Source organism: Pinus tabuliformis, chromosome 6 (genome assembly GCF_031772625.1).
Source record: "Pinus tabuliformis cultivar Carrire ecotype Pingquan chromosome 6, CPIR1, whole genome shotgun sequence".
In the NCBI taxonomy this organism is placed as follows: Eukaryota; Viridiplantae; Streptophyta; class Pinopsida; order Pinales; family Pinaceae; genus Pinus; species Pinus tabuliformis.
This window is the reverse complement of record NC_142292.1, coordinates 1,640,573,827-1,640,645,915: the sequence shown is the minus strand read 5'-3', so window position 1 is coordinate 1,640,645,915 and position 72,089 is coordinate 1,640,573,827. Positions and strand designations below refer to the sequence as shown.

At 35.3% G+C, this 72,089-nt stretch overlaps 2 pseudogenes; both read left to right on the top strand.

The window, feature by feature from the left end:
• The first annotated feature begins 41,977 nt into the window (after positions 1 to 41,977).
• LOC149265231 (histone acetyltransferase GCN5 pseudogene) lies at positions 41,978 to 43,053 on the top strand (annotated as a pseudogene).
• A 3,613-nt stretch (positions 43,054 to 46,666) lies between these two features.
• LOC149265230 (histone acetyltransferase GCN5 pseudogene) lies at positions 46,667 to 47,742 on the top strand (annotated as a pseudogene).
• Positions 47,743 to 72,089: the final 24,347 nt, after the last annotated feature.

The following is a 72,089-nucleotide window of genomic DNA, read 5'->3' as shown; positions in this document are numbered from 1 at the left end:
ACATGCACCTAGTCAACTCAGAAGAAAAGTCCCAAGGACAGCTAGTGGAGGGTTTTCAAACTCTTATGCAATGATGAGAGGTGATTGTATGAAAAAGCCATGATGACAATGCAAGTGGGGACCAATGGTCCAAATATGGAAACGTACATTTTTCCAACTCACCCCATGACCGGAAATATCTAAATGAAGGAATAAGTACTCCTCCTTAAAACTCCTTCACCGCCTTTCTCTTTCATTATATACTCATCCACTTAGCTGCAGTAAGCTCTTTGTCACAACCACAACCTCGAAACCATCGTTCTCCATCGCCTTCATCTATCCTCCTGCTATCGGAGTTCTACAGGAGCACCTACAAGCAGTTCTACGGGAGGGGAAGTAAGTTGTTTTTAAGGAGAAAATGTTGGGTGTGGAGCCTGATTATCTTCTATATTCAAAGGTTTCAGCCAGATGAATACCCCAAGAATATTGTACACCCCTCCACATGGGGGGGTGCAGGGGTCCGGGTGCCAGTGGTCCCCTGGCGGGGGTTCGGGGGTAGCGCTCCCGAAGCTAAAAACAAATGAAAAATTGCCTTGTAAAAGTATTGTAATTTCTACTCAATCTGGGTCGTTCATTAGGCGGATGATCTGAAATTAGAAGTTATGTTAAATTTAGGGTTTTTGGCCCTAGAAGGAAACCCCTCACAATATATGAGGGAATTGTATTGCATCTATATAGATCTGTATTATGAGTGAGGAAGAGAGAGGAGATTGAGAGTGAAAAGGGAGTTACAGCGGATCTGTTGTCGGTTGTATCTCTTCATTTTGCTGGATAATATAAAAAGAAGGACTGGCTATTTCTTCATGGACGTAGCCCAAACTAGGTGAACCACGTATATTTATGTGTCTCTTGTTTTATGCGTTTTCTATGTTTATATTTCTGCAATATCCTATGTGTTCCATTGCTCTGTAATATATAATTTTCTAATAACTGGTATCAGAGCCGAAGGTCTATTTGGCTAATAAACTCGTAGGAGAGAAGGATTCTTAGTTCAAGTGGGAGCAATGGCGGAAGATGGTAGGTTTAGGGTCAAAAAATTTAACGGCCAAAACTACCACCTGTGGAAGATACAAATGGAAGATTATCTGTATCAGAGAGATCTGCACCTACCATTGATTGGAAAGACAAAGAATTTGATGAGTATGACTGACATAGAATGGAATATTCTCAACAGAAAGGCACTTGGAACAATCCGGTTGTGCCTAGCGGTGTCGGTAGCCTTTAATATTTTAAAGGAAACGACAACAGAGGGTTTAATGTCGACATTGGCCAAACTATATGAAAGACCCTCAGCCTCAAATAAGGTATTTCTTATGAAGCATTTATTTAATATGAATATGTTAGAAGGTGGATCTGTCGCTAATCACTTAAATGATTTTAATACAGTTACAAGTCAGCTAAGTTTTGTACGGGTAACTTTTGATGATGAGGTTAGGGTTCTATTATTTCTGTGCTCATTGCCAGAAAGTTGGAATGGTTTAGTTATAGCCATTAGTAACTTTGTCTCTGGATCTAGTAATTTAAAGTTTGATGATGTTGTCGGTGCAATCCTTAGCGAGGAAATGAGACAGAAAAGCTCCAGTGAGACATCAGATAATGCTTTGACTGTAGAGACTAGGCGAAGAAAAATGGAAAGAGGAAAGATTTCAGGATATCGCAGTAGGTCAAGAAAAGGCAGATCCAAGTCTAGATCGGTGATAGTGTGCTGAAAATGCGGGAAGAAAGGACACCTAAAGAAAGATTGCAAGTCTCAGAAGGGAAAAGAAGGAGACGCACAACAAGAAACTAATCATGAAGCGAATGTAACATGTGATGTGTTGCAAGAATCTTTGATTCTTTCATTAGAAAATATTATTTATGCCTGGGTAGTAGATTCAGGGGCCTCATTCCATGCCACACCTGATAAGTAACATTTTCATGATTATGTTCAAGGAGATTTTGGAAATGTTCGATTGGGTGATGAAAAACCCTATAAAATCGTTGGAATGGGTACAATTTTCATAAAATAGCAGAATGGAAATCAATGGCTATTGAAGGAGGTAAGGCATGTTTCAGATTTGAAGAAAAATCTGATTTCAACAAGACAGTTGGGAGGTGAAGGTTGTGTAACTACTTTCACAAATAAAACCTGGAAGGTCACTAAAGGATCCCTAGTAATAGCGAAAGGAGGAAAGGTTGGTACATTGTATTTATGCAATGGTATTTCTAATTATGTTAATGCTTTAACCTCTATAGGAGAATATATGACATTGTGGCATCTTAGGCTCAGGCACATGAGTGAGAAGGGGATGCAGATTCTTCACTCAAGAAATTTTTTGCCAGGTTTGAAGCATGTTGATTTAAAATTTTGTGAGAATTGTGTTTATGGAAAACATAAGAGAATCAGATTCCTTAAAGTTGGGAAACAAAAGAAGAGCGAAAAATTAGAGATTGTGCATACAGATGTATGGGGACATGCTCATGTATCATCTCTTGGTGCTCTCGTTATTATGTGACTTTTATTGATGATGCAACTAGAAAAACGTGGATTTATTGTATTCAAAATAAATTTGATATATTTGATAATTTCAAGAAATGGAAAGATTTGGTTGAAAATGAGACATGAAAAAGGTTGAAGTGTCTCAGATTAGACAATGGAGGTGAATTTTGCAACAAAGATTTTGATAGGTACTGTTTTGAGAATGGAATTTCCAGAGAGAAGATAGTTCCAGGAACACCACAAGAAAATGGTGAGTCAAAAAGGATGAACAGGACAATCATGGAGTGTGCAAGGTGCATGAGATTTCATGCAAGATTTCCTTTACAATTTTGGGCAGATGTTGTAGATACTGTTGTTTATCTAATAAATAGAGGGCCTTCAAGTTCCTTGGATGGTGGTATTCCAGAGGAGGCATGGATAGGTAAAACCGTAAACTACTCTTTTTTAAATACTTTTGGTTGTGAAGCCTTTGTCCACATTAATAAAGAAAATAGAACAAATCTTGATGCAAAATCAAAGAAATGTACCTTTGTTGGATATGGTGTTAATGATTTTGGTTATCGCTTTTATGATTATGAAAAGCACAAAATAATTAGGAGCATAGATGTCATATTCAATGAAAAGGTTGTGTATAAGGATCAAAAATAGGAAAAGAAATAGGAAAAAGAAAACAGAGAATACAGAGTGCTTGACGAGATCATAGAAAAAGTGATGGTGCCTGAAAATCATAATGATCAACAGTGAGAACAACAACCACAAAAACAACAAGAACTTCTAACACCTGAAAGTGGTGTTAGAAGATCCACCAGGATAAGTAGACCACGTGAACGATACTCTCCTTCATTATATTATGTATTTTTGACTGATCCTGGTGAACTAGAATGTTATGAAGAAGTAGTGTAGGTAGAAACTAGGAAGAAATGGGAGAAAGCCATGAAAGAAGAGATTGACTTCTTAGCACATAACCAGACTTGGGACTTAGTCAGGTTGCCTATAGGTAAAACAACATTGCAGAATAAATGGATTTACAAGTTGAAGGAAGAAGATGGAGGTAGAAGAAGGTATAAAGCTAGACTTCTGGTGAAAGGGTTTGCACAAAATAGGGTATATACTTTGATGAGATATTTTCTCCTGTTGTGAAAATGATTTCAATCAGAACTATTCTAAGTCTAGCAGCAGCTGAAGATTTGCATCTTGAGCAGTTAGATGTGAAGACACCCTTTCTCCATGGGGATTTGGAGGAAGAGATATATATGCATCAGCCATAAGGATATGAGGTAAAATGGAAGGAGAAACTAGTGTGCAAGTTGAAGAAGAGCTTGTATGGCTTCAAACAGGCTCCAAGGCAGTGGTATCTAAAATTTGACAGGTTTATGTCTGAACAAGGTTATACTAGATGTCACTTCGATCATTGTGTTTATCTCAAAAGGAAAAATGATGATAGTTATATTATATTGTTATTGTATGTAGATGACATAGTTGTTGCAGGTTCTAACATGCAGGAAATAAATGTGCTCAAAAGGAAATTGACAAACTCATTTGCAATGAAGGATTTGGGTGCTGCAAAACGAATCCTTGGTATGAGAATAACTAGAGATAGGAAGAATCGCAAATTAACATTGTCTCAAAGTGAGTACATAGAAAAGGTATTGAAAAGGTTTAACATGCAGAATGAAAAACTAGTTAGTATACCTTTGGCTAGCCATTTCAAATTAAGTAAGGAGATGTGCCCAAAGACCCAATAAGACATGGATTATATGTCTAAAGTTCCATATGCATCAACAGTTGGAAGCTTAATGTATGCAATGGTCTGCACAATGCCTAATATTACACATGTAGTGGGAGTTGTAAGAAGGTACATGAACAATCCAGGAAAAGAACATTGGATGGCGGTGAAGTGGATTCTCAGGTATTTGAGAGGTACCACAAATCAAGCATTATGCTTTGGTGGTTCAAACATTGCTCTATGGGGATATGTTGATGCAGATATGGCAGGTGACGGAGATAACAGGAGGAGCAATACAGGATATGTATTTACTGTAGGTGAAACAACTGTCAATTGGGTTTCAAAAATCCAAAGTGTTGTTACACTTTCAACAACAGAAGTAGAGTATGTCGCTGCTGCAGAGGATAGTAAAGAAATGATTTGGTTACAAAGGTTTCTAGATGAATTGGGTAAGAAGTAGGAGTTGGGTAGGTTATACAGTGACAGCTAGAGTGCCATACATCTTGCAAAGAAATCTGCATTTCATTCCAAGACTAAACATATACAACTCAAGTACCATTTCATATGGTCAGCATTGGAAGATGGATAATTGAAGCTGGAAAAGGTACACACTAACCATAATCCTACAGATAAGTTAACAAAATTTGTAACCAGGGATAAATTGAGAATCTACTCAGTTTTAGTTGGTCTTCAAGTATGATGAAGAAGATGAGAAACAACCAGGTCCAAAGTGGAGTCATTTTCTAGCAAATGAAGTAGTGGTGGAGTTGCTATAATCAGTCTCCAAGTGGGAGATTGTTGGGTGTGGAGCCTGATTATCTTCTATATTCAAAGGTTTCAGCTGGATGTATACCCCAGGAAGATTGTACACCCCTTCGCATGGGGGGTTCGGGGGGGCTAATCCCCCCTGGCTGGGGGGTCCGGGGGCCAATGATCCCCCGGTAGGGGTTCGGGGGCAATGCCCCCGAAGCTAAAAACAAATGTAAAATTGTCTTGTAAAAGTATAGTAATTTCTAGTCAATCTGGGTCGTTCATTAGGCGGATGATCTGACGGTAGAAGTTATGTTTAATTTAGGTTTTTTCCCTAGAAGGCAACCCCTCACTATATATGAGGGAATTGTATTGCATCTATGTAAATTTGTATTCCGAGTGAGGAATAGAGAGGAGATTGAGAGCGAAGAGGGATTTACAGTGTATCTACTATAGGTTGTATCTCTTCAGTTTGTTGGATAATATAAAGAGAAGTACTCGCTGTTTCTCCGTGGACATAGCCCAAACTGGGTGAACCACATATATCTGTGTCTCTCTTTTTTTATGTGTTTTCTGTGTTTTAATTTATGCAATATTCTATGTGTTCCATTGCTCTGTAATATATAATTTCCTAACAGAAAACACGAGTTTTTTGCTCGATTTCTAGCTTCAGGAGGTAGGTTCTGTGCATACCCACCTTCATTATCAATATGTGCAAGTAATGATATAATTTTAATAAGGAATTGAGTCCATAGAGAAAGAGGAATTCCATAGAAATTTTCTGCCTGTTTTCTTACAAAAAGAAAAAACACAGTGTTCTTCTGTTTTCCTGTTTTCTTCAAATTTTTTGTCTCCATCTCTACCTTGAAAGTTCAAAAGGGGTATAAGCACAATGAAAGGTGGATTCATGATGAAGGAGCCCAAAAATTTAGCCAGGCTCCATGAACACCCCTAGGTAGTAGCCATATTCACCAGAGAAAATTGGATGCCATGTTTTGAGAAATTCTGAGGGTTTGATGAAAAACTAGCTCAGGAGTTTTCCCTCTATTTAGTCCCTCACTCAAGGACCCATGACACTGTTACTTTTAGAGGTATCTCCATGGAAATCACCCTAGAATTTATTAGTAGGGTTACCACCCTTCCTGATAAATTGGACAAGCTGCCAAGAAAAACTTCTTCCAAAAACAATGAACATCCTGTAGAAGACAAATATGGCGTTAGAAGGACAAGCGTACCCTACCCTTTGGATGAGGTTAGTTACCAAATCATCAAATGTATTTCATGTGAGGGAAGGTATATCATATTCTCTGGCTACCATTTTAGACTCCTCCATGAGTCGAGATATGGAATGGACACTCCAACACCCCAGAATCTCAGCATTCCCTATTTCCTCCTGCATTCCCTCATAGACTCCAACATTAAGTTTAAGGCAAGAAGTCCAGAGGAGCTATATCACCATGGGTTAATTAAAATGTTAGTGGAAGAAGCCCTCCATACCTTCACAATCCCCGTAGCATGGGAAATTTTCAGGAACATGACAGCAGGAGATGACAAAAGAGCCCTCACATATGATATCAGTCCTTTTGATAGTGAGGAAGAAGAGTAGAAAGGGGGAGAAGGTGACGCAACTGATGACTCTGCTGAACAAGAGAAGCAGGGGGAAGATACCAAGATAGAAGAGGAGAAGGATGAAGAGGCAGAAAAGGAAGAAACAAAGCAAACAGAGATAGCAGAAAAGATAGAAGTGTCTCCTGAGACCTTATAAGGAGAGGCAGCAACTGCCCTCACTACCCTGAGCACTCCAATTAAACCAAAAGAGAAAAGAAAAAGGTAGGCCTCCATGTATTTCAAGGCCAGGAAGAGCACAAGGATAAAAACAAGGAAACCACAACCATCCTCAACAGTGCCCATCATAATTGAAGATTCACCCACTGTCAAAGGGGAAGAATCCCCCTCTAAAACCCATATCAAATATGAAAGAAGGAATCCCAAATCTTCCACCTGGAAGGAAAGAGTGCAACTACAAGACTCAAAAACAATTCTATAGGAGGCACAAACTGTTCTACAGGAGACCCTGTCAAAGCTACAGGAGACCGAGAAACTTGAGAAAAGGGTAGAAGAACAACCAAAGGGGAAGGAGGAAACTACATAGCCACAAGAACCTGATCCCCAGCCTAGCCTTGCCTCCTATTACCGCCTCCTTGAAGGAGGAAGGATAATTCCACAAACATTTGCAATTCCACTATTCTTTGAGTTGGAGAAAGAAAGAATAAGGAGCCATAGGTGGATGCAAATCGCCAAATCCAAGGGAGTAGAGGATATTGGCCACATGGAGAACAAGCTTAGAGAAATGGGCAGGGAGTTAAGTTTTGTAAGACATAGAGAGGCAATCACAAGAACTCACTTGGAAACAGAAAATGCATTACTTAGAAGACAACTGCAAGAGAGGGAGACACAACTAGCATGCATGGCCAGTTGGTCCGTTGAGGCACTGCAATGCAGAACAATGGCAAAATCATATGGATTATACCTCAAGGACCAATGGCTACAGTTTCAGATAAAGAATTTGGCATAGAGAGGCACAATGCCTTTTTAGGATTATAGACAGTTGATGGACCTATGTGACCAAAGCTCTTCAGAAGACAAGGAAAAAATAGCAAAATTCTATTTGCATAACATGGCCCTCGCAAACATGAATGTGTGGGACCCCAATGCTAGGCTAGGGGACCTGCAACTAATGGCCATGGCCTCATGGATGAATCATGAGGAGTTAAGGGCATCAGAAATAAGAAAGTTGATGATAAATGAGCAGAATGAGACCTTAATGATTAGCGCTAAGCCATTAGATCCCATGGCCCTCATAAGCACACATAACCTACTTGCAAGCAATCCCCAAATTTCCCCTGAATATACCAATGATAAAGCTCAAGCCATTGCACGTGTTGAAGATATGGAAAGATTACTTGGGGATAATTGTATTCGTGCTTGTATGAGGAAGTGGAACACCTTACCACACAGTTTGCAGATATGGGAGTATCACTCCCAAAGAAGGATGAAAGAAGCATTAAGGAGAGTGCCACTGTATAAGCGCTCCATGCAGAGTTTGAAGGTCAATTAGATTGGCCTCAAACTGAGTCCTCCACTGCTGCTAGGCATGCTAGAAGGTAGAATAAAGGAAGAAGAGCAACACCAGTGGGAAGAGGTAGACAAAAAGGCGGGATTCCATGACAAGGAAGAGGAGCTCACATCAGAAGCATGGGATGTCAGGGAGGCCATCAGGGCCATCAAAGATGAGGAAATGGACTAGTTGCTCAAAGGATGAGCAACACCTTCAATAAAGGGGTTATGATTAACCCCATAAATGGGTAATTATATGGGATCATTTTTCCTCCTAACTTAGTTTAATCCACCATTCTCTTAGCTTATTGCATGTTTTCTTATTATATTTATGCTTATGGAGTGAGTTGGGTTAGTTATGATGCCATGGAGACTAATATGTGTTTAATGCATATTTTGGTCGAATTTTGAAGAAAAAGTCAAAGATTTAATGGACAATTGGCAACAACAATGAAAAGTGGACAAAGGAGAGGATTTATAGGAGGGTATCCCCCTCATTTATGACTCCCCAGTTCGAATTCTCCTTCATGTAGCTTGAAGCACAAACAGCCAAATCAATGCACTAGGAGACAGCCGAGCAAGTCGAAGATAACTTCTGTTTATCTCAAGTTTTGGGAGCCAAGCCTCCCTGATTTTGAGGAAGCTGTTGGGAGCTTCAGTTGTATAAGCAGAGAAGCCTAGGGCCTCATTAGGGAGTTGGTCAAATTTTCGAATTTTTGTTGCAGCTTTGCTCTGCTCAACTTCGAGCTTACTTTTCTTGTCAGTTTCATGTAATTCTATTATTATTTTGATAATAAACATGAGATCCTTTTTGAGCTAGCACTGAGTTACCTCAGAGGGATGAAACTCTTAGGTTAGGGCCCAATCCAAGCAGCCAAGCTCCTCTTGTTTGTATTTATATGCTTTGTTTCAGTTCATGGATTAGTTGCTGTTAGATTAATTTCTTTCTTGATTAAGAATGGGTTGTTTTTGGTGATTTAGAAGGTTGTTTTGATTTGTGTTTCCTATAGCAGATTGAACAGTGATAGAAAGAAGATAAAAATGCCATCAACAGTGCCTTGGCCTCCTTTCCTCCCTTTGGGACCATGAACTAAGGCCAAGACCCTCTTGCTGCCAGGAAAACACAAATTTTCCTTCTCCATAGGATTTCTAGTGTTGCAGTTTGTTAGAAGGTTAATGCTTTGCTTTAGACTTCTTTCACCATGCTCATTTATGTCTTTACAATAAGTCTCCTTTCATGTTTTCTCTCATTATAACATTTTTCAGCATTTCTTTCCATAGCTCATAGTTTAGATTAGCTTGATGCAAAATTTTGTTTTTTGATGTACTTAATTTCCTTGCTTTCTTGATCTCCTTGTTTGGTTTTCAGTTCTTTTGTAGAAAATCTATTCTCATAGTAGGTTAGCTTAGTAGCCATCACATTCTCTCCCTGATCTATGCCTCACAGGTTGCCCAAAGTTCACCCCAAATCTGCCTTAGTTTTATGCATTTCTTCATAGACTTTCCTCTATTTCCTTGAGCAAATCCAATCATCTTTTTCTCTCCTAATGATCCTTGGTGGACCCTAGGCACCCAAACACATCATCCTAGCCCTCATCTACCCTTTCCACCCACTCTCCCACCTTCAAAACCTTCAAAATTGCTCTCGGCATCCTCTTGTAGATCCCCTGCATCCTCCTGTAGATTTTCCTGTAGGCTTCCTTTTGAAGTCCGATTGTAGTAAAAGCCTCCAAAAGGCCACCTGAGACCTCCTAGGACCCATCCAAACCTTCCTACATCTTCTCAAGTCCCAAAACCACCCTCCATCGCCACCTAATTGCTGCCACATTCACAAACAAATAAATTACATGCATGACAATTTCATATAAAAATACATATAAATCCAAAAAGATGCTTTTTGCTCATTGGTTTCTAGAAATAGCTAGAGTAGATTTTGTTTACTTCCTTGAGTAGGTAATGGCATTCATTTCATGGTTTTCATAGCACTTTTTGCAAAAGTAGGATTAGTTGGTTAAGCAGGGTTTGCTAGGTTTGCTTTACATTTCAGTCTTCCTTTCTGCAAGTAAAGTAGCCTCTGTAGAGTAAGCTTTCATTTCTTTCATCATGTATAAAGATTCCTCTGGAATCCATAGAAGTTAGCTTGAGCTCCTAGTGATCTTGCGCCAGTTGACCAAGTGACAGCCTACAGTAAGAACTAGTACTTGTGCATACAACATTGTCGCTTCCAAATTTGTTATGAACTAGCGCGTTGATAAAAGTAAAGTAGGAACCCTAAGAGTTGTTGCATTATTACTGCAATACTAGTACTCACCACATAGATCCTACCTAACATACATAGATTGTACACATAATCATTACTTTTATGTAATCGATTGCAGCTGTGGAGATTGATTACCATTGTTTTTTAATGGAATTGATGTGAACGTGATGATGACTAAACGAGAGAACACATTAATTTGTAGTTGACTATGAGAGAAAGTATTTACCATCGCCGTACATAGCAATGAATTTCTGAACCATATATTTTTGTGCATCACGTGCCCATCTAATATCGTTGCATTACAATTGTATTGTTGCATTTATCTCAACCCATTCCTCCATAAATTTTGAAATAGAAGAATGGTAATGACTTGTTTAATTTTTAGAGGCAAGAATTTATTTACAGCGTAGTCTAACCAGGTTTAAATTTAATCTGGAAAATGACAAAAAATTCTTAAAATTATGTGATTTTTTGGTTTTTTAAAACCTTGCGTACTGAACTATTTTCACCATCATTCAAACACTGCTCTCAATTTTTTTTTTTTTAAAGAATCATAAGATTCAAAGAATTTTTTTACATGGAAAATACATTTTAAAAAACAAAAGATTAAAATTTCACTAAAATGTGTTTCCTCAAATTCATATAGAAATGAATTCCCAAATATATAATAATTAAACGTTGTCATTTTCATGTCAATGGGATGTCCTCACCAACTTACTATCCAAGAAAGTTTCAATAACGCAGATCTTGAAGATTGTCCATAAAAAAGAAACACATCTTGAAGATTATCTATCAAAAAGAAATAAAATGTGACTCAGCTTCTGAAAATGGCATTGTAAAATAACAAGTTACATCATATAAAAAAGTAAATTATCAAGTAATAAATAATACATTTTATTTGGAGAAATATAGAAATTATTAAAAAAATTAATAATTAGTTAAATTATTATTTTAGAGTACTTAGATTACATAAATTTTAATGTATTGATTCTTTAAATACACTTTGAAATACTCATTTTTCATGGAAAAAGATTTTAATCATATTTATCTTCAGAGTCTTTGATATAATGTTTACTTAAATTATAATTTTATATTGTTTAAATGATATTTTTAATATCAATTTTGCTAAATACTTTATTCATTTTTAAATTTCAAAAGGTAATTAATACAAATGTAAATTTTTTATATTTTTTACAATACATTGGTATCTAGTTATGTAAGTCATGGTCAAATTGTCACTAGTTAATTTTGTCTAAAATCAAATAAATATTAATTGAAATATCTTTAAATTATTCTGCATTCAAAAACACATTGTTAAAAAAATATATATCATAATTTTGCTAAAAATTGTATCGCCTAAAATCAATAAGGTAATTGTTTCTTTATACATCAATATTTTCTTAATTTATTAGTTCGTTTATTGTGTTTGATAAAAATCTCTACTTGAGTATCCGTTTCACTTGTGTACAACATATACTTTTTGTTCATATTTTATATATTCATATATATTTGTGATGTTTATCTTGAGAATATTCATATATATCCGAACAAATGTAATATTGTGTAAAAATAGAATTTGATGAGAGGTTATATATATGTATATGTTAGCACTTTTAGTTAGTAGATTTCCAATGCAAGATAACAATATTCTTTTTATTTCTTTTGGTAGAAACACTTTTTGGTTTGGAAGTATGGTTCTAGAATTTTGGTTTCAATGTTAAAGTACTAAGTCTTAGGTCATTAGCAGTATTTTATAGCTACTATGTCTTACTTGTTTCTTACTTTAATTTAAGGATACTTAAAATAAGAAAGAATATCTACAAAGTAGACTTTGCTCAAATACAATATTTAGTTCATACATTTCAAAATTCAATAATTGAAGTAAGGGGCACGAAAACTCTAGCTATACAACCTTGTTAAAAATGTACGTCAATAATTGAGTTTAGTGCTATTATATCAAACCTCTCAATATATAAAAATTAATTGGATAACCTAAAATTTAGGCTATAATAATAGATATATTGCGTCTGAAAATAATATATTTTATTTTGTATGCGACTGTTTTTTGTTTTTCATGGTAGTTAAATTCCAGATGTGTTAATTTTTTTAATATCATCTTGTAGATTAATTTGATCAATACATCTTACAAGAAAAGCACGATTTATTCGAGGTTTTAGCGAAAGTTTTAAGTATTATAAACTAAGAAAAATATCCAAAGAAGTTTGGAAAACCCTTTATTAATGAAAGCATATGTTTTTATGTTGGTTTCAGCATGTGTTTATTGTACATATTAAAATTTAGGTCATCCAAGGCTTTGGTAAAGGTTTTTTGAATTGTGTGCACATTATGGATTCACTTCATATTGACATGGTAGGTCACTATTGAATACGATTTTTAATGGATCTTCAATTCTTTAAAATGGTAAAAACACATGCATTTATTGACTAATAAAAATCATCCATATGTTGATTATTTATTGCACATTTTTTTTCATAATTTTATAATGGTAAATTAATTTATAATGATTAATATTTTCTCATTTAAATTTTACTATTTTGTCAAAAAGAAACTTAGGTTAATAATTTTAAAAATATTTTTCCATATATTTTAAAAGTCTTTTACTTTAAACTACTTACGATTTTATCAAAATGTGTATTGAGAAAATTAAATATGTATGTATATACATGTTTTTTTTACATTAATTTATATATTTTAAAGTTATTTTATGATAGTTTTCGATGATGATGATGATGATGATGGTGGTGGTGGTGGTGGTGGTGGTGGTGGTGGTGGTGGTGGTTAACGTCTGCTGAGACCAAACATTGGTCTATCGGACCTATAGAAACAAATTTTTTATTTTGATTGAAGATTTTATTCCTATGCTCAAAAAGCTTGGAGAAAAACCTCCCGAGCTCACTATAATTTTGAAATTGTAAAAGATTAGGAAGGTTAGCATTGTAACAAAGATTGTGAAACTAAGAACTAATGTGTTTGTACGCGGGGCACTCTAAGAGGAAGTGGTTTTCATCCTTGATGTTCCTATTCTCACATATATGGCAGATCCTTTCCATCCATGGTGTTTTAGGAACTGCCCAACGACCTGTTTCACTATGGAGCTCAAGAGAATTCGTTCTAATCTTTGCTATATTAATTTTCTTCTTTGAGCTAGTTAAAATATAGAGATACTTTTGATCTTCTAGGGTGGGGTTGATGACCTTCTTATAATAACTTAATTTTCTTTTAGCTGCTAAATCTTTCTCACATCACATTTTTTCTTTGAACTTAGAAGTAACAATATCTTTAATGTTATTAAGTTTTTTCAATGCATCATTCTCGTTGATCTCCCAATAGTTTAACCAGGCCCTTGTGTCTTTATGCCACCACTGATTGAGCGTTAGGTGGTTTTGGCTGGAATTTAAAGCTAGCTTAGGAAGTCTATGATAGTCTATGTTATTGATTTTGTGCTTATACAACAGAAACCTAATCATAGCTAGGTTCTCAATAGGGGAAATAACTGCTTCTATAAGGAGAATAGGATAGGGTGTATTACTTTTAATTTTTAGGTTATAAGTTGTAAAATGCTTCTGGATTTGCTCAATCCTTCTCCATGATTCTCTGGAGATGCTGCAACCCCAAACCTCACAGCCATATAAGATAACAAGAGTGACTAAAGTTTGAAAGAGGAACTTCTTCTTATCCCACATTACGAGGTTTGTTCTTTTAAAATTATTTTCAAGACCAAAATAATATTTCCAGCCCCCATTAATCCTTTTCTCGATGCTATGGTTCCAGTTAAGATTGTGATGAATATAAATTCCTAGGTACTTGTAAGAATACACTTCCTCTAAGTTATTATTGTCATACATAAAATTAGCGTAAGTGTCCTTCTTGGATTTGATAGTCATAACTTTTTTTTTGTCAGTGTTAACAGTCATACCCATGGTAGAGCAGAAATCCTTAAGAAGCCTGAGTTGCTTATCAAGATCAAATGGGCACCTTGCGAAAAGAACAACATTGTCAGCATAGAGAAGAAGGATGATGACTATCCCAGCTAAGATCATGCCATCACATCTTGCTTCCTCTAAATAGCCTTCGAGCTTATTGATGTAAATGCCAAATAGGGTAGGGGAGAGGGGGCAACCTTGTTTAACTCCGATGTTACACTTAATATCTTTAGACCACCCCTCATTGCTCTTTAGCTTGGAAATTACATTCTTGTATAACCTTATAGCGGCAACTCTCAACCCGAGAGGAACCTTTAGCTCTTCTAATCTATTCCAAAGGCTGTATCTAGAAACCATATCAAAAGCCTTTCTAAAGTCCACAAAGCAACAAAATAAATTGGATCTATCATTACGACATTCCTCCGCAATGATCCTAAGTGTAACGAGGTGGTCTGTTGTTGAGTGATGCCTTCTGAAAATTGCTTGGCCTTTAGCCCGCTTACCTTCAATTTCAAGCCATATGCTTAACTTCTTTTCCAAAATACTACCATATAACTTGGCTAAGAGAGGGCTGATCATAATTTTCCAGTAATTAAGGGGTTATTTGTATCCCCACTTTTAAAAGTTGGGATAACGAGGCTCTCAGTCCAAGGTTTACGGAACCCTTGCTTGACTGCGTGATTGAAAAGCTTGTGGATGTGGGGGATGAGGACAGGACCTCCAATTTTTAAGATTTTCGCCTGTTAACCTTGAATGTCCTTAGCTTTCCCATTAGCGAGGCGATTAACCCCAAACTTAATGTTTTCTAAAGAGAAAACTTCTTTCATTGTGAGCAGGGTTTCCAAATTATGCATGACATTTGGAGATTCATAAAGCTTTTTAGGATAGGAATCCCAATCGTGAAGAACAATTTTATTATTATCTTTAGTCTTCCTAGTCAGAATCTGCCTCCAAAATTTCTTAGGAGCTACCTGTTGTGGCCAGCAACAACCCCCCTTCTTATTTTGTGTTATTACTAATACCAAATAAGTGGGGACCCTTAGTCAAAATTTAAAAAATCAATTAGTACTTGTATTTCCTTTTTCAATAAAACTTACCGTAAAAAAACGTAAGAAAATACCCTTGAAAAATCTATAAAAAAAAAGCTTAAGTTTTATGATAAAGTAGGATTATTCCTTAGGAAATATCGCATCGCAAAAGGATAATAGGGTACCTCCTTGCAAGCCGAATTCTAAGATTGCGAGATTGCGATACGGGACAACAAACATATATCGCGTCGCATCCATCAAATACCACTTACATTGAAAAACTTTAAATTGCCGATATGCGATGGTGCATATCGCAGATCACATTTCGCAGAAAACAGATTAACGAAGATTGTCATATGTCACGTTCTTGCGATATTGCAATATTGCGATATTGAGATTTTACGATAGAGCGATAATGCGATATAGTGAACTAGCGATTCTGCGATATAGCGATTCTGCGATATTGCGAAGCAAATCGCAAAATCGCTTCATCATAGATCTTTCGAACTCATGGTTCAAAAAAGTACTGTCCATAAACCAACACCTGGTTATGCACTTTAATGCTAATTAATGAATTAGTTGCCAGTTATTAATGGAATATGGTTCCGTGCTTATCGAAAATTCATTTCACATAAGGTGGTATATTTTATATGTTTTTAGCATTTAAGGCTTTCCCGTCACCTTTCCATATCATTATTCTCACTTCACTTGTAAATTGTAGGAACGAAGAACAGAGAACGATACAAAGCAGTACGCAGGATACCATGGGAAAGAAAGGCAAAGCCTCGAGCTCGGAAGAGAAGGAAATGGCGCCCTTGTATACAGACACTGCCTGCAACAGAGATGCTGGTATTACTACCTGGGAAGGCATGTACAATCTACTTGAGGAAGAGAATCCTAGAGTAATGGAGGTCGAAGCTACTGCAGGCTCACATAGTTCCTCTGAGGCATCCATCACAGAATTGGCTTGTTCATTCTTACATAGGATAACAGTGAGGCCCAGAATTCTTCCATACACAGACATGGTTAAATGGATACTGGACAGTGCTGATATCAGAAAAAGAAAGTTTAAGACTCAAGTTCAAGAGCTTACGGAATCATTATTTTCACAAATTTTGAGCTTTATACCCGCTAAAAGAAAAAGCGCAAAAGGTGAAAAATGCACCAAGGATGTCTGGATCAAGAAACGAAGGCAGTTTTCGATGCGCGATTAGCGTCGTGTGAGGCCCAGAATTCTTCCATACATAGACATGGTTAAATGGATACTGGACAGTGCTGATATCAGAAACAGACAGTTTAAGACTCAAGGTTAAGAGCTTACGGAATCATTATATTCACAAATTTTGAGCTTTATACCCGCTAAAAGAAAAAGCGCAAAAGGTGAAAAATGCACCAAGGAAGTCTGGATCAAGAAACAGAGGCAGTTTTCGATGAGCGATTAGCGCCTAGCGCTAATTGCGCATCGCTGAGCAAAACTTATTGAAAAGGAAAGCTTCTAATTGCTCAGTCACCCGTAAGCAAAAAAATTTGCAAGAAAGCAACGATAGAGGTAAAAAGTAAAACTTGAATCCTAAATGAGTGGTATTTGTCAGGAATATCTTCAAAAGGGTATCTACCAAAGCCACAACAACTACAGACAGATTGGACGCAGAAGGCTCAAGAAAAGGCAGAATCAATCCAAAGGTTAACCAAGTTGAATTGGGATTCTTATTGGATGTACTTGGTAAAACCACACAGCCAGTGCATGACTCTCAAGTGTATCATCAATTCTGTCGAGAAGATGGCACCGGCTCTTGTCGATTCTGTTTTCGCAGCACAACTAAAATCGGAAGTCAGCCAGCCGACTCTTCTCAAACAGATGCTAAACCCGTGCGATTTCAAGGATCAGATACACAGTTAGTTAGTAATTTTAATTTTAGATTCAGTTTTAGTTTTAATTTTGTTTTATTTTGTCCTAAAGTGAGGACGCTCATTTAAATTTCATCCTACATTTTTGTAATAAGTTATTTTTAGATTTAGTTAGTAGTATTTAAACCCTTCTCATGCATTTACAGAAGGGTCCTGAAATTTGTCAAAAACTTATCCCCAGAACATGCACTTTTGTACCCTCTGTGGAGGTTTTGATAAATGAATGGAACAAGATTTATCGATATCTGTATTTAATATCTGCTACTGATGTTGCACTTCTGTACTCTTAGTGGATGTTGGGTTACGAAGAGATAAATCATTATCACTTGAAGCTCATGATTAGGACTAGTTATAAATGGTACTTTTATCTCTTAACTATTTCTGCCTTTGCGTTAAAAGTGATATTCAAGTTCAGTTGTTTATATATTGATGTGTGAATGTTTGAGTTATCATTTGGCACTTTTGTACGGTGATAGCTATTTGTTTATGCTTAATGTATGAATAACTTATTATTCGATATGTTTTTCACAACTGTTTCGTCTAACTTTTATACGAAGTGGTTCGTTTTTATTGAATTCTTTTCTCATAACAGTTGAATGATATTTATTACCAATTGTTATCTGAAATCATTTTAGATCGCATAAAATAAGGATTAGACCCCAAGTTAGTGTAGAACTAGATGTTTTTGTTTATTAGAATAAAATTTGCATGTTATTAGATTAGAGTTAGAATTAGAGTATTTCACTTAGGAACTTTTAGAAGGGAAATATCAATTCTTCACACACACACACATAAATTGCGAAATTGGTTCCATATCCCCGGTCGGACCCACTATACCAAACGAAAAAGGAGCTGCTAACCAAGGTTCGGACCGGGTGGGTATCCCCCATGTTGTAGACCCGATTTTCGGGGCTTCAACATATTTGGCGCTAGAAGGAGGGCCTCGAACTGTGAATGGAAAGTAAATCCAAATCTAAATACCATTTTGAGATTAAATCACCCTCACCATCTCCCCTGGCTTCTCCATCACATTTAGAGTCTTTAAATCTAGAGCTAGAAGTCGCAGGAGTAACAACCGCTGCTACAAACCCTGACATTTCAGAACAATCTACTATTGAACCTCCAGAAGTTGAATCTTTGATTCACAAACTTCAGCGATTTTCTATATCTCCTCAAAAATTTGATATATCTCAAGGAAGCATGACTTCGCAATATAACCCTGCTCATCCTCTTACCAGATTAAAGAGTGAAAAGTTTGGTGTTCAGCCAACCGAGTTACCTCTACCTACAAGGAAGAGAGCAAGGAAATCTCCTAAAGTGTCCGATAGTGAGACTATTTCATCATCATCATCCATCTCAACCTCTCCACTGTGAAGTCAACCATCCACTGCTCCACTTCAGATCATTGTCCATTAGTCCACTAGAACTCCCACAACCCCTTCTCAATTATTTGGAGTCGTAACATCCTCATCGTCTCAACCGCATGAATCATCTTCTGCACTTTCCTATGTTAGTAGTTCAACGATGGCCAATCTCCATGGAATAACCCAGGGGCAGTCTTAATGCCTGCGCCCTTGAGTCAATTACGGCCCATCCTTAAAAATGGCTGCCTAAGTTTAATCCTGAGGTAGGCATGCTAGCGGAAGAACATATAAATAACTTTATGTTATCCATAAATCTTAATGGAGTTACGAATGAAGATGTTGTTGTTTGACTTTTCCCTTATACTCTGCAAGGAATAGCTGGATCATCGTATTTCTCATTACCATCTGGATCTATTACTAGTTGGGAGATTTTCCAAGAACAATTCTTGATTAAGTTTGGTGATGATAGGTCTACGGTGACACTGATCAATGACCTGTCTAACCTTAGGTCCGAGTCAAAAGAACCTATCAAATATTTCTATTTAAGTTTCAATAAAATCTTAAACAAAATTCCTGTTGCTTCCCAGCCTAGAGAAGAAGTCGAAGTGAATGGTACATTACTGCTTTACCATCAAGCATATCAATATTAGTTGATAGGGCTAACAAAACAACTTTAGTTGAAAATATGAAAGAAGCGATAACAGTAGAGAAACGTATTATGGCCTTAGAAAAGAAAAACGAAATAGAAGAACGAAAATCCAAGAAGGTTACTTTCAAGGAAGATCCCAAGAAAAAACAATCGAAAGATCCATTCGATTTAGAAGGATTGCAAAAAGTTTTGAAGACCATGTCTAACAAGATGGTGGACATTAAGAAACAAGTGGTAGAAACTTCTTCTAAAAAGCCATACAGACCTTTTAAAAGAAACCCTTCGACCAATTCCAAACCCCCTACGCTATTACAAGTGTTGAATCCGAAGAAGAAGAAGAGGAAATTGCTACTGAGGAGCATACCGATGAGGAAGAAGTTGTAGAGTTACAAGGTATGTGGGATTTCATCCTCCCATATGAAGAGGATCAAGAGGCATCCCTGATTAGTACTCGCAACAGAAATCAACTTGATCCTCCTCAACCTACCCCTAAGCCAAAAAGCGCAAGCTCAATGACTAAGGATAAAGTCGCAGCCAAGAAAACGACACAAAAAGTGACTCAAACCAGCCCATTCCAAACAGACCCATCAACTCCATCTAAAACGCTGATCGTTTCAAATGAAATGGAGTATAATATCATAGAAGACATGAAAAGGACTAGGGCCAATATCACTTTTTACGAATTGAGCAAGTTAAAACACCAACAAAAGGTACTTTTGAAAGAATTACATGCTGTAACAGTTGCACCTTTACCGGTCGCTGTAATCTCTCAAGCTTCCCATGACATGGGAAGACCTCCAACTAATGTGATTAATAAAGTTGATCCAAATGATATCACCTTAATTAGAGGAAGATCGGGATCTCATACTCCTCTATTTCTTCTTACTTATGAAATTTTCAATAAAAAATTGCATAATTTCTTAGTAGATTCTGCAGCTTCATCGAATATTTTACCAAAGTCAATATGTGAAAAATTGAATGTTCAACCACAGAAATCCATTATGCGCATAGTTCAATTAGATCGATCCCAATTCGAAGTGATTAGCGAATTAAATCATGTCACCATAAGGCTGTCATCCAACCCAAAGGTATGTCAAGTTATCAACATTTTAGTTGCTGATATTCCAGAATTTTATGGCTTAGTTCTTAGCAGAGATTAGTTAGAAAAACTTCACGGATACTTTGCAACTGACTGGTCGCACATGTGGCTCCCTTACAATGGTAAACCAAATCAGATAAAAGTTGAGCGGGAAAGACATCAGAAATACATAGTAACAGAACTGGAGGGAGAAAATGAACCAGTAACATATAGTTATAACATCATTGGCAACTATTCAGTAGATTCTTTCCTAGGAAATTTTAATGCTCATACCTCACCTTTCTTAGAACATTATGTTTTATCTCAAGTAGAAAATTTCTCTCAAACAGATAGTTCTAAATGTATCAATTTTATAGATAGTCCTGTACATAAATCTTTATTTTGGAAACTATTTTTTGACGGTTCTAAGTCTAATGAAGGAGTAGGAGCAGGATGCATGTTAATAAGTCCAGAGGGAGATAAGACTATGCTAACCTATAGAATCGAATTTGATTGCACCAACAACACCACAAAATACGAGGCTTTAGTCCAAGGATTATACAAAGCAATCGGATTAGACGTCAAATACCTTCAAGTTTTCGGAGATTCTGAAATTGTAATCAGACAGGTATGTAATACTATACATTGTTTATCGAGTCATTTAAAAAATTAGCAATCTTTAGTTCAATATCTGACTAAACACTTTATAGCACTTAATATTTCATCAATTCCCAGACTCCAGAATGCTAGTGCAGACCTCTTAGCCAATGTAGCTTCCAAACTCATTCCTTCAGAAGATTTTAGCCCTGATCGATTTTCAATTGAATTAATTTTTAGACCATCTATTCCTCATAACATTATCAATTGGAGGATTTTCAACGACAATCCTGATATCGTGAGTTTCCTCACATTTGATGGATCCTATACCAATCAAATAATTGACAAAGACCAACATGACCAACAATTGCAACAGGATAGCACTAACAATGCCATACCTAAGTCAGTATCCAAGTTAGAAGATATTTATGATTTGAAAGATCGGTTTAAAAGATCTACCAATTCAAAATGCCAAAGTTCAACTTTGAATTATGAATTAGTAAATCTAGGAACTGATACCAAGCCACATAATATCAATCTAGGCCTTGGTCTAACTCCTAAAGAAAAATTAGCGTATATTCGTCTCTTGAGACAATACAAAAGTGCCTTTGCTTGGAATTATGATGAACTCAAAATGTACAACACATCCATCATCCAACATACTATTCCAATGATAGACGATGAAAAACCTGTCCAACAAAATTTGAGAAAGATCCATTCCAATCTAGAAAACTAGATCAAATCTGAACTAAATAAATTACTGAAATCCAAAATATTTTTTCCCGTTCGACATTCCAAATGGGTTTCCAATATGGTCCCTGTTAGAAAGAAAAACGGAGACATTAGAATTTGCATTGACTTTCAAAATCTTAACAAAGCCTGCCAAAACGACAATTTTCCTTTGCCTCCCATGGAACAAATACTGCAGGCGGTCACGGGCTCAGAATTGATGTCCTTCTTGGATGGATTCTCAGGATACAATCAAGTGTTGGTACATCCCGATGATCAATTAAAAACCACATTCAGAACTAAATGGGGCACATATGCATATCAAAAGATGCCATTTTGTCTGATTAATGCTGGTGCCACATTTCAGAGAGCTATGGACATCGCATTCAAAGGGTTAGCTAATAAATCAGTGGTAATATATTTGGATTATATAACTGTATATTCCAAGAAATGAAACAATCATCTTAGAGATTTAAAACAAATCTTCCAACGTTGTCAAAGGTATGGAATTTCACTTAACCCGAAAAAATCCTTTTTCACATTAAGTGAAGGAAAACTGCCCGGATTGATAGTGTGAAAATCTAGAATTCATATTGATCCTGACAGAATCAAGGAGATTTCCACAGTTCCTCTACCTCACAACAAGAAAGCCATGCAATCTTTTCTTGGCCAGATTAATTTTGTAAAGAGATTTGTTCTAGATTTTTTAAGAATTGTGTCTCCTTTACAAGCAATGATTAAAAAGAACTCAAACTTTAAATGGGGCCAAGATGAACATGAGGCTTTCAATTTGATCAAACAAGCAATCATTAATGCTCCATCTTTAGCAACTCCAAATTTTTCTTATCCTTTTTTTTATACATTTTCCTCTGATAGGTCATATGCTGCGATACTCACTCAAGTAAATCAAGAAAAGGCAGAAGCCGCCATTGATTTTTTAAGTTCCAATTTACAAGGGACTGAGTTGAATTATTCAGATGTGGAGAAACAAGATTATGCTATTTTCAAAGCAATTAAATATTTTAGACATTTTTTACTCAAAACACATACTAAAATCATAGTACCGTTTCTAGCGGTAAGAAATGTTCTAGTACAAAAAGACGTGGGTGAGAAAAGAGCCAATTGGGTTACTGCCTTGCAGGAATATGACGTAGAAAACAAACCAACAAGTATTGTAAAAGGTCAAGGCTTTTGCAAGATGCTAGTCGGAGCGTTGCTGATGTCCGAAATTCCATCTGCAGAGATACAAATGTATGAGGTAAGCCTAAACGATGCTGAGTCATTATACGGTGATATCATTTATTATCTAAAGAATGGATACGCTCCTTCAAACCTCGATCATACCAAGAAAAGAGCTCTAAGGTTAAAACCCAAACAATATCAGCTCGTCAATGATTTTCTTTTTAGAATAAATTATGATTCTGCTCTCCTTAGATGTCTTGAGAAATTTGAAGCTGAAAAATTCTTGCAGGAACTCCACGATGGGCCAGCAGGCGGACACTATGTTGGAGACGCTACTGCTCATAAAATCTTACGTGCAAGCTATTATTGGCCCACATTATTCAAAGACTCACATAACTATGTGCGGAAATGTCAAGTCTGTCAAACCGCTGTAGGGATACAAAAGAAACCATCCTTGCCATTGTAACCAATTAACATTGAGCAGCCTTTCGATCAATGGGGATTGGACGTAATAGGTGAGATCATTCCTCACTCCTCTAAACATCATAGATATATTCTTACAACAACAGATTACTTTACTAAATGGGTAGAAGCAGTTCCACTCAAGACGGCTAATGCTGAAATTATCATCGAGTTCATAGATCAATTAATCATCACCAGGTTTGGGTTGCCCTCTGCTTTAATGTTTGATAATGCATCATATTTTTCTGGTAATGCAATGACTGAATTTGCACTCAAATGGGGTTGCAAGATTAAATACTCTCCCAATTATTACCCGTAAGGGAATATGTTAGCTGAATCTACAAATAAAAACTTCATCAGAATTATTAAGCGAACCATTGACCAAAATCATAAAAAATGGCACAAGTCTTTAATATATGCTTTATGGGCAGATCGAATAACTCACAAAGCCTCCATCGGTACTTCCCCCTTCAATCTAGTTTGTGGGAAAGAAGTGGTTCTTCCAACTCATTTGGCAATTCCCTCTTTAGCCTTAGTTCAATATATCGACGAAGCACCAACTTCTTCCTTACAACTAAGGTAGTTGGAAATAATTAAGTTAGAAAAACAACGAGAACAAGCCAAGATAACTCACGCTCATCATCAAGCCTTAGTAAAAGCCTCTTTTGATTCCAACATGATATCCAGAAAAGATTTTCAAATGGGAGATCTAGTTTTAAAATGGGACAAGGCTCATGAGGAAAAAGGGAAACATACAAAATTTCAACGAATGTGGCTTGGCCCTTTTCAAATCGTAGAAGTCATAGGTCCGTCTACTTTCATGTTATAGGATTTAACAGGAAAAAGAGATTCTTTACCTATTAATGGACATATCCTCAAAAAATATTTTCCGTAGGAGATCATTCTTCTATTTTGTAGAGTAGATGTTTTTCTTTTCATAATAAAACCGGTTGTAAATGGTTAAATTTGAGATTTATGAAAAAGACACAAATTCTCTTTTAGACTTTGTTTTTTCACTTGTATAAATAGAATTCTTTTTATAAAATTGATCCTTATTATTGAAAGATACAGTTAAAAGCTCTAGGCCTAGAAATGATACTAGTTTCAATTTTGTAAATTTTGATAAAAAATGACTTTTAGTGGGAAATTGTTTTGCATCAGTCCAATGAAAGGTATCAATAACAAAAATAAAGATTCTCTGTAGAAAAGCCATTTCCAAAAAATTCTACTATTGTCTTCCAGAGCTATCATAAGGAAACAATGACTTCCTCCCCACCTAGGAAACTACAATGTTCAGAGAATGATCCAAAGATACACTTTAACTTAAATAGTAAGAGGTCTCATCACGAGTCAGCTTATCATGATCATAGATATTATAGCTTGCTGACTTTGCCAATACTGCATACCACAACAAGGCAATGACTCAAGATTGTTGCAATCAAAAGACAAGGGGTCTCATCACGAGCCAGCTTGTTCAGCAAAGCTATAAATCAGTGAATGATTGTGTCATAAATTGGCTACCAAACCAAGACATTGTTCTTTAAGGGTAAAAAAGAAAATGAAAGCAATAAGTGTGGATATGGATTTCTCTTTGAAAATTGTAAATTTCTCTAAGTAGGATACAGGATCTTTGCTGGGTAACAGGTAACCCTATCGAGGCTATAAATGCCTGCTGGCAATAAAGACTCTACCTACGACAAATGAGCGTATTCCAAACTAATTTACAGAGAAGGCTTTGTTTTTATCTCTATAAACCAAGTAATTCCCGATGTAGATACAAGGACTAGCTTAATAGAGTGAATAATCAAAGTTGAAAAATAGAAGAAACAAAATATCATTGATAGGTAAAAGCATAATGTACTTTGTCTTTCTATAATAAAGTTTAATTTTATGAAAAGTTTTCTGTTTTGGAAGTTTAGAAAATTCAAAAGAAAAGTAGAGATAACTGGTTCTTCCAAGTGAATTACCAATTGTTGTGGCCAGCAACAACCCCCCTTCTTATTTGGTGTTATTACTAATACCAAATAAGTGGGGACCCTTAGTCAAAATTTAAAAAATCAATTAGTACTTGTTTTCCTTTTTCAATAAAAATTACTGTAAAAAAACGTAAGAAAATACCCTATAAATATATAAAAAAAAAGCTTAAGTTTTATGATAAAGTAGGATTATTCCTTAGGAAGTATCGCATCGCAAAAGGATAATAGGGTACCTCCTTGCAAGCCAAATTCTAAGACTGCTAGATCGCGATATGGGACAACAAACATATATCGCATCGCATCCATCAAAGACCACTTAAATTGAAAAACTTTAAATTGCTGATATGTGATGGCGCATATCACAAATCGTATTTCACAGAAAATAGATTAACGAAAATTTTCATATGTCACATTCCTGCGATATTGCAATATTGTGATATTGTGATTTTACGATAGAGCGATAATGCAATATAGCGAGCTAGCGATTCTGCGATATAACGATTCTGCGATGTTGCGATCTGCGATATTGAAAAGCAAATTGCAAAATCGCTTCATCATAGATCTTTCGGACTCATGGTTCAAAAACGTACTTTCCATAAACCAACACCTGGTCATGCGGTTTAATGCTAATTAATGAATTAGTTGCCAGTTATTAATGGAATATGGTTTGTTGCTTTTCGAAAAGTCATTTCACGTAAGGTGGTATATTTTGTATGTTTTCAACATTTAAGGCTTTCCCGTCACCTTTCCATATCATTATTCTCACTTCACTTGTAAATTGTAGGAACGAAGAACAGAGAACGATACAAAGCAGTACGTAGGATACCATGGGAAACAAAGGCAAAGCCCCGAGCTCTAAAGAGAAGGAAATGGTGCCGTTGTATACAGACACTGCCTGCAATAGAGACGCTAGTATTGCTACCTGGGAGGGCATGTACAATATACTTGAGGAAGAGAACCCTAGAGTAATGGAGGTCGAGGCTACTGTAGGCTCACATAGTTCCTCTGAGGCATCCATCACAGAACTGGCCTGTTCATTCTTACACAGGATAGTGGTGAGGCCCACAATTCCTCCATACACAGACATGGTTAAATGGATACTAGACAGTGCTGATATCAGAAACAGACAGTTTAAGGCTCAAGGTCAAGAGCTTATGGAATCATTATTTTCACAAATTTTGAGCTTTATACCCACTAAAAGAAAAAGCGCAAAAGGTGAAAAATGCACCAAGGAAGCCCGGATCAAGAAATGGAGGAAGTTTTCGATGCACGATTAGCGCTAGGTGCTAATTGAGCATCGCTGAGCAAAACTTCTTGAAAAGGAAAGCTTCTAATTGCTCAGTCACCCATAAGCCCAAAAATTTGCAAGAAAGCAACGATAGAGGTAAAAAGTAAAACTTGAATCCTAAACCAGTGGTATTCGTCAGAAATATCTTCAAAAGGGTATCTACCAAAGGCACAACAACTACCAACATACTGGAGGCAGAAGGCTAAAGAAAAGGCAGAATCAATCCAAAGGTTAGCCAAGTTTAATTGGGATTCTTACTGGATGTACATGGTAAAACCACACAGCCAGTGCATGACTCTCAAGTGTATCATCAATTTTGCCGAGAAGATGACACCAACTCTTGCCAATTCTGTTCTCCCAGAACAGCTAAAATCGGAAGTTGGCCAGCCGACTCTTCTGAAACAGATGCTGAACACGTGTGATTTCAAGGATCATATACACAGTTAGTTAGTAATTATAATTTTAGATTCAGTTTTAGTTTTAATTTTGTTTTATTTTTGCCCAAAGTGAGGACGTTCATTTAAACCGCATCCTACATTTTTGTAATAAGTTATTTTTAGATTTACTTAGTAGTATTTAAACCCTTCTCATGCATTTAGAGAAGGGTCCTAAAATTTGTCAAAAACTTATCCCCAGAACATGCACTTTTGTACCCTCTGTGGAGGTTTTGATAAATGAAAGGAACAACATTTATCGATATCTGTATTTAATATCTGCTACTGATGTTGCACTTCTGTACTCTTAGTGGATGTTGGGTTACGAGGAGATAAATCATTATCACTTGAAGCTCATGAGTAGGACTAGTTATAAATGGTACTTCTATCTCTTAACTATTTCTGCCTTTGCGTTAAAAGTGATATTCAAGTTCAGTTGTTTATATTTTGATGTGTGAATGTTTGAGTTATCATTTGGCACTTTTGTACAGTGATAGCTATTTATTTATGCTTAATGTATGAATAGCTTATTATGCGATATGTTTTTCACAACTATTTCATCTAACTTTTTATACCAAGTGGTTCATCTTTATTGAATTCTTTTCTCATAACAGTTGAATGATCTTTATTACCAATTGTGATTTGAAATCATTTTAGATCGCATAACAGAATGATTACACCCTGGGTTAGTGTAGAATTATATGTTTTTGTTTATTATAATAAAATTTGCATGTTATTAGATTAGATTTAGAATTAGAGTATCTCACTTAGGAACTTTTAGAAGGGAAATATCAATTCTTCAAACACATACACATAAATTGGGAAATTGGTCCCATATCCCCAGTCAGACCCACTATACCAAACGGAAAAGGAGCTGCTAACCAAGGTCCGAACTGGGTGGGTATCCCCCTTGTTGTAGACTAGATTTTTGGGGCTTCAACACTACCTTAGAGAGGTGTGAGAGATTCTCCTGTCTTGGATGAATGCACTGCCTCTTTTTCCTTTTAGTTAGGGCTTTGTATATTTTTATCTTGTCCATTTTAAGAGATTCATAAATAGCTTCCATAATTGCTCTCCTCGCACTTTTACAATCTTTTTCATACCATGGATTGGTTTTGTTATTTCTTTTATTATTTGAAACTTCAATTGAGAACTTGTTAATAGAATATGAGAGGGTTGTAGTAAAATTATGATAGAGGTCTTCTATGTTGTCTATACTAGATAAAGGAAGCAAATTAGTTTTTAATTCATTTAGAAAGAGATCGTTTTTATTTCTATCAAATATTAAGTTCTTTTGGCTGTAAGTATTATTTTCTGTGGGAACTTTATGCATGACAAAATTGAGAGTTATAAGTAAAGGCCTATGATCGGAGTCAGGTTTGTGGTCGTTTAAGATGTCAAAATTTATTATTTCGTTATATAATGGGAGATCAGAAATAACGTAGTCTACCATGTTGCTACGAAGTCCATGGATGCAGGTCATCTTGCTGGAATTGGGCCACTTCTGTAGACTGTTTCAAATTATCAGATCCTGATCACTACAGAGCTTGACTAGCTCCGACCCAAACAAATTTTCCCCAAGGTCTTTAGATCTCCTTTTGTACCTACTAACCAGAGTAGGGTCTTCATCTAACCAAAGAAGATTACGGTTGGAATGATTGTTTAGAATAATAGCTTGGTTGTTTGAAGTTCGAGCGTTAAAGTCACCTATTAAAAGGATATTATCGTCATTCCTTAGGCTAGAAATATCATTATCTAAACCATTGTAATGGTTAGTTTTATCTAGATTATTCTTATTATATAAGTTAGAATTGATGGGGGGGAATAACATATTGCTATGTAGGAATTTTTTATTATTAATGTCACTGATCTCTATCCAACTATATTGGTTGTGAGGGTTATTTTTATATATTGGAATATTATAGGTGAGTTTAGGAGAATATAGTTAAATTTGACTTTATTGTGTTAATTGTTCATGTTATTGAATTATTAATTTGATTACTCATAAGACTATTTTTATTATAGTTGGCTAAGGTTGATTATAATTGTGAATGGTTGATAATATGCCACCAATTGTGAACCATGTTTCACATAATGTCTATTTGAAACACTGAGATGAGAGGTGAATCAATATTTCATAGATTTTAAACAATTTAAATATCACCCAAAATTAACAGAATTACACTACAAGAATAGTACACAAGGTTTGTCTTGACAATTGATTTTTATTTTGAAGAAAGCTACAACTTCTAGTTTTACCATCCTTTACGTAAGAAGCTACAACCCCTAATTATTTAGTAGCCATTACTAGAAGGAGGTAATGACCCCCTCATTTTTAGGTTCTCACCTAAAGGAGTAACAAATCCCTAGAGAATATGATATAGAGATAAATATTAACTGATGTGATTTCTCGTACCATGGATAATAACCCACTTACCACAATGTCGAACATTCTCAACAATTATAAAATCTTGTCATTGTCCTCTTACCCAATGACTATTTCTCATCCATTATTGTTTGATTGTATCATCATCATTGAGCTTTGACTCATGCAAATTCACATCCTCAAGCTACTTTCTCACGCAAAATTCAATTTTCCTTTGGTCTACCCTACGACTAACTTCTAACTACCTCAATCTCAGTATGTAACTACAAAAGTTCTTTCCTTTTATAATGACTTTCACTTTCACCTTTTCACTGAGCTCACCAAAACATTGTATGTCATTTACAATTTATGTATTTCTAGATTTCTAGTAACATTTATTTAAAACTCTCCTCGAAAAAACTTCTTATTCATAACTAATTTGAGTTCGATTACTTATGGATTGAGATACTAATAGTGAACCCTTCACAAATAATCTAGGTTTACAATAACATATCAATAGAGAAGACTCAAACTATAACCTTCAAGTGTTAAGATCAAGCCACCCTAGCTCAAGTTTGTAATATGCCAGAGAATGATTCCTAAACGTGTGGATAACATAGAGAAAATATCCCACAAAGATTACCGAAATAATAATTCACCATTTTTTGTGTATTATAGTAGAGATAACATGGAAAATCAACCAAGAAATTAATTTCATAAACACACGTATATAATCAAGATTGCTTCATAAAAAACCTCATCCTAAAATATTTGCATCAAAATAGGTCTCAACTTTCTAATTGTGTTGTGGATTTCAAATATCCTTTTTTTCCTTTTAATATTGCCTAAAAACCACCAAAAAATCATCATATTTATACATGTTTTGGTAGGGCTCTATATTATATGGGAAGACCTATACACTATACCCTCCTGAGCCCATAACCCATTAAACAATTTCCTTCAAAAATATATTTGTTATTGTAGCCGACTTAGCGTTTTTTTGTAGTTAAATTGTCCAATTTTAATTTTAGCTAAATTCCATTGTTGGTTATATCAAAGTTGACTTCTTCATCATTTGATAAATATTCTTTTGAAGGGCCACATTGAATATTTAAATAATGATTTTAGAGAATGACAAGGGACATACCCATCAATTCTTAGGGAACCTACCTTTAAACATGAATATCTCGTCAACCACGAAGAACCAAAAAATGTGCCACCTATAAAATGGTATGATAATCAAAATACACCACCTGTCAAATAAGTGCATCGTATCAATAGACAATTCACCCTTTGACATCAATGGCAATTTCTTCCAACAATCTCCCCCTTTTTCATTGATGTCAACACTCATGCTCGCCCTAACATCATGTTTTCCTTGTCTCCATGCTTCACATCCTTTCTCACCCCTTTTCAAATCAATGGCAAAGGGTGACGTGTTTCTTTGGGGCTACTCCCCCTAAACATATGACACTTAACAACACTTGTGTTTTCTTATCCTTCCCTTCTTAGTTATTCCTTAGGCTCTTTCTCTTGGGTGAAATTTTCTTTTACTCTTCTTGGTGTAGAATGTATATGTTGTTTGATCTTCTTATAGTTGTTGCAACCAATCTCCCTTGGTCTTATTCTCTGATTTCACATTTTCAAGAATTAAACCTTGATTACATATTTTTCCAAAACTAAGAAGATTTTGCTTCAAATCCTTGACCAACAAAACATTTACAACTTTTACATGTTCACTTACAAGATTTACTACACCTTTTCCAAGTATCTTGAGGGAGGAGTTATCTCCAAATGCAACACTGTCACTTTTTCTTATTAGCCTATTTTTTTTTCATCTCTTGTCATATGTGTCGATCACCCATTGTCTATGTTCCATTCATCTTATTTATCTTCAATAATCAATGCTACATTTCAATTTTCCTTCTTTTTATGTTCCCATATCATTGTTGGTTTCACTATCCTTATTATTTGAGCATATTATTTTATAAACCTACAATCTTGTGCCTTGTGACCAATATTATTGCACTTGTATCATATAATTTTCTAATTCATCAATCGTTCAACTCGATTGTAGCTTCTATTAGTATATCCATGAACATTTCTATGGTTGTTTCGTGCATATCCATAATCATTCCTCCTTCTTGTCTAGTTCAATATTGTATTGATTTTACAATGAATTGCCTTATGCCTGAAATTTCTACAAGAGTAATTTTGACCAAGAAAATCATTTTCATAACAAGGAAGGTAGGATTTCCATGATGAAATTATGGATTTTTTTTTTCCTTGGAGGAGGTGTTATAGTCTATTTTGTCTAAAATTATCATTGAAACTGCTAAATGGATCATTCACTTCCTATTCCCCATTTACATAATCATTGCACAAAGCGCTTTGAATGACTCTCTCATTCGCCACAGGTTCTACCCTAAACTACATCATCTGAGCTAGTTTTAGGACCAACACACCTTGGACTCTTGTTGCACAATGTTCACCTACAGGTTGCTCCATTATGGCCTACGTTGATCACCTACAGGTTTTTTTCCTTGCACCTACAATTGTGATAGAAAGTCGGGAAAAAGAAAGAGAATCCTAAGGCCTCCATTTCCAGAATATTCTAGGATCTAATGTAACCATTTACCTCAGATAAAAAACTTAAACCTTATATTATCCTACCTTTGAGTTTCCATCCCTTATCATTAGATCTCATCCTCCCATCAAGAGTGGATCTCAATCCCAAGATTGGTAAAAGGATAAGAACTCCTTACTTACCTCTATATATTTACAAGCTTCCATATGAAAGAGGTTGGCTTTTGGAGAATAATCCTAAGCTTACGTTGTTGTAGTGAGAGTGATTCTTTCATGCATTTAGCATAATTGGAGGTACACCTTGTGACAAAGGAAGGAAAAGTCAACAACTTGGAGAAACTCTTCTACAAGATTTACACCTATTTATGGTTGTATTTCACTCCATTTATATCAATACAAATAGTTCTTTTTTTTACTATTTGTGATATCATTATTTCATATATTTCAATACCATGTCAGTCTGTTGAACGAAGTAGCTAGATGATGTTACATAGATCTCGTAGTTTATTGGCTTGTGTTGTATGGTTGTGGAGGTTCTAATTTTGGTAGCTAGAGCTAGGATTGGAGCATTCAAGCCAAATTAGGAGTGAAACATATGAAACATTCTAAGTAGGTTTCTTGCCCTCATATACTTAATTTCAGAAAAACATTGGGTCCTTTCTCATTCTATTTTTCTAGGTTCTCCACCAAACCTATGGAGATATTTATGTCCGTAGTCATAAATCCCCCATAAAAAATTGGTGACTCCACTAGGGAAGGGTGTATTCCCTTGGTTTTTTATTTGTCTATTGTATTTTATTTATCTCTATCATAGACCTTTGCTGCTTTAACCAGGTAAGAATAGACCTAGGAAGTGATCAGATTGAGTCTTGTTTGCAATTTTTGTGTTAGAATCCTCTTTCCCAGAACCAATGGACTTGGTGTACTGACAGAGTATTGCACCTCACCTAGGCCTTCTTTATTCCCGTGTTTCACCTCATTTGGACACTCTCTTTTCCTACATTGCAGAGCAGCGGTGCCCGTTTTTCACATGCGTTGACCCTATTTTTGAAAAAAAATACCTTGTTATCTCAGTGTTGATTTGATTAGCCTACTTCTAGTTGACATTCTCTAAGGCTTGAGTGTCTTTTGGTTCTGAAGCCTTTGTAGAAATTTCACTATAGATTACCTGATAATGCAATGTAACTAAAGAAAAAGACTTGATCTACTTCTACAAACAAACTTGCAAAAGCTTAATCGATTTTGAGCATGATCAAAGAGAACACATATGACAGATGAAGAAGATTCAATCGCACATGAGCACAGAAGAATACTTTGGGGAAAGCCTCAGCTAAAAACCCTACTATCTGTATTATCATACAAGTGGAAATATCTCAGGATTACACAAAGATTTAGCTCTCAAGCTATCCATCTCTTAGTACAATCTCTCACTGTTGCTCATAGATAGAATAAACAACACATATGCCTTCCTTCAGTCCTCCAAGCCTCCTATTTCCTTGCACAGTTTCTCCTGGGTCCTCCAGTTGCAACCTGTGTGATTCTCACCTCACACACAACATTGAGCTCTGAAATAACTGCGCAATCCCGAAGGAGATAATTCCTTCTGCATGGATGAGTTTCCTATGTAGGAAAATTCCTCCAACTGGTAGTACACTGTCGCTTCCTTTAATCTCAACTGGGTCTTTCTCTGAACTGACATGCATGAGTTATTTATGAGAGAATATTCAGTTTTCTAGAGAACACTAGTTGCATGCATCCATGCATTAACTGACTGAACTCACAAGTAGTTCCTCCAAATGTTTCGAACTAATTTAACTAGACTTCACTCAGTTAACTGAGCTAGCTAATTACAACTCAAATACAATTCATCCTTATCTCCTTAATTAAGGGATAACTTCCTCAATCAAAGGGATAACTACTGCATGTCTTCACATAGACTTCATGTTTGATTTTCTCCAACTAATTAACTCAAGATGAATTAATTAATTATTTTTCAAATTGGTTCTGAGACCAAATTTGAATCTTAATTCTCAATTTTAATTCAGGGACTAATTAAAATTGGAATCTATCCCGAAATTCTATTTATAGCAATGTTATTTTTAGCATTTTTATTTTTTGTTATTTCCAATGAAGTTGGAGTATATCCTGAAATGCTATTTATAGAAATGTTATTTTTAGCATTTCTATTTTTAGCGTTTCTTGTTGCTATTTTCAATAGTCTTCACTTGGTTTGCAGTTGTGTTTGATTTCCTTTAGTGAGAATTCTTTTTCTTTTTTCTTTGTTCTTATGATTAGGTCACTTGCAAATTTATTTCATTTGATCATTGATAGCTTGGATGAATTGTTGTTCCAGTCCTCATTCGGAAAATTTCATTTGAATCAGTGATTAGACTTTCCATCTTAGTTTTCCTCATTTTTAAAAATTAAGTGTGGTGAAAAGAAAAAATCTCGCATTTACATTTAGGGTTTTTCATTCATATTGATGTAGTAACAATTGAATGAAAAACAGATTGTATTGTGCATCTTGTTTGCTACAATTTTTATGCTACATATTGTTTGTCTCTTCCCTTCCTTAGCTAGATTTTCATTGAAGAGAATGATTCCATTTCCTCATGCTAGATTTACATTTTATGGAATTTAGGTGAATTCCTGGTGAGCCATAAAACTGAAACTTAATTCAAGATCAACTTAAAATTTACTGAATAAACCTAAGGAGAATTTGTAACATTAATGCAAACACATAGAGGTCTAGGTTAGAGACATGTTTTGGCATCGTTAAATGTAGGAGTTGTCATTGTTTGCTAGCATTTCATCCCATGTGTGAAATCCTATTCCATGTAGGTATGTTTATAAGATCGTTCTCCACATACCTTTGGGTATATTGGGAATCACTCCACACACGTAAATTATATGGGAACGCTCTCCTTGAATAGTTATGCATTAGACAACACTACTATAGACTGCACTCCCACGTACCATCAAGTATATTTTGGGAGTCCCCAATTGGTTGTTATCCTCACCATAGGTAACCAAGTTGGTTGCCTTGTACACCATGATACACCGAACACAACATCCAGGGAGATTTCATGTGCATACGGTATGTCCTTGGTTCACAATGGTGTATATTTCAGTTCACGGTTTCTTGGTAAAACTTTATGCCTAGTTACCCCTTTGTGTTTTCTGTGTCGTTAATTTATAAAATCAATTAATTGATCGCGGAGCAACATCATCCCCATGGAACAAATCCTTTGTGGATCTTAGGTTGAGACTAATGGCAACAATTCCATAGGCTACCAATCAAGGGAATCCTAGTCCTTTTCCTTATTTTGCAAATATTAGTGCTCATTATATAGCAATGTTGTTCCTTCCTGGATTTACCATTAGTTTGGCAGTTTGGTTATTTCCAATCCCTATGGTTCCAAATGTCCAAATTGCTTCTCAACCAGATTCTTCTTCACCTGAACAATATCAACCTCAAGTTGACCCTTTGTCTTCTTCACCTATTGTTTCTTCATCCCCTTCTTCCTCTTCACCTGGTGAAATTCTTGATTTTAGTAACTAGGAAGCTAAGAAGAAGAAGAAAAGGATGAAGAAAATGAAGGAAAATAAGCAGGGCGACAACCAAGAAACCATTGCTACAGATGAAAGTAGTATGGAAAAATCTTCCAATCAACCGCGTAAAGTTAAATTATATTGCATGTTATGTAAGGGTGACCACCTTCTTAGAGATTTTCCTAGTATTTCCAAGGTATTAGAAGTGTGGTCTACAGGCTCACATCGACCTTTATCGTCAATTTCTGGAGATGATGTTGATGACAAACCTTCAACTAGTGATAGTAAGGTCCATGGGAAAAAAGGGTAAAGTAAAATTTCTCTGTATGTTGTGTGAACTGAATCATCCTATTCACCTTTACCCTTATCTAGGTGAAGCCTCAAAAGTGTTGGAAAACCTTACAACTTCTCAGCCTCGTCTCCTAGATGGTTATTGAAATATTTCTCTCAATCCTCCACTAGTTGATGAAGTGATTGATCAGAATCCAAATACAAACAATCCCACTTTCTCTCAACCTGAAACCCATGAGTCCATTCCTGACCAACCATTTGTTGATAAAATGGTTGACTCGGTTCCACCTTCATTTGATCGTACTTTTCTTGTAGAGAGTAATGATCATACCACTCAGTTTCTTCTTATTTCTTTTTATTTTACCAGACAAGGGGGTACTTATCCCATTTCTACGGTCCCTCCTCCAAGTAGTATGGTCACGTCCTTTGGTTGGAGTCAACTAATAGGATATCGTCTTCCAACTTACCTTCCCTTCCATATCATGGTACATTCTTATAATGTGGTCGTACCTAGAAAAATCATAGATGAAGGTGCATCTATTAGTATTATGTCCTCAACTACCTAGAAATATTTTGATTCTTTGTAGCTTGTGCGCGTTACCCAAAATTTGTTGGCTTTTAACAGAGGATCCAGTAAACCATTAGGGATACTTCCTAAGTTTCCTATTATTTTGGGAGGAAAGACTGTCTATATCGATGTGATGTTAGTCTAAGGCCCTTTGGATTTTAATTTACTCATTGGGCATGACTACGTTTATGTCATGGGAGCTCTTGTCTGTTCACTATTTCATGTGATGTGTTTCCCACATGAAGGAAGAATCCTGACAACTTACCAACTTTTGTTTGTTGGTCCTAATTTGAATCCCAATCAACTAGCTTCCCTAAATGGTCCTTATATGAAATTGGTATCTCCCCCATCACATATTAGTTATGTGGAAACCTATCGAATTCAAATACCTACTGATGAAGATGAGCCTTTCACTATCTGCTCAACTTCTTTCGACATAGATCCAGCAAGTGATGTAGTGCACCATTTATTGGGGGAATTGTAGTATAATCTAACCATTGGATCTTTTGACATGTATCCCTTCCAAAGGATTGTTCTTCCATTTGACGAGAACCTCTTGGAAGCCATGGCCTCTTACAAGTCACAATCAAGGTGCCTGGAGAAGAGTTCATTTTCTTGTGTCAAGATCCTTAAAAAATGAAATAAGGTTTCTAGAGTAGAGTTCATTGTCTTGTATTAAGCTCAGTAAAAAATGAAACAAGGTCATTAGCATAGTTCCTTTTCTTGTGTCAAGCTCGTTAAAAAATTAAATAAACTCTTATGAGGATAGTTCTTTTACTATGTCAACCTCGTTAAAAAGTGAAATAAGCTTTTATGACAAATTTCTTTTCTTGTGCGAAGCTCATTAAAAAATGAAACATATCCCCTTTCCAATTAGAGCCTTTTATTAGATCTCATAAATTCCCAGTCAATTCTTTCACTTGATCTCAGAAATTAACCTTTATTCCATCCACCTATTAGTATCCAATGGTATACTTGGGTCACTGAAATGAAGCTTGGGGGGCATGTGCCTCGAATTTAGTCATTATGTTGGGGCATGAATCTTACTTTAAATATATTTTTCCTCTGTTTCAAGCTTCTCTAGAAATGAAGCCAATTTCAAGCATAATTTTTTCTCATGTTCCAACCTTGTGAAAAACTAAAACCATTTTCAAGTTTTCACAATCATAGTTTCCCATGTTACTAGTTTCCCATGTTACAAGATTTTGTAAAAATGAAACCATTCCTATTTTATCCCTCATGATTTCCATTTTTATCATCGAGATGAGCCTTGTTTCTTTAATTCCATCATTACCATTTTCTTGGCCAAGCATACACTTTCACTTTGTTTTTTACCCTTTCCTGAGGAACCACTATGATGGGTGGTCATATTAGCTAGCCTCTTCACCTATACGTGCTTTGAGTAGTTCCATCATGAATAGAACTAGCTAATATCTTTAATACCACTTGTTCCTACAGGAGGAGTCATCTTCTAGGTATTTTTAGACTCCCAAAATATGAAAAGATCGTCGAGCACTTGTATTTTCGAACTCGTAAAAGTAAATGAAAATACATCTAGTCAATATAACTTTAGCCCTTTTACGAACTAAGATAGACTCACAACAAAAAAGGAATAACTTAGTTGAACATGGATAAGAGGTTCTCTTGAGTATTATTTTCTATATTTTCGGACTTGAGATACTATCTACGAAAACAAACATCTGGAATTTTATTTTTCTCTTCTTTTTCAAACTCTATAAACATGAAAAATAAGTTGATTTTTACCTTCACTAAACTTGTTAAAGCATCAAACAACCATGGGTTCGTTGAACATTACAAGGTGAAACCACTCCTTCTTACAGTTCATTAAATATACTCGGAGGGATTCATCCAAAGGATGAACTTATAGATCAAGCATATGTTATCCTCCTCAAGCTTGTTAAAAAAAAAAGAGGTACTGACTAGTATGGTTGGGGAAATTGGGAAAATAGGGTTCTCCATTTGTTAATGGAAATGAGTCGCTCTTAAAAATTACACTCTTCCACTTCATCTTCGTGGATGTTATGTTGGATAATTTTCTTTTCTTTAAGTTTATTGTACCTTGATAGAACCTCTGTTTCAGTTTTGGGTCAATGCTTCCAAGTCCATTTCAGTGTCACTATTGTCTTTAATAGAAGTCATTTAGTTTATGTCTGTTACAATAATATTAAGCCTTCATTCCATATTTTCCTTTCCTAATTCAGTTTCGTATCAACATTATTATGATCATTTTGTCTTAATCATGGTACCCGTTTCATGTCGTTGATGGGGGATACATCAAGGCGCTCTTGTCATGGGTCACTTCCTGTCAACATCAACACATTATCCAAGAAGTTGTCTCAGGAACACCCATCATTACCGAAGTGATTTCATATATAAATGGAAATTCTCCTCACTCTCAGTGACAAGTTTACATTAATGGCTATTGATAGGAAGATTTTGTGTGGTGTTCGACATCAACTCATTTACTCACACCATACGAATTGTAGTTGAGTACCTTGAGAGCCATTAACATCATCGATGGTTTCTCTCACATCTCTTAATGGCTTATATCATCAATTGATAATGTAATGGTATCTACCGTGTTTGACCTCAGTGCATTTATTTACATGGTTAGACTTGTTTTTTGGTTGATTGTATGAATGAGATAAAAGTACCCCAGATCTAGTTTCTTCCATCCAGGTTGCGACATCTGAATTATACTATATCACAATGTATGATGGCCATGATTATATTGATAGTCATTTAGTCATGGAACCACCATTAGACATTATTGGACATCGTTTTTGATCATTAAACATGTAATATTAGCTTATATGTTGAGTATGGTTATGTATCCTTCAACAAAAGAGATATAAATATCTAAATGTATTGTAACAAGAGACAATCTTACTAGTTGTTCTAGATCGCGACTTGTCACAAGGTAAAGCACTTCAGTTGTGAGTCATCATCTCTAAATTTGCACTTTAGGGGAGCACTCTGCTATAGGTTATTTTGTCTCATCTGATCAATTAGCCTCCTAATGGGATCATTCACATATTATTTCCCCTTTACATCATCATTTCACAAATCCTAATGCATGAATCTCTCATTCCCCACAGTTTCTTCCCTAAACTGCATTATCTGAGCCAGTTTTAGGACCAACATATCATGGCCTCTTGCTGGACAACGTTCACGTACTTGTTGCTCCATTTTGGCCTGCATTAGTCATCTACAGGTTGCTCTCCTTACACTTGCGTTAGTTCTAGAAAGTCAGGAAAAGAGAGAATCATGAAGCCTCCATTTCCACAAGATTCTAGGATCTGTTCTAACCATTTACCTAAGATAAAACCCTCAAATCCTATCCTATCCTACCTTGGAGTTTCCATCCCTTACCCTTAGATCTCATCCTCGCATCAAGAGTGGATCTCTATCCCAAGATTGGTAAAAGGGTAGGAACTCCCAACATACCCCACTCCTCTATATATTTACAGCCTTCCATATGGAAGAGGTTGTTTTTGGGAGAGTGATTATACCCTTATGTTGTTGTAGCGAGAGTGATTCTTTCATGAATATAGGGTGATTGGAGGTACACTTTGTGACAAAGGAATGACAAGTTAACAACTTGGAGGAGTTATTATACAAGATTGACACCTATTTATGGTTGTAACTCACTCCATTTATATCAATACAAAGAGTTCTTTTATTTTCATATATGTGATGTTGTTATTTCATATATTTCAATAGCATGTAAATATGTTGAATGAAGTAAATAGATGATGCCACATAGATCTCGTAGTTTCTTGGCTTCTGTTGTCTCGTTGTGCAGATTCTAATTTTGGTAGTTGGAGTTAGGATTGGAGCATTGAAGCCAAATAAGGAGCGAAACATATGATAGATTCCAAGTAGGTTTCCTCCACTCGTCTACTTACTTTAAGGAAAACATTAGGTCCCTTGTCATTCTATTGTTCTATGTTAGCCACCAAACCTAGGGGAGATATTTTTGTCTGTAGTCATAAATCCCGCATAACAGGGGGTTCAATCCATTGTTGTATTCTCTATGATGGAAAAAACTCTTTTCTTGAACATTCACATGGATAACCAAGACTTGTTTTATCGAATGGTGATATTTGACAACTAAGAATGTTATCCAACACTTGTGATCTCTTCAAGTTCGTGTTGAGCTTATCAACTTCAACCCAATGACACAAATTCCTTCTCAAGCTTCTCACAATCTTGTTCTTTCTTCATCATTTAGATATGCATTACTTAACTCTTTTTTCTTCTACAAGTTTGACATTTAAAGAGATATTTTCTTCATCATATTTTTCAATTAGGCTTTTCAATTCTCTATTTTTATTTTTTCCATTTTCCTTTTTTTTATTCTTCAATTTTTCTTTAAGATCTTTATCTTCCTATTTAGTTTTTTATCATTTCTAAGTCACTGAAAAGAATATATTTTCATGTTTGGTTCTTTTTTTTCTTCATTTTAAGCAATTACATATTCCTTAATATTGATATTATGATCATTATTTTTTGGTTTCTTGAGTTATCAAGAGGACTCATATTGCTTCGCCTTCTTTTGTATCACTCTCATCTGAACAACTATTGTCCTGTTTCAAATAAATATTTTTATTGAATAAGATTCTCTTTTCCACAAAAGGACATATCTTAGTATAATGACCTATTTTTCCACACATGAAACATTTAAATGGAAACTTACCTTTGGGTTTTATAGTTCCCATCTTGACCTTCCCAACGAGATTCGTTTCTTATTCATATGATTCATCGCATATTGTTCCTTCTATCTTGAGTTATTTTTTTATTGTTTTCTTCATGGCTTTAAAAGATACTTCTCTTTTCTACTTTCTATATTTTGTATATGTTCTCATTTCATACGTTATAAGGATTCTATGCAATTCATCCATTATTATATTGTTCTAATCCTAGGTTTCTTCTATAGAAGATACCTTCGCATCGTATCTCAAAGGAAGAAATCTTAGCACCTTTTCTATGATCAAGGAATATTTGACCTCTTATCATAATATTTTGATGGCATTTACAACCTCATCAAATTTGAGTACATAGGTCGCAATGTTTTTTTCTTCATCCATTTTTTGATTTTCAAACTATGTTTCATGTCATTGAAGTTTGACTTGTGTAACTTGATCATCACCTTCATAAAGACTAGTTGATTCAAACCTATTTAGTTGCATAGGACCAACATATCCTGGCCTCTTGCTCGACAACGTTCACGTACTTGTTGCTCCATTTTGGCCTGCATTAGTCATCTACAGGTTGCTCTCCTTACACTTGCGTTAGTTCTAGAAAGTTAGGAAAAGAGAGAATCATGAAGCCTCCTGTTATCACTGAAAATTATATTGCCAAAATTGCTCAGACTAGCTTAAGGACAAAGTGTTTTCGTAGCGCATAAATCCTTTAGTAGTTTCGCAGCACAACCTGTTTTAGTGATTTCGTAGCGAAAAACACCGACTTTGCACTAACTGCGCTATGAAATGGGGAATTCGTGCTGATCCATAGTACATCTCACACCAGCTGTCATATTTTCTACAAGAATTTTACGGGAATAGCATGTGTAAAGTCTTACATGTCGGTCTTAACACGTGCAGGCTTTGTTGGCATCAAAGGGAATAGCGGTAATATAAATTATTATGAAGTCGAATGGAAGTCAAAGTTGCCTTTGTCTGCATATGTATTCTAAGTGTGGGAGTATAGAGGAAGGTTTCCAAGTGTTTGATGAAATGCCAGAGAGAGATGTAGTTGTATGGAATGCAATGGCTGCAGGTTATGCTCAGAGTTCTCAAGGTTTCAAGTGGAGGACCTTATTAGCTCATCATTCATGTCTGTATCTTGTAGTTTACTTGCTTATGGAGACAAATAGAATCAAGACACGACTCTGATGCCGACGACGACTCCGACGATGGCCACGATTCCATGCACACCTTCACTGCCACTCGCTTGAACAACGGCGCTGCTAATTCCCGCAATATTAAACCCAAAGTTGATGCTGCTGGAGCTGCACTTGCCACCACTGTTAAAACTGAACCAATTCTTGACACAGTTAAAGAAGAGAAGATTAGCTGTAACAACAACAACAGTAATGTCTCAGCCAACAATGCTCAAGTTGCTCCTTCCAGTTCTGCTCTTTTACCCAGCTCCGTGAAAGAAGAAGCTAATAAGCTTACTTACACTGATAACATTCAAACCAGTGGAGCCTATTGTTCTAGAGAAGAATCACTCAAGAAAGACGAAGATGCTGGCCGTCTTCAATTCTTGTGTTTTAGTAATGATGGAATTGATCAACATATGATCTGGCTTATTGGATTAAAGAATATATTTGCAAGGCAACTTCCCAATATGCCAAAGGCGTACATTGTTAGACTTGTAATGGACAAGAGCCACAAGTCAATGATGATCATCAAGCAAAATCAAGTTGTTGGGGGCATTTCTTATCGCCCTTATCCTAGTCATAGATTTGGAAAAATAGCTTTTTGTGCTATTACTGCGGATGAACAAGTAAAAGGCTATGGGACGAGGCTAATGAATCATTTGAAGCAACATGCTCGTGATGTGGATGGGCTAACACACTTTCTAACATATGCTGACAATCATGCGGTTGGCTACTTCATTAAACAGGGTTTTACGAAGGAAACGTTTTGGTAAAAGAGAGAAATGGTTCAAATGCTTCAATTAAAAATGACACTTTTGTGTCAGAGAAGCTGTTCTCAAATGGATTTGCTAATCAGCTTCTAAAAGCTATTCCAAGGAAAAATTCTCTATGTATGGAGCATGATCCAAACCATTGCAATTCTAGATGGAAATGGTTGGAACGTTGGATGGCTGCTTCTCCTTAAGGGTCTGGTTTGTCAGTTCATGCAAATAATACTTCAAATTGCTTAAATGAAAGTAAAAATGCACATATCCTAGAGGCTAGAGCTGAAAATCCTAGGCATATCTTGATAAAGGAGTCAAATTCAATGTTAGGTTCTGTTATTGATCACCCTGAGGTTGAATCTGAGAAGACTACTGTCAGTTTGACAAAGGGATCCAATTTAACGTCATCACCTGATTCTATTTCCGATCATCTTAACAGCAAAACAAATTTGTCAAATTCGATATTGGATTCTTTTCCAGATCGGCTGAATGAACAGTTGAAACAAGCATCACTGGCTCAGCATTGTAGCGTTTTGAAGGCCTTAAATTTACAGGGAAATTTCTACTATTGTTTAGTGCAAGAAAAATCTGAGAATGACGGTTCTTATATACTTTAAAATTTACCAGTAAAAATTGTCTTCTCGTAGGATTTGGTGAGGGCAGAGAGACAGTTTGTGAATACAATATCAATGAAAGGAAATTTTAGCTTCTAGAGTTTGCCTTAGCAGCAATAAATCGAAAACTTAGGTTTTGTACTAAGGTTTTCTTATGATTTCTCAAGGGCTCACAAAGCCAGGCCGTTTTAATTAAGCTGGAAATATGGAGGGATGTAAATGACTTTCTTCCAAGTGATATTGTGGTTTTATCTGTAAGGACTATGAAGCCAGAGAAAGGAATTGCGGGCACGGTTTCCTGGTATACCTGTAGATGTGATTAACTCTTTCTTGCATGTTGTAGAAGAAATTAGAGGTATTCTTGCACAGCTGGGTTATGCGAAGGTGGAGGATATTATTGGAAGAACAGATTTGCTAAGACTAAGGCACATATCCCTCATGAAGAATCAACAACTGGATCTCAGTTATCTGCTTTCTAGTATTGGACGACCAAAATGGAGCAGCACATCAAAGACCGACAAACAGGGGCCTATGTTTCAGGGTAACAGAAAAGATGTGTCATTGAAGACAAACATGGAGCATTAAAAATTCATCACAGCCACTGCCAGAAATAGAGCAGATGTCAAAGAATGAAGTTCATGGTAATTAAAGCCATCAAAGCTACCGCTGTAGTAATCCACTTGGCAGAAAATGAATCTTAATTGTAATAAATGTTATGTCCAGCATGATGTAGAATTAGAATCTTATTTGTTTTAGGTTTCTAGAGTTGTCAATTAGTAGTAAGTGGCTTTTATTAGTTAGTTTAAAGGTGAATAGGTGTCATAAGAAAAGGACTTCGAGTTCCCCTCAGATGAATCAGAGTCAGGTAGAAGAACTTTATAAATAGCTGAAACAGAAAAAAACAAAGGGTTGGATGTTTTTGGAGAAGACTGTTTTGGTTTATGTATAGCAGATTTCAGTAATGCAAATGACTGTTGTTTCTTCTCAGGATTCACAATAGATCTTATTGTTCAAATGTATGATGGTTTATTCTCTTTAATGTTATTTTACAGTTTGGTTAATGCATAATCACTCAGAACTCATGAATCATGCTCTGACTTCCTGTATGCCTAGGCAAACTGTGTTTCATGTAAGTTATGTTTGAACATTAGATGTAAAGTGCCCTGATTTCTATGAAAGGATAGTGTTATTGTTTACTGAGATATTAGTGACTCCATAAGCCCAATGGGAAGAAATTCTGTCCAGCCAGTACATTTTTCATGCGTCTTGTAAGAGTTAGCCATCTTGTTCAATATCAATAACCTATGAGAGAGCCCTCTCAGACTAAGGAGGCTAAGCCTTAGTTAAAAGCTTGGTTTGAAACAATTACACAGAGTCTTGCTAATTGGCAGCCTTCAGTACCTGATTTTGTGATAACATTTTGGTGCGTCTGCCGGGAGCCAAATATTATTCTTTCCCGAAATCATGAAGCTGAACTTCTGAAGGTAGCAGGAGCTCAGAAGGTTTTTGAGGCTGCAATCTACCTTGGCGACTCCATTGTTGAAGAATTTGAAATTCATAGATTCATGGTGATTCCACTAGAGTTATGAAGGACCCAAATGTTACCATTCTTATTTCAAGGTATGCATGCATAGATTTTTCAGGAATTCATGGTTTCCCAAATCATTTTCCCAAGGATGCATATTTTCTAAGGAATGGTCCAAAATTCAATGGAGAAGATTTGAGTTTAACTCTTAAGCATATCTCAGATTTCTATCATTTTGCTGAGCTTCTTAGAGTTAAACATGAGGATGTTTGCATTATGTTATTCTATGATTCACTTCAAGGGAAATGTAAACAATGGATTGAAAGTTTTCCTATCAAATCCATTAAGTCATTTCAAGACTTATGGCTTATGTTTTTGGAGGAATGGATAGATAGGTCAGAGGTGGTGGCAAACTCTCCTTCAATTCAAGGTTTCAAACAATGGAATAATGATCATAGTAATGAAGAAACAGATGAAGATTTTTCTTTGTCCTTATCCTCATATCTAAAATCATTTGACTGCAAGGCAGAGGATAAGAGGAAATTTTTGGATGAATTTGCCAAAGACATTGAGAAAGAAATTGAAGGTTTAGAAGGTCAAATTCAGGTATATAGTTTTCATAATCAAGATCGTTACTTTCAGAAGTTTTCTATGGCAGAACGCAAGGAGAGAATGCTGGTTCCTTTCTCTTTCACGATTGAGGAACTGAACACTGTTGTTGAAGATCAGTTTGCACAACCTGAAAGTTACAAGAATCATCAAGCTGATCATGTATTCTGGGATCTTGTAGCTGACTACATGGAAGAGTTTTACTCTCAAGTTTTTCAGTTTTTCTATGAAGATCAGAGGCAATTTCAGTGGCAGTGGTCATCACAATATCATTGTGGTTCTGAACTCCAATGTAGTCAAAAAACTCAAATATCAGATAAAACAGAGGATTGGCTACATTGGAAATTTCATATTGATTGAGCAGGAAGAAGTTGAAATTGTTAGGGTAGGTAGGTAAGTAAATGCAACTAAGCTCAAGGTTGACTGAGCATTTTTTTTTTTTTTTTTTTCAGTAGATGTAGATTTCTTTCTCCTACACTGATCATCAAGCTTAAGCCCGAGGTGAAGGCCCAAGAAGCTTGAAGAAGATGTTTGTCAAATAAATTTTTGTTCATCAAAAGAGGGTAAGGCACTGGAACTGCAGGTTCTTAGTGTACCACAAGGGCACACTATCCCAAGTGGAGCCACTGTTATCACTGAAAATTTTGTTGCCAAAATTGCTCAGACTAGCTTAAGGACAAAGTGTTTTCGTAGAGCATAAATCATTTAGCAGTTTCACGGCGCAACCTGTTTTAGTGATTTCGTAGCGAAAAACACCGACTTTGCACTAACTGCGCTACGAAATGGGGAATTCGTGCTGATCCATAGTACATCTCACACCATCTGTCATATTTTCTACAAGAATTTTACGAGAATAGCATGTGTAAAGTCTTACATGTCGGTCTTAACACGTGCAGGCTCTGTTGGCATCAAAGGGGATAGCGGTAATATAAATTATTATGAAGTCGAATGGAAGTCAAAGTTGCCTTTGTCTGCATATGTATTCTAAGTGTGGGAGTATAGAGGAAGGTTTCCAAGTGTTTGATGAAATGCCAGAGAGAGATGTAGTTGTATGGAATGCAATGGCTGCAGGTTATGCTCAGAGTTCTCAAGGTTTCAAGTGGAGGACCTTATTAGCTCATCATTCGTGTCTGTATCTTGTAGTTTACTTGCTTATGGAGATGAAGAGAATCAAGACACGACTCTGATGCCGACGACGACTTCGACGATGGCCACGATTCCATGCACACCTTCACTGTCGCTCGCTTGAACAACGGCGCTGCTAATTCCCGCAATCTTAAACCCAAAGTTGATGCTGCTGGAGCTGCACTTGCCACCACTGTTAAAACTGAACCGATTCTTGACACAGTTAAAAAAGAGAAGATTAGCTGTAACAACAACAACAGTAATGTCTCAGCCAACAATGCTCAAGTTGCTCCTTCCGGTTCTGCTCTTTTACCCAGCTCCGTGAAAGAAGAAGCTAATAAGCTTACTTACACTGATAACATTCAAACCAGTGGAGCCTATTGTTCTAGAGAAGAATCACTCAAGAAAGAGGAATATGCTGGCCGTCTTCAATTCGTGTGTTTTAGTAATGATGGAATTGATCAACATATGATCTGGCTTATTGGATTAAAGAATATATTTGCAAGGCAACTTCCCAATATGCCAAAGGCGTACATTGTTAGACTTGTAATGGACAGGAGCCACAAGTCAATGATGATCATCAAGCAAAATCAAGTTGTTGGGGGCATTTCTTATCGCCCTTATCCTAGTCAGAGATTTGGAAAAATAGCTTTTTGTGCTATTACTGTGGATGAACAAGTAAAAGGCTATGGGACGAGGCTGATGAATCATTTGAAGCAACATGCTCGTGATGTGGATGGGATAACACACTTTCTAACATATGCTGACAATCACGCGGTTGGCTACTTCATTAAACAAGGTTTTACGAAGGAAACATTTTGGTAAAAGAGAGAAATGGTTCAAATGCTTCAATTAACAATGACACTTTTGTGTCAGAGAAGCTGTTCTCAAATGGATTTGCTAATCAGCTTCTAAAAGCTATTCCAAAGACAGATTCTCTATGTATGGAGTATGATCCAGACCATTGCAATTCTGGATGGAAATGGTTGGAACGTTGGATGGCTGCTTCTCCTTGGGGGTCTGGTTTGTCAGTTCACGCAAATAATACTTCAAATTGCTTAAATGAAAGTGAAAATGCACATATCCTAGAGGCTAGAGCTGAAAATCCTGGGCATATCTTGATAAAGGAGTCAAATTCAATGTTAGGTCCTGTTATTGATCAGCCTGAGGTTGAATCTGAGAAGACTACTGTCAGTTTGACAAAGGGATCCAATTTAACGTCATCACCTGATTCTATTTCCGATCAGCTTAACAGCAAAACAAATTTGTCAAATTCGATATTGGATTCTTTTCCAGATCGGCTGAATGAACAGTTGAAATGAGCATCAGTGGCTCAGCATTGTAGCGTTTTGAAGGCCTTAAATTTACAGGGAAATTTCTACTATTGTTTAGTGCAAGAAAAATTTGAGAATGACGGTTCTTATATACTTTAAAATTTACCAGTAAAAATTGTCTTCTCGTAGGATTTGGTGAGGGCAGAGACAGTTTGTGAATACAGTATCAATGAAAGGAAATTTTAGCTTCTGGAGTTTGCCTTAGCAGCAATAAATCGAAGACTTAAGTTTTGTACTAAGGTTTTCTTATGATTTCTCAAGGGCTCACAAAGCCAGGCCCGTTTTAATTAAGCTGGAAATATGGAGGGATGTAAATGACTTTCTTCCAAGTGATATCGTGGTTTTATCTGTAAGGACTATGAAGCCAGAGAAAGGAATTGCGGGCACGGTTTCCTGGTATACCTGTAGATGTGATTAACTCTTTCTTGCATGTTGTAGAAGAAATTAGAGGTATTCTTGCACAGCTGGGTTATGCGAAGGTGGAGGATATTATTGGAAGAACAGATTTGCTAAGACTAAGGCACATATCCCTCATGAAGAATCAACAACTGGATCTCAGTTATCTGCTTTCTAGTATTGGACGACCAAAATGGAGCAGCACATCAAAGACCGACAAACAGGGGCCTATGTTTCAGGGTAACAGAAAAGGTGTGTCATTGAAGACAAACATGGAGCATTAAAAATTCATCACAACCACCGCCAAGAAGAGAGCAGATGTCAAAGAATGAAGTTCATGGTAATTAAAGCCATCAAAGCTACCACTGTAGTAATCCACTTGGCAGAAAATGAATCTTAATTGTAATAAATGCTATGTCCAACATGATGTAGAATTAGAATCTTATTTGTTTTAGGTTTCTAGAGCTGTCAATTAGTAGTAAGTGGCTTTTATTAGTTAGTTTAAAGGTGAATAGGTGTCATAAGAAAAGGACTTCGAGTAACCCTCATATGAATCGGAGTCAGGTAGAAGAACTTTATAAATAGCTGAAACAGAAAAAAACAAAGGGTTGGATGTTTTTGGAGAAGATTGTTTTGGTTTATGTATAGCAGATTTCAGTAATGCAAAATGACTGTTGTTTCTTCTCAGGATTCACAATAGATCTTATTATTCAAATGTATGATGGTTTATTCTCTTTAATGTTCTTTTACAGTTTGGTTAATGCATAATCACTCAGAACTCATGAATCATGCTCTGACTTCCTGTATGCCTAGGAAAACTGTGTTTCATGTAAGTTATGTTTGAACATTAGATGTAAAGTGCCCTGATTTCTATGAAAGGATAGTGTTATTGTTTACTGAGATATTAGTGACTCCATAAGCCCAATGGGAAGCAATTCTGTCCAGCCAGTACATTTTTCATGTGTCTTGTAAGAGTTAGCCATCTTGTTCAATATCAATAACCTATGAGAGAGCCCTCTCAGACTAAGGAGGCTAAGCCTTAGTTAAAAGCTTGGTTTGAAATAATTACACAGAGTCTTGCTAATTGGCAGCCTTCAGTACCTGATTTTGTAATAACACCTCCATTTCCACAAGCTTCTAGGATCTGTTCTAACCATTTACCTCAGATAAAACCCTCAAATCCTATCCTATCCTACCTTGGAGTTTCCATCCCTTACCCTTAGATCTCATCCTCGCATCAAGAGTGGATCTCTATCCCAAGATTGGTAAAAGGGTAGGAACTCCCAACATACCCCACTCCTCTATATATTTACAACCTTCCATATGGAAGAGGTTGTTTTTGGGAGAGTGATTATACCCTTATGTTGTTGTAGCGAGAGTGATTCTTTCATGAATATAGGGTTATTGGAGGTACACTTTGTGACAAAGGAATGACAAGTTAACAACTTGGAGGAGTTATTATACAAGATTGACACCTATTTATGGTTGTAACTCACTCCATTTATATCAATACAAAGAGTTCTTTTATTTTCATATATGTGATGTTGTTATTTCATATATTTCAATAGAATGTAAATATGTTGAATGAAGTAAATAGATGATGCCACATAGATCTCGTAGTTTCTTGGCTTCTGTTGTCTCGTTGTGCAGATTCTAATTTTGGTAGTTGGAGCTAGGATTGGAGCATTGAAGCCAAATAAGGAGCGAAACATATGATAGATTCCAAGTAGGTTTCCTCCCCTCGTCTACTTACCTTAAGGAAAACATTAGGTCCCTTGTCATTCTATTATTCTATGTTAGCCACCAAACCTAGGGGAGATATTTTTGTCTGTAGTCATAAATCCCACATAACAGGAGGTTCAATCCATTGTTGTATTCTCTATGATGGAAAACACTCTTTTCTTGAAGATTCACATGGATAACCAAGACTTGTTTTATTGAATGGTGATATTTGACAACTAAGAATGTTATCCAACACTTGTGATCTCTTCAAGTTCGTGTTGAGCTTATCAACTTCAACCCAATGACACAAATTCCTTCTCAAGCTTCTCACAATCTTGTTCTTTCTTCATCATTTAGATATGCATTAATTAACTCTTTTTTCTTCTACAAGTTTGACATTTAAAGAGATATTTTCTTCATCACATTTTTCAATTAGGCTTTTCAATTCTCTATTTTTATTTTTTCCATTTTCCTTTTTTTTTATTCTTCAATTTTTCTTTAAGATCTTTATCTTCCTATTTAGTTTTTTATCATTTCTAAGTCACCGAAAAGAATATATTTTCATGTTTGGTTCTTTTGTTTCTTCATTCTAATCAATGACATATTCCTTAATATTGACATTATGATCATTATTTTTTGGTTTCTTGAGTTATCAAGAGGACTCATATTGCTTCGCCTTCTTTTGTATCACTCTCATCTGAACAACTATTGTCCTGTTTCAAATAAATATTTTTATTGAATAAGATTCTCTTTTCCACAAAAGGACATATCTTAGTATAATGACCTATTTTTACACACATGAAACATTTAAATGGAAACTTACCTTTGGGTTTTATAGTTCCCATCTTGACCTTCCCAACGAGATTCGTTTCTTATTCATATGATTCATCGCATAATGTTCCTTCTATCTTGAGTTTTTTTTTATTGTTTTCTTCATGGCTTTAAAAGATACTTCTCTTTTCTACTTTCTATCTTTTGTATATGTTCTCATTTCATATGTTATAAGGATTCTATGCAATTCATCCATTATTATATTGTTCTAATCCTAGGCTTCTTCTATAGCAGATACCTTCGCATCGTATCTCAAAGGAAGAAATCTTAGCACCTTTTCTATGATCAAGGATTATTTGACCTCTTATCATAATATTTTGATGGCATTTACAACCTCATCTACTTTGAGTACATAGGTCGCAATGTTTTTTTCTTCATCCATTTTCTGATTTTCAAACTATGTTTCATGTCATTGAAGTTTGACTTGTGTAACTTGATCATCACCTTCATAAAGACTAGTTGATTCAAACCTATTTAGTTGTGCTGCAAGAAGTCAACTTGGTATGAATGGTTCTTGGAAATGCATGTGTGATGGAAGGATGAGCCTTTGAATTACAACTAAATTATTTCTTCTCATCAGAATGAGTTACCTGATTTTTTCATGTTTTGTGGCCATTACAGTTGAGAGCTAAACCATCCACTCTTGAATCCGTCAAGTAGGTTTCCATGCTATTGCTCCATAATGCATAATCATTTCCACCAAATACCTGAATTGTTCTTAAATAGATGCTTTCCATTTGATCCATATTTATTCACAATCTTCCCTCTAGTGATTAAACTGTATTGAGGGTAACCTACTCTAATTCCAATTGTTGGAAATACTGAGGGGGGGCTGAATTAGTATTTCGTAGGTTTTAAACAATTTAATGATCATATAATATTAATAGAATTACACTACAAGAGTAACACAGAAGATTTATCTTACCAATTTATTTCTCGTTTTACTAGCCATTATTGGAAGGAGCTATAGGCTTTGATTCTTTACCAGTCTCTACTAGAAAGAGCTACCACCCCTAATTATCTACCAACCACTACAGGAAGGAGGTAATGACCCCCTTACTTTTAGACCACCACCCAAAGGAGATATAACTCCATAAAGAAGATGATATAAATATAATGATTAAATGATGTCGGTTCCGATACCAGGGATAATGACCCACTTACAAAAATACAGAACAATCTCAACACTTATACAATATTTTCATTGTCCTCTTACTCAGCCACTCTTGCTCATCAATTGTTGTCTCACTAAATCTTCATCACCAAATTTTTACTCATGCAAATTCAAATCCCCAAGTTGCTTTCTCAAACACAATTCTATGTTCCTTTGGTTTACCTTAGGACACACTTCTAACTACCTCAAACTCAGTCTGGAACTACACCAGCTCTATCCTTTTCCAATGACTATCACTTTTACCTTTTCACTTAGTTGGCCAAAAGATTGTATGTCTCTTAAAATTTCTATCTTGGCAATGTTCAAGTAACACTTACGCTTTAAAACTCTCATTGAAGGAACTTCTAATTCATAAATGACTTGAGGTTGATTACTTGTGTATTGTGATCCTAACAATGAACCCTTCACAATTAATATAGGTCTTCAAACACATGTCAACTAAGAAGAATCGAACTAGAACCTTCAAATGTTGAGACTCAACTGCCATAGCTTGGCTGTGTTATATGGTTGAGAATGATTCTTAAACATGCAGATAACACACAAAAAAATATTCCACAAAGATGACCAAAATAACGCTTCAAACTTTACTTCAGATTATAGCATACATACCATGATGAATCAACCATATTCCACAAACGCACAAATATAATCCAACGTGCTTCACATAAAAACGCGACCCAAAATATTTGCATCGAAACATAGCTCGGCCTTCTCACTATACGACGGATTTCAAAGCTCCAATTTTTCATTTTCACATTGCCTAAAATCTACCCACAAATCATCCTATTTATGTGTGTTTTATTAGGGTTTAATCTTGGATGGGCCAACCGGTATACTAAAGCCAACCTGACTCCTGAGCCCATAACCCATTCAAAAATTTCATTCAAACGTATATTTCTTGTTATATTATGCGCTTAAGCTACTCAATTTTAATTTGATGTAAACGCCATTGTTGCTTTTATCAAAGCCAACTTCTTCATCATTTGATAAATATTATTTTAAAGGGCAATATTGAATATTTAAATCATAATTTCAAAGCATGGGAGTAGGCATACACATTCATTCTTGGAGAATTAACCTTTAATCACAAATATCTCATCAATCACGAAGATCACAAAATGTACCACTAATAAGTTTTTATCATAATCAACATGTACCAATTATCAAGCAAGTACATTGCATAAATAGTCCATTCACTCTTTGAAATCAATAACAATTTCTTTCAAAAATGTCTACTAATAAATATATAGCATTAATTAATTATATATATATATATATATATATATATATATATATTATTTCAATTATTAAATATATTAAACTATCACCCTCCAAAACCTTTAACCTATTTATAGTACCTATACTGCGTAAATATCCTTCACCATGGTTTCATAGTTCATTACATTAATAAACAACTACTAACATAGTTGATGCTACACTACTAAGCAACTACTAATCACCCGTATAATGTTTGTTGGCTAACAAGATGATTCAAACTAGTCAATTATACGTCTATAATTTAGTGTAATGCCATTATATCAATGTTTAATTATATTAATTTTATAATTATCTACACAATTAACTTAGAAAATCTTGAAAACCGATTTAGAAAGTAGATCTGAAAACAAATAATGAAACTATATCAATTTTATATAAAAATAATTTATAAATCTTGAAAATCAATTTAGAAAGTAGATCTGAAAACAAATAATGAAAGTATACCAATTTAATATAAAAAATATTTTTTAATCAAAATGTATATAATTCCAATTTTAGATAAAATTTAATTTTTAATCAAAATATATATAGGATTTTTTAATGTTATCTTAATATACATTATAAATAAAACACTTCATTTTTTGATAAAATAAAAAATATATATATTAAAAATTATAAAAAATTATCAAAACGAATTTACGAAAAAACTCTATGAATTAATACATATGTTTTTGTGTTGATTTTAATATATGTTCATTTATATATTATTATTTTTTGTAATTTTGGTAGAAATTTTCTTTTCATTATCATCAAAAATAGGAAGATTACATCCATATACTAAATGGTTAGGTGGTTTCAACATTCCCAGTGAGAAACCAAGTCTGTTGGCTACCTAACTGCATGCTAAGTCATCAAAAAACAAAATAGAATACTTTTATCCATCCATGCTAAAAAATTCTAATTGTCCTTAAACTACCTGACATCTAAATACCCGTATACATACTGAAGGTACTGAAAAGGCACAAACTACTGCATATACTAATAAGTAAGAGGGAAGTGATATGCAAGATGACTCGTCATATGCTGAGTCAATTAGAGCCAGATCCTTCACACTTGACCCGAGAAGTTTAGATTGTGGAATGCATGGGATATGCCTCTCGATATGGCTAAGGCGATTGCTTTGTTGCTATAACTAAAATTTGATTTGCTGAAAATCTTTGCTATAGTCTGGTGAAGCCTGAGTAGTTGTGGCCAATCCTAGGGGGATTTATTCCAGGGCTTTAACTACTAGGCCCTTTAACAACCAATACAAGTGCACAACCTACTTATACTGAGAAACCCGACCCTAAGAATGCCCCAGATCAGGCACGAGGGTCTGCCCATCTTCTAATTCAAGGTCCAATAGTCCCGCTATCTCATTTAACTCTGCTTCCCATTTGGCGAAGAGTTGACGAACCAAGGTCGAGCCTATGTGATACGTAGTAGCTACTTCTTCAATAATCCTCGAGGTGGAATTGCATCCACGTTATTTACCAAAATATGTGTTGGGATTGTTGGAGGCACTGACCGAATTGATCTTCTTTCCATGCCTACAAGTGCCTCAAATGGTCCGTCCTCTTCCCGAAGTCGCTCGGGCCATGATGCAGCGCTGATGACACATATGAAACAAATTGAAACCGACAAAGTGATGCCTAGCGTATTGACTTGAAACGAGCTATAATTCAAGAGTAGAGTGCTACTAGGGGTCACACTTGAGAGGACCTGTCAAGGTAATTGATGGTGAGAACCACAACCCATACAAAACCCAATAGTGGCCCCAATTGTGGCCCCGTAGCCTTACAAAGAAGGTGGTCCAATGTTCAAAACCAAAAGTCCAACAATAATCAAATTGGCTGAGGGTAGAATGACGAGCCAAACAATTATTTCATAGAAAATTGAGAATATTTGGGCCACAGCCACAAAATTCCTGAGTAGAAATAGGGATGGGTTGCCCATAATACAACCATAGTGACCGTAAGCAGCTCGTCGAGCACCCATATGAGCCAACAAAATCCATAAAGCACAAATACATGAATAAATAAAACGAGCCATCCTTCAAGAAATTCAAAGACAACCATACCCATTTCGAGAAAATACATTTTCTCATAATACATTTCCAAAACCATTTCAATATATATTTATTAATATTATAAAAACATAATTATTGAAAATGTTAATTTTAACATATATTTATTAGAATTATAAAAATATATGTTACTAAATGTTTTGGAAAAACCTGTTGAGTGGTTGTCATATTATTGTAGGGCTTGGTAATGCAATTATATGTATGAGGCATTTGTATTATATTTGTGTGTATTACAATATCCCAACTGGGAGCAATGATACTCAAAATGATAGTATTGAATTTAGAGATGCTTTAGTAATATAATAAAATATTGGAGTATTTGATATAATTATAAAAATTTGTACATCACTAATACAAAAAAGATAATATTGAATTTAAAGATTCTATAGTATTATAATGAAAAATGAATTTAAAAATTCTGTAATATTATAATGAAAAATAAATTTAAAGATTCTGTAGTATTATAATGAAATCTTATGATACAATTTAGTACTTAATTATTACAAAAACAAATTCATAGACATTCATAATATTCACGAATTTAAGAATTAAACGAGATTTGAAAGATTCACTAGACATAACATACTTAAAAGAGATAAATTAAAATAAAAAATTGGATAGCCTAAATGGTCCCTATCGTGCAAGGACAGGACATAGCTTTTCACCAATTTAACATAAACCAGACCTGAAATCAGCCACTCGGCATTATAAAAATGGTCGTCAATAACCACACAAATCATTTGATTTATTATATTATTTTGAAATGTAGTTAGTGATATATAATCATATTAGTTACTTATTTTAATGTTATTGATACGTGATCCTTTAAAACAGGACAATATTTCAATTAAAATAATTTATTATTTCAAGTGATTTTTAAAATGATAAATTCTCTATAAAATATTTCTTAAATTTACATTTTCAGGTGTTTCTAAATTATTAATTGGTTTCTTTTTATTTGATGTGCAAATAAACTTTTGGTTAATTAAAAAAATTTGGATCATATTTTATGTGGAAAAAATTCATGGCAATGCTTCCAATATAAAATAAGTAAAATTATTTTAATATGAGTGAGAGTGAGGCCACTGAATTAAGGATGCTTAAAAATCGAATCAGCGAGTACGTATCACGTCAAAATCATGACATCCAAATAATAACTCCCTCGGTTAGCAAATAAGTAAATAAAATATTATTTCAGTTGAGGTTGACTACTACCCGTATTATTATCTAATTGGTATTTATTAATCTACATGTTACATTTATATTATATAATACATGGTTCCATCAAGAGAGAGACTTAAATCTAAATTAATAATAATTATTAATTTAGAGCTTGCAGTCACTATGATGTCCCAATAGACATTGTGTATCAATCACCAACATTCATATTATAAATATAATGACGTCAACCTTGTTCATTGGTGGAAATATTATAATATAATGACGCCAACCTTGTTCATGGGTATAAAAGATTGACATCAACGTATCTTAAATTAGGTTGAAAGTTTTCTTAAAAAGTATTTTCAAAGTGTTGCACTTGAAAACATCAAATTATTTTAATAGAGTTTAATAGAAATATATAAAGGTTTCAATTCATTATTATGACATGTCAAGCCTTTCCATTACGAAACTAGGTCACATAATACAAAACTGAATGAGAATTCAGATATAATTAATGCCATCTGTATCGTAAAATAACTTTGCAGTATAAACGATATTATATTGTAATGGTTATTTCACTTTACCATTTTTGTCTGTACTAATTAACGTATGTATATACCTGTTTTTTTTTTTTTTTCAATTATAGAATATGAAAAAAAGGGGAGCTTTAACCATTTTTAAATTTATTTATTTAAACAATTTTATAAAACTATTTCTTTGATCCATTTTAAAATAGAGTGTAATCATGTTAATGTGTTATATTGAGATTTTATCCAAATGTTATGATATTTTGGTTTTTTTCATTTTTTTTAATATTATTATTTATATTTATTTGTAAAAATCGTGGAAGTATTGGTTGGGAATTAAAGCTGGTCATAAAATGTAAATGTTAATATATTGTTGTGAATAAATATTATTTCACTTATTTGCTATTTACTCTAAAATTTCAAGAAGCAATTAGAACTAGTTATGGTCCAAGAAGAGACACAAACAAAGAAAAATAAAATATTCAATCTTTCAAGATGATATTCCTCATCACTATAATGATCATATTCAATCTTTCAAGATGATATTCCTCATCACCATAATGATCATGATTCGAGAGAAATGTCATGGGTAGAAGATGAATTAGAAAACAAGATTGTAGGAGAGAAAAGCAATGTGCAAAAAGAAACAAATTTCGAATGAGAGGAAAAGAGTACAGTTGTGTGAATAAATATTCATCCCAACTTAGTAGGACGATGCTAAGGGCATGAGGAGGTGACTATAAAATATTTAGTCATTGGATTTAGAACAATAAAGGAGCCTAGGGCTCGAGGGGTTACCGAAATAGTAGTTCACTGGTTAGGAAGAGAATGGCTACTCCTATCATATTTCCAAAGATTCATATAAGTGTTGGTTATCTGATTACATTGCAATGAGTGTGTGTAACAAGTTTTTCTTATGATGCTATATAGGAAGTAAAAGTAGTTATAACATCTATTGTATGCAAGTGTGTGGTTGTATCACACAAATTTTAACCTATGATATTTAATTTTAAGGGTGTGACCAGGTGAGTTTGAAGAAGAGTTTGTGTATGAATATATATATATATATATATATATATATATATATATAATATATATAATATATATATATATATAAGAAAATAGAATATACTTATGGCATGGTTAGAAAGACTTAGTTAACTCCAAGATAAAGCACCAAGTTATCCCCATTTAGTCCCAACCAAGTGACAAGCTTAGTCACCAGGTTTGGCGAATTTGAACGAATAAGTTCAAAATTCACTGAACTTCAAACGAAAATAAACTTGTTCATTCAAGTTCGCCGAATTTTATGGCGAACTCGAACTTCATCATGAACGTGAATTTCATGGCGAACAAATTCGTTTAGGGTTCGATTAAATTCGTTTAGGGTTCAAATAAATTCGTTTAGGTTTGAATTGTTATGCTGTTTTAAATAAATTTACAAAACAATTGTGGGCCCGTTTTACCAAATCAACTGCAATCTGTGGGTTTCATTGTTAGCTAGAGGGTTAAACGATAGTTTCATTGTTTGCACCGTGCAAAGGGTTTCATTCTTCGTCGGAGGGTCCAGTCTACAGAGTCCAGGCTACCACGGTCCAGTGAGCACCGATGACCGTTGACCAGTCCGCTATCCTCTGCAAATTCTTACCAGAAAGTTTTAGAGTTACCTTTTTGCCGGAGGGTTTCATTTCATAAGACAGTGAGCAACATACTAATACACCAACACATCTCTTGATTGAGGACTCTTGCTACCTCAGGCTCTTAGGCTTCAACATTCAGCTCGGCTTTGAACTTGTAGTTGTAAGTTTATAAATTTACGCCATCATACTAGCCTGAGTTATAACTTATGTAAGAGCATTTTTCATCATTCCACATCTATATATAAGCCTCAAACACCATCTTCAAACTAGCGTTTAGTGCTTCCTTACCAAGCTTTGAGGTGGGCTCACTCCACTGGTCACATTACAGGTTGCTGTGTGAAAATGTATATGCTTAACAAAATACCCAAACAATCAATTCATTATCTCCAGTCTAGTTAGAGAAGGCTCAGACTGATCTACTGTTTCCCTCGGAGAGGTCAGCGAACTGTTGGACACTTTTGCAAATTGCAATACAAATCCTGAGCCATTACTCTAGTCTCTGTCCGAGTGTATACTTACAACTTATAAGGTTCAACCACTGTTTGTCCATGTTATAAACTTCTACCAGATTTCTTTATTTCTCACCAGTGTAAAATGTGTGTACCTTTGACATCTATGCATTCTCTGTGGCAACGTTTATGCCAGCTATTGTCGAATCCTTCCACTCCTATCAGCTCCAAGAGTTTCACTTTGATGAGCTTAGTGCCTTTTTAAGTGCCTCCAAGTCCTGCTTGACTCCCCTTTCAATCCTAAAGAACTTTTGTTGAAACTTGTCAGTATTGACCCACTTCTTGACTCTGTAAGCTGCAAATTTCTCAAGTCTAGGTGACTGTTGTCCTAATGTTTTTTCACTAAATAACTCAAAACGTAATTTATTTAAAAGCAGAAAATTGAGTTTCTGAAGTTTGAACATTGTATCAATCACACAACAGCTGTAAAATTGAACAGCGGAAGAAATGACACACATACACAGGGATTTCTCCTTCTAATAAGCTTTTCATTCATTTGATAAAAGTTTACAAGGTGATCCTGTAGCCTTCTTTTAATCCGTAGTTATATGGTCATTAAATCTTTTAGATCTGAAGTGTATGGCCTGTGTAAGAAAAGAAAAAGCTACAACAGTACAGCCTGCTCTTTTCTGCCTGTTTTGAATCACTCTTCCTTCCTCTAACTTATATCATTAACTTCCTCCTTTTCTGCTGAAGTGTGGCCCAGAAATAGCCTCAAACTTGGCCTTCAATAGTCTCAAAGATGGCCAAAATAGGCCTTAGAAAGAGGGCCGAAACTGAGCCTCAGAATTGGTCTAAATTTGCTTGAACTGATAATTTTTTTTATATAAAATATAGTTTCAAATTTTCATAATTTAATTCCACAAAAAAAAAACTAATGAAAATGTAAATTCAGAAATAATTGCAAACATTTCGGACTTCAAGCCTTCACCAGTTTTCAACAATTAGAGGTTCAGAACCTTCAAATTTCAATGGCACCCCCAAAATCAACTGTTGTAGCTTGGAATTTTGTCAAAAAAGATGGTTGTAATCTTTCATGTCAGCTTTGTGGACATAACTTCATTGGGACTGTAACTAGAGTAGTGGATCACCTTCTCGGTATTAGCAATAGAAGTGGAGGTGGTGTTGAAGCCTGCACTATGATCACTGATGAAAAAAAATCCACAGTGCAGAAAGACCATTCCAATTCATAGATGCAAAAGGAGGAAAGGGTAAATAAGAGGCAGCAAATTGAGAAGGAGATTTCCATGTCTTCCTCCAACACCATTAATTCAATCTCAAACATTGGTGGACCAAGTTCTACTCAAGAAAAAAGAAGTGGAACCAAAACATTAAATCAATTCTGGAAACCTGTTGAGAAACAAGAAGTTGATGATGCTGTTGCAGAATTCTTTTATGCATGTGCAATTCCCTTTAATGTGGCGAGGAGTCCATATTTTAAAAATGTAATTAAAAAGGCAATTGATTTTTGGAAGGGCAATGTTCCTCCTGGATCCGAAGCTTTAAGGACAACTTTGCTAAAGAAAGAAAAAGACAGAGTGACAGGAAAGTTTGCTGATATTAAAGAGCCTTGGAAGCTTACAGGATGCACAATTTTGAGTGATGGTTGGTCAGATTTGTGTCATCACCCATTGATCAATGTGCTTGTTTATTGTCCTCATGGGGTACTTTTCTTGAAGGCAATAAATGCAATGGATCGATTGAAGACATTAGAATTTATTTTTGGAATTTTGGATGAAGCGATTCGAGAGGTTGGGGTGGAAAATGTTTTCCATGTTATTACAGATAATGCATCAAATTGTGTTGGTGCAGGGAAGCTGATTATGGAAAAGTATAATCAGATTTATTGGACCCCTTGTGCAGCTCACTGCTTGGATTTAATGTTTCATGACTTAGCCAAATTTCCTTGGGTCAATGAGACAATCTGAAGAGCCAAAATAATTTCAAACTTCATCATCAACCATTGTCTCACTTTGAGCATATATAGGAAGAATGCATCAAAAGGGTTGTTGAGGCCTTGTGATATAAGGTTTGCCACTTTTTATATTACTTTGAAAAGAGTTGTTGAGGAAAAAGCGAGCCTAAGAGTTGTTTTTTGCAACACTGAGTGGGAGAGATCTACCCTTTCAAAAGAAACTAAGGGGGAAAATGTTGAACAAATAGTGCTCAATAATGGATTTTGTGAAAATGCAAACAAGGTTTTAAAAATTTATGGCCCAATTGTTAATGTGCTCCGCATGGTTGATGGTGACAAACCTTCTATGGGTTTTGTTTATGAAAGCATTGATCGTTGTAAAGAGACCATTGCAACTACTTTTAATAATGTGGACGCTGATTACAAGGATATATGGGATTTAATTGATCAAGGATGGAAGATGATGCATAGTCCATTACATGCAGCAACATGTTATTTGGACCCTAGATTGTTTGGGTTACCAAGACATACGTATGAAGAAATAATGAATGGACTTATCTAGTCTATTGAGAAGCTAAATCCAAATCCAGAAATTGCAGGTTTGATCAGAAGTCGGTTGAGGGCATACAGGTTAGAAGAAGGGTTATTTGGAACACAATCAACAAAGTATGATAGGAGCAGAAGTGATCCAGCAGTATGGTGGGAATTTTATGGTTCAGGGGCACCAGAATTGCAAAATTTTGCAATTCGTATCTTAAGCCAGGGATCAAGTGCATCATCATGTTAAAGGAATTGGAGTTTCTTTGACCACATTCATTCCAAGAAAAGAAATAGATTGTTATCTGGAAAATTAGAAGATCTTGTTTATGTTCGTAGTAACTTGCAGTTGGCATTGAAGAATGTGGCTAAAGAGTCATCCAATTCCTCTATTCCATGGATCGATCATGTTCCAAATGCATCAACGGATGATGCTGATTTGTACATTGATAGTGACATTGACAGGGAATTGCCGGATGAATTTGATGCTGAAGCATATAGAAAATTCACAACTCCTATTGCTCTTGATGACATAGAACCTTTTGATATAACAAGTGGGCCACAGGAACATCAAGAATAAAACTTGTGTTCCTGTTTTAGATTTCTAGTTTACTTTTTGCATGAAATTTTTTCTAAAACTGCCAAGCTACTTTAAAGTTTAAACTTTCGAGCTTATATATAATTATATTTTGATATATTAAGGAATGAATTGCTCTCATTATTGGCTTACTTCATGGTTTACTGCTCACTATCATAAATGAAAATAGTTCTGAAAACATATCAGAGGCTTAAGTTTATTTCCACTGTTTGCTTGCTTCAATCTAACCTGAAAAGGAGTGGTGATTTTAGGACTACTTTCAGCACATGGTATTAAAGTTCAATGCTTTCATAAAGGCTCTCGGCATTGGTTAATGTTCAATTTAGTTGTTTTATGATTTCATAAGAAGAATACTACACAGTAATCATATGAAAATTCTGAACTGTGTTTAGTTAATTAACTGAATTTGAGCCACTGTATTTGCAGAGATTCTTTATTCATTTTCTGAGTTTGAACTTCAGAGTTTTGTAGTGATCTTTTGTCTCCTAGGCCATGGGCATTTTTAATTGTACTCTTTCTTTTTGAAGGCTGAAAATCATTGGAAATCTGAAGCATATAATTTGGAGGATAATTAAAATAAAAATTAACATAAAAGGGCTTGAAAATGACCAAAATTGATCACACATAGTTTATAAAATTTAATAAATTTTCTAGCTTCTGTTCTCTTTCTAAGCCATCACCTTTTATGGACTGATCTACCTTGGCTGTGGGGTTTTCTTGGGGGTCTCGCATATGGTTGTTTGTCGCTGAAGTAACACACAGTGATCATAAAAAAAGTTGACAAATGTTTTGGCTCTTATCTCTTGAAACCTTGGTGAATTTTATGTAACTGTCTTGTATTCTCTGAGTCGATTGTAACCTATAGCAATCTGATCTAACATTACAGTGGTAACTTTACTCTGCTTCTGGCACTAAAATTGGATCCTAAGCATTGGCATTTTCCTTTGCATCTTGGACATGACCTTATGGACTGATCTCATCATTAAGTGACTGGTATATACTTGTAAGTTTGTAACTTGGTAATAAGCTACAGAGGCTAGAAAATTTATTTGAATTTGACTTTAAAGAATTATATATATATATATATATACATTTTTTTTTTCAAATTTCTATATGTCAAACTTTATCGACAAAATTTTAGTTGTTGAACTTTATTCGAATTTCAAGGTCGCCAAACTCGAATTCGAACACGAACCTAGTGACTTAGGTGACAAGTCCTCCACGAAGTACAAATGTTCAGAAACCCAATCGCCAATAACATTGAAATCTATTCCCTATCCACTAGGATTGTCCATAATTATATATGTACATACTAGTATAAATGTAATTGCAATAAAACATGAAAATGAAGTGTATAAGAGAAACAAAATCTCAAAAGAAAAGAATACACAATAGAGAAGAATTATGTCTAAAATAAAACACAGAGAGTGTTTAACATGCTTAGATCCGTATTAGAGGGAGGTAAGTTCTAGGGGGTAAGAGATAAGACCTCAATACTAGGATTTCAAGATCTGTTCCTACATTAAATAGTTAAAACCACTGTCAAAGCTTTTAGAGAGAGAAACTTTGAAACTAATTTTTATTTTTCCTCATTTCCAGGAGTTCATCACACTTTTTATGGAAGCAACTTGTAATGGCCAACATAGTTTCCATGTGTGCAACCTACATCGCCATTGTTTATCTTAACGGTAAGTCCGATGACCCACAACATTAGAATTTTTAACCAATGTAATCCAATATTCTTGTAACTTCTCAAATGAGAATGCTTTTCTATTTATAGGAGATGATTTCAAAGTAGCAATAGACTATGACATATCCAAGTTCAGGGCCATTTATATGGATTCAACAAAACAACCTGTAACAGATTGCTCCCAAAAGTACAAAGTAAGAAGTTGGGGTAGATAACTAAAGTTCTTTACCATGTGAAAAGTCCAAATCAAGAATTGACTGGACGATATCACCAATTGATTGTTACAATACATTATCATCATGATATCATTGTTTAGGGAGGCATACCAATACTCAACTTATAAGTCATTTCACATGTATATGATAAAAGTCATGTCCATTGATTACATATAGTGGACTCATGCTAGAATGAATTTTTGCATGACTGTAGGTGTCATACTTTGCTTATCTTGTATGAATCCTGAAATTAGAGCCAAATGAATGAATCTAGATCTCGGGTCTTCTACCTTATCACTCAATTGTACAAATCTAACCATGTGAATACATGTTTTTGAGTTGAACATGGTACACACCATGTAATTACCAACCAATGATGAAAAGCATTAATGGATGTGAGAGGAACCATTGATAATGACAATGTCCCTCAAGGTACTAAGTGAAGTCTATGAGATGTGAACAAATGAGTTGAAGTCGAACAACTCACAAAATCTTCCTATTGAAGGGAAATGATGAGAACCTGATGTCGAAAGCAAAGATATTTTCCATTGAGGTATCCTAGTTCGAAGGAACTGAAGGGATTTTCTAAGTCAAACTCCTAGATAATGTGTTGATGTCAATAGGAAGAAACCCATCATGGGAGGGCCTTAATATATCCCACATCAGCAACACAAAATGTGTATTAATATTTGTGATAGAATGTGATGATTCAGAGTTAGTTTAGGGGTGGGAGACATGAAATCAGGCTTAAGGTATTGTACAAGATGTCAACTAAGGATAGACATCTCTTGAACATATCAACGACACTCATATGGAGTTGGCAGCATTGACTCGAAGACCCATTATGAAGGATTTAAATGAGGTGAGATCAACATAGAGGAAAGTAGATTCTAGACCCCAAATTAGTCCCAGAGGTGAAAGAGTGTTATGTTCAAGAATGACTCACTGCCATAACTAGGTTTCATGCATTATTTCCCTAATTCCCCACCATTTATGGCAAGCACCTCTTTATTTTTGACAAGCTTCAGGAGGATCACATATCCTTGATCTATAAGTTCATTCTTCGGATGAATCCTTTTGAGTATTTTCAAAAAAACTTGAGAAGGAGTGGTTCGGTCTCATCATGCTTGACGAGACCTACGTTGTTGATGTTTTTACGAGTACAGCGAAGGCATAACTAAACTTATTTTTCATGTTTATAGAGTTTAAAAAAAAGGCCAAAAATAAAACTCCAAGAGGTTCCTTTTCATAAATTTATTCCCTTGGGCCTAAAAATACATAAAATAATATTGAGGAGAAACTTTTATCCATGTTTGACTAAAGTATTCCTTTTTTGTAAATAGCCCATCTAGTCCAAAAAAGTCTTAAACTCATACTAGGCATATGTCCATTCATTTACTTTATTTAGTTCGAAAGAGACAAGTTCTTTACAATCTTTTCATGTTTTTGGGAATGTCAAAATATGTTAAGGAAGACTCCTCCTAGAGGAATGAGTGTTATAAATGGTAGGTAATAGTTTCGCTATGATGTAACTACTAAAAAATTATAGAGGTTTGGAGGCGGGCTAATAATACCACTCATTTCAATGGTTCCTCTAGGAAAGGGTAAAACACCAAGTGAAAGTGAATGATCGGCCAAGAATATGATGACGATGGAGAGGGAAAACCAAGGCTCATCTTGCAGAAACAGGTTGATAGAAAGTGGAAATCATGAGGGAGAATGTGTGAAATCCTTTAGGGGTTTCCTTTTTCATAAAATATTAACGAGCCTGAAAAAGTTATAAATGTATGCTCAATAACTTATTCTCCTGTATTTGCAAGATCAAGGAAGGACAAAGATTAAGCTCGGAATAGAAATTTTTTTGGTTGAGAGTTGTTTCATTTTTACACAAGCTTGAAACAAGAAAGATCATGCTAGATATTTGTTTCATTTTTACACAAGATTGAAACAAATAAAAAGTATGCTTAAGATAAGTAAATTACCCCTAGCATAACAGTAGAGGCATGCCCCCTTGAGCTTAGTTTCATCTAGCAACGCTTCCTATAGAGTCATATAGATTGTTAGTTACTGATATAATATGTTCACAAGGAAAGCAAGGAAGAGAAGCATGTGATACAGAAGGATGAAATGAAGGTGCCATAGAAAAAGACTATGTTCATAGGTTTGTTTCATTTTTATGTGAGATTGAAACATAGAAGAAATTATGCTCGTGCTAACTTGTTTCATTTTTTAATGAGCTTGACATAGGAAAAGAGCTATTCTCATGGAGACCTGTTTCATTTTTTAACGAGCTTAAAACAACAAAAGAACTCTGCTAATAGTAACATATTTCTTTTTTTAACAAGCTTGACATAATTAAATAACTATTCTCATGATGAATTGTTCATTTTTTAACGATCTTGACACATCAAAAGAGCTATGCTCATGGAACTATTTATCTTAATCATGGATCCCAAGAGGAAAAGGCTCTGGAAGGAATACATATAAAGGGCTTGATCATGCCTTCCAAAAGGGATTGATAAAACGAAAGAACAATTCTCTGGTGGGAAGACATATCAACGAGTCCAATAGTAATAGAAGTCGAGAAAACAGTGAGAGGCTCTTCTTCGTCAGTAGGTGCAGGAATGGAACATGTTGCCACATAATTAACTTGTAGCGAGGGGGATACCACTTGCATATTAGGAATGTTTAGGGAACTTATATGGTTAACACTGAGATCAAGGCCAATGAATGAAATCTGGTCAATAATCACATTTTTTCCATTATGCAGGAAAGATATCACTCAAAAGAGTGTGGATACAACAAAATTCATGGCATAAAGATAGTTCTGTCCAAGAAGTAAATTGAAATCCAAGTGGTTTTGAACTACAATAACATCAAGACAAACATTTTTTTCTTCCAAGGTAATAGCGGGTTGAGGAAGGATCCCTAAATGTTTATTATTTGTTTTGCTAAAATCCAATAGGTTATTAAGTAATGGAAATAAGCAGAGGAGAGGCTAAAGCTTAATGCGATATATGTTCTTACCACAAGACTTCACCATGATTTGGAAGTGCATGTAAGAAGGGAGATGAGGCTCTGTTAATTGATTCCAATGAAAGACAATGACCTCATTAATTGGAGGAGGTTCCATGAGAATGGAAGAAATGACCCCTCGTTCAGTGGGATCTGAAGTAACAAGAAGCATATGAGTGGTATGAAATTCACTCTCTAAATGAAGAGAACGATCGAGTGAAGTTGGAGTCAGATAAATCACTTCATCAACTAATGAAGGATTGGAGAAAATTTTATGGTAACTAGTTGGAAGTTGTTGTTGAGAAATAGTAATGCTTTCCAACAATTTTAAGGCTTCATCCTTATGAGGGAAAAGGTGAAATTGATGACTCCCTTGACATAATCTACAAGGAGACTAAAATTTACCCTTTTTCATAGTAACTTTATTATCACTAGTTGTTGTTTTGTCATCATCATTATTATGTGGAACCTATGGTTGTAGACAAACTTATCTTCCCTAGGCCTAGTGGACTGACCTAGAACAACAAAAAGAAAAAGGGACTAATGTTTTCCTTAAAGCAAATAGATAACGGGATGAAGCCTACATAGAATATTTTGTATGCTTCACTCCTTCCTTGCCTTGAATGGTACAATCCTAGCTTCAATCGTTATTATTAGAACCTGCAAAGTCATATAACACAAGCCAATATCCAAAAAACCTATGTAGCATCACCTAATCACTTTATTCAATAGATAAACATGGTATTGAAATATATGAAACCATAAAATAATATATAAGAAAAAAAGAACTCTTTGCATTAGTCGAAATGGAGTGATTTCCAACCAAAATAAATGTTGATCCTGTTAAATAGCTCCTCCAAGTTGTCTTGTCCTTTCCTTGTCACAAAGTGCACCTCTAATAACCATAATGCATGTAAATATATCTCTCACATCAGCATCATAAGGGTAGAATCACTCTCAAAAGCCAACCCCTTGCTTATGGATGGTAGTAAATATATAGGTGAAGGAGGTAGTTCATGAATTCTTATCCTTTTACCAATTAGGGGTTGAGATCCACTCTTGATGGGAGGATGAGGTCAACGGATAAGGGATGAAAACTCAAGGTAGGATAGGATAGTGTTTGAGACTTTTATTTTAGTTAAATGGTTACAATAGATCCTAGAAGCCTCTGGAAGAATAGGCTTCGGGATTCTCTCTCATTTCTAGAATCAACGCGCCCCCAACACTGAGCAACCTGCTCATGATCAACTCAGGTGAAAAGTAGAGAAACCTAGTTGTCAACGTTGTCTACTAAGTGGACAGGGAGCGTGGGTCCTTAAAATTATTGAAAAAAGGTGCTTTCAGGAAGAAACGATGGGATTATAATTACTCCTTCTTAGGGGTTTGTTCAAGGATAAAAAGAATGAGGTCAAAGGATGTTGATTGATCCAATTGAAGTCCTATTGATCAGATGTGAGAAAATCACCTATAACAGATTTCCCCCTAAAGAGAAATGTCAGAAATGATAGCTAATGACTGAAATGCTTTACCTTGTGACAATTCAGAATCAAGAATAACCAGTGAGATCGTCATCTGTTACAATACATTTACATCAACATATGTTTACTTAGGGAGGCATACCCATACTCAGCACATAAGCTAACATTGCATGTAAAATGATCAAAAGAGACGTACACAGATGAAATGATGGTGGAATCATGGCTCGATAACTCTGTATATAATGATATCCATCATACATTGTGATCTTGTATTACTCTTGAAATCACAGCCCAGATGGATGAAACCAGATCTGGGGTCTTCTATCTCATTCACACAACTAATAAATGTACGAGTCTAACCATGTGAACCAATGAGCTGGAGTCAAAACTGATAGAAACCATTTAATTACTGACCAATGATGTAAGTCGTTAACAAACACAAGAGAAACTATCGATAATGTTGAGGCTCAAAAGATACTCTAGTATAATCTGTATGGTGTGAATAAACGATTTGATGTCACAGAATCTTTTGGTCGAAGGCCGATGATGTAAACTTGTCCCTGAGAGTGAGGAAACTTTCTATTGATGTATGTAAGCACCAAGGTACCAAGGGGTGTTTCTAGGTCAACTTCCTGGATAATGAGTTGATGTCACCAGGAAGAGACCCATTGAAGGAGGGCCTCGATGTATCCCCCATCAACGACATGAAATGGGTATGATGTTTTGAGAGAGAATGACCAGAGTGATGTTGATACGGAATTGGATTGGAAAAGGAAGATATGGAATGAAGGATTAAGAGTATTGTAGAATATGTTAACTGAATGACTTCTCTTGAAAACAACAGAGACATTAAATGGAGTTTCCAGTATTTGCCCAAAACCAAAAATAGAGGCTTTAAAACGATATGATAAAGAAAAAGAAAAGAATATTTCCCAACCCAAAATGATGGAGTTGAAGTGGAAGAGTTTCATGTTCAAGAGCGAGTCATTGCCATTTACAAATGGAGTACCTCGTTTTCCGAATTTCCCCCACGATATTGGTCAGTACCTCTTTATTTTTTAACAATATTGAGAAGGATAACATATGCTTGATCTGTAAGTTCATCCTTTAGATTAATCCCTCTGAGAATATTTAATGAACCCTGAGAAAGAATGGTTTGGTCCCGTCATCTACAATGATTCTGTCACTATTTGATGTTTTAACAAGTCCAACGAAGGCAAGACTCTACATATTTTTCATGTTTAAAGAGTTTGAAAAAGATGCAACAAAAAAACTCCAGATGTTCCTTTTCATAAATAGACCCATAGGTTTGAAAAGGAAGAAAATAATACCCAACATAACCTCTTAGGCATGTTTGACTAAGGTATTATTTTTTCATTGTTAGTTTATCTCAGTTTGAAAAAGGGTTAGACTTATACTGAGTAGACATATTTTCACTTACATTAATCAGCTTGAAAGAAAAAGTTCTCGACAATATTTTCATATTTTGGAAGTTTGAAAAGAGAAGAAAGAGGACTCAAGGGGATTCATTTTTCTTAAGTTTTAGAGCTTGAAAAGCTGATAAAAGTGTGCTCCTTGGTCAAAATAATATATTCAAAACATCGCAAAATTTTTCAAACAGTTGTCGACCTCCTCAAAACAAGGGATTAAAATACTTGTTTCATGGTAAAAATGGGTTGTAACTAGGTGAAATAATTAAAACTGAATAAACTAAGGGAAGAAACAACCATAAATATTGAAAATCACTATTCATATTTACCATTTCGTGTTTACCTTGAAGAGTGAGAGTTCTATGTAGTTTTTTCCCTCGATCTTCTGAAGTTGATTATGCTCAATTTGGGGATAATTTCTAGTGTCATCACTTCTAGGTAGGAGCTAAGACCTTTCATTTTCAATTCATGGTCCCATTTTATTATTTCATGCAAGTTATAGGTATTGTTTAGGGCCCCAGGGTTCAAAAATCTCGCCTTAGGACCAACACAGGTCTAGGTAGTTGAAAAATGTGTTGAACCAAGGTGATGGTACACTATGGGGAGGGGAATGATGATGTGTTTCTCCTCTTGAGGGCATGTTGGGCACAAACTGAAAATTTGTTTGCAAGTTTCCCTTCAAAATTTTTTGGTTTCATTGCATAAAAATTATCCTAGAGTCTCCCTTTGATGTTTCCGGTCTTCATTAGCATAAAACAGATTTTATCTGGAGAGAAATTGAACATGAAGAGTAGGATTTAAATGCAGCTAATGATCATGCTACCATCCAGGTACTAAAATATTATGGATTGTTAAAATTCTTCTGGATTCCTTGTATGAGGAAACATATGGAGCTACTAACATATCTTGTTCATGCATGGGATGTGAGAGCACAAGAATTCATATTTGGGGAACATCTTCTTGATATTATAATAGAGGGCATATATTTTCTGATTGGTTTATCTAGGATAGGTGTCCCCATCTCTCTCCTAGGTGGGAGAAGAGGTAGATAAACAATGAAAGATTATATCACTACTTACCGTAGACCTCAATCCAAGCTAACTAGAGATGGAAATATCAACATAAAAGATGTAACCCATTTTACCTCAGGAATGATATAGTTCATCACTGCTAGATTGGCAGGTAGATCAACACTTCATGTCGGCAACAGGTCATACATGTAATGCAGTATGGTGTGGAGTGTTTGGATCCAACAGTGTTTAATTGGAGTGAGGGAGTGTTGGTAAATATGAAAGAACAATTGTCTAAAGCATGAGAGGGAATGTTGAAAAACTTTGGATATAGTTCCATCTTGGTATCTCTTTCCCTAGAATGGAGTCCATTACTATAGCCTCAACAAATTACACTTGAACCCATTGATCCAAGTGTACCGTGGATGAAGAAATGGATATATCATATGTCCTGACATGTAGGTTCATCAGAGATCAACTTCTCACTAGCCTTCATTGGATCATTGTGAATATATTTCATTATGGTCAATGATTATCCATATGCGGGGATGGATTTCTGTGACAACCTCGAGCTCATGCTTCTTGAGGTTGAGCGATGGGATGTTATAGCTAATATATTTTGACCATTTTAATTTTTGAAAGCTTTA